We start from the raw sequence: 59126 nt of genomic DNA, 5'->3' as shown, positions 1-59126 counted from the left end.
GTTTAAAAGGCATCTGGATGGGTATATGAATAGGAAGGGTTTAGAGGGATATAGGCCAAATGCTGGCAAATGTTGGATATGGTTGGGCATGGACAAGTTGGACTGAAGGATCTGTTTCCATGCTGTACATCTCTCTGACTCTACAGATCTATTTGTGAAAAGTTTGAAAGATAGAACTAGGTAATCTTTAGGTTGAGAAGGGGCCTCGAGGACTTTGCATTTCTGTCTTCCCCACATCTTCCTATTGCCCTTGTTGTTAAATTTCCACTCACAGAAACAGAAAATCGCATCAGGACTAGGCTATTCAGCTCACCATTCAACACAATCATGGGATGATTCTATATCTCAATGTCAGATTCCTGCTCTCTCCTCATGTACCTCGATGCCTTTAACTTCTAGAAATGTGTCTATTTCTTTCTTAAAAAGATTCAATAACTTCGCTTGCCCACCTTTCCGTGATAGAGACTGTCACAGGATGAACGCCCACTTGGTGAAGAGGTTTCTCCTCCTGTTTGTCTTTTCCACTACAGAATGCAGTTTCTCTCCATCTACCTTATAAAACCCCCAATTTTAAGCATCTCTTGTAAGATTATGTCTCAACCATCTAAACTGAAGGAAGTGCAGCCCAAGTTCACACAGCCTGTTGTCATTTAAGTCTGTGAGCTGTTGTGAATCTGATTTACACTTCTCCCAATTTAGGTCCAAAAATGAATTCTTCCTGCTTGCTGTGTGTGTGTCTCTCTCTCTCTCTCTGTCCCCGCTCTGTCTAGATTCTACACAATTTGAACAGCTCTGTCAATCCTCTCAATCTTCTCTTCAAGCAACACATTTTTGATCCCATAATGTCCTTATGCCAGCAGGTGACACTATGGGACTTGAGTACAAGCATTTTCATTTAGACTATGATGAACATCTGGATGTTGTGCCTATTAAGAGTCATGATGTGGAGATGCCGGTGTTGGACTGGGATGGACAAAGTCAAAACTCACACAACACCAGGTTATAGTCCAACAGGTTTATTTGGAAATACATGCTTTTGGAACGCTGCTCCTTCATTAGGTAGCAACGAAAGCTTGTACTTCCAAACAAACCTATTGCACAATAACCTAGTGTTGTATCATTTTTAACCTATTAAACGTGGAAGACTCAAGGCTAATTTTATAAATCCCCAGTCATTTTCAATCAAATATCACAATGATTAGTCAAGTTTACCATACCTAATCTACAATATTCACTTTTATATTACTTTCTTGCATCTCTCACTGTAAGATCTCTTGGATTTTGACACAGAGATACCGAAGGAATGCTGATATATTTCTAAATCAAGATGGTGAATGGCATGGAGGGAGTTCAGGGGTGGCGGTGTTCCCAGACCTTGAGATCATGGGCATTCCTTTTCCCAGTTTGCTTTCCATACATTCTCTTGCCAATGGGGTGTTCTCAAAGAATTGCTGCCCCTCATACAGGATTTTCCTCAAAGTCGGTTTCTTCTGTACCTATGCATTGACATCTATGTTGCATTTCTTGAGGACAACTTTCGGGGAGCCTTTGAAACACTTCCTTTGGCCTCTGCTCATTTGGGTGCCTTCCTTGAGTTGGGTGGTGATTTGCTTTGGGTGGTCGAAATTCAGGCAGTCTAAGCTCATGGCCAGCCCAGCGGAGTTGGTTTTGAATGATCATAGCCTCGATACTAGTAATTTTGGTTGCTTCAAGGACGCTGGTGTTAGTATGCCTGTCATCCCATCTGATGCAGATATTCCATCTCAAACAGCATTGATGGTACTTCTCAAAGGTCCTGAGGTGTACATAGCCCAGGTTTTGGAGCCAAATGGAAAAATCAGAAGGAAGACAGGATCTTAGTATCAGAACTGACTCTCACATCTGGAAGTGGCATCTACAGATCAGATGTGATGTTGAATCATAGCATCAATATCAGCCTTAATGAGGGCTAGCTTCCCAGGTAAGGCAAATGCTCCATGTTTGGGAGGATTTCTCCATTGACCTTAATGGAGGGTTGGACTGGAACTTGACTTGGTACAGATTGGTGCTGTACCACCTTTCAGTGAAGAATGATTCTAAAAGGAAAGAAATGTAACTTATAATTTGAAGGGTGTTTTGAAGCAAACATTCAAGTTGAGTGCTCCCAGACTGGAATTATATATAAATCACACAACACCAGGTTATAGTCGAACAGGTTTATTTGGAAGCACTAGCTTTTGCAGCGATGCTCCTTCATCATCACAGTGCTTCCAAATAAACCTGTTGGACTACAACCTGATGTGTTATTTTTAGCTTTGTACACCCCAGTCCAACACTGGCTCCTCCACATCACGAATAGCCAATTGTGACAGCTACCACCAATAATGATATATTGCATCAATGGTTGCCACTTAGGGCATTCATTGGCAATATTAGAGTTAATGCTGATGAACTTCTTTGGGAAATTTACATTATACTTGTATTCACAGTGAATCAATACCACTGTATTATATGGCACAGGGGACCATTTGCATCACTGTCTGCTGTTTTTTTTGAGCAATGCAGACCTTTGTTTTTCTCCATAGCTCAGCACATTTTCCCTTGTCAAGCAAGTATCCAGTACCCTTTTTGAAAATTATTATTGCATCCACGTGAATTGGCAATCACAACAGCTTGCTATCTAAGAAATATCTTCTTTCTGGTTATTCGACAAATCAATGAAAATCTGTGTCCTCTGTCGACCAACAATTGAAACAGCTTCTCCTTATTTACTTGTTTTGCCTTTCTATTAAAAAATGGAGTTACCCATCTTGGTAGGAAAGACAGAAATGTGGAGCCTTTCTTACATAGTGAGAGATTAGGAAGTATTCATGTCCAAAGAGACCTGGTTCATGAGTCACTGAAAGCTAGTACGTAGGTCCCACAAGTAGTTAGGAAGACAAACGCTCTCTTGGCCTTAATTATAAGTTATTTGAGTAAAGGAGTAAATATGTCTTATTGTAATTGGATATAATCTTGGCAAGATCACACTTTTAGCATTGTGGGCAGCCAGTGATAGGACCAGGGAGCACAGATAAGCAGTGTGGTTGGATGCTGCAACATTTAATTTCCCTTAGAAGATTACAGAACAGCTGACTGATGTTTATGTCATCCCTTTTTTTTTAAAATGGACTTTATAATTTCAAAAGGGAAGAAGCCATTTTTGTTGACATTGGAACATGGGCGTTGCTTCCCTTTACCTCGAGGTGCACCGTTTCATAATCATAGACTCCTGAAGTTTGTTTTGATGCCTCAGGGCATCAGTTATGAATCTTTCAGCAGTTTCATCTGACATTTGTTGTAGAAGATGGAATTTTACCCATAATTGGCCAAGTGTTAATTTTGGGGTGGAGCTGGAATCACGGAAGGGTTTCACTCTGTGAGCTTGAGTGGGCTATCCGATGTGATTCTCTGCTGCTCACCTCATTGTGAATGTGCCACACCACTCTGGTGATGTGTTCTAGCTATCGTGCAGTCACCAGTCGAGGATGTGTTCCTCACTGCCAGGACCTTACTGGATTCACATCACTGGAGCCATATTTAAATCCCACCTTTGTACCAGTTCAAACACTGCAAGCCAGGAATAGCTTGTTGCAGGTGCAGGGCTGAATCTTAACTTGTACTAATCCAAAGACCCAGGTAATGTTCTGGGTTCAAATCCTGCCATGGCAGATGGTGGAAATTGAATTCAATAAATTTCTGGAATCAGGAGTCTAATGATGACCATGAATCAGGAGAAAACCCATCTGGTTCACTAATGGAAGCTTCTGTCCTCACCTAGTCTGGCCAATATGTGACTCCAGACCTACAGCAATATGGTTGACACTTAAATGCTCTCAGGGCAATTAGGGATGGGTAATAAATGCTGGTGCAGCCAGTGATGACCACATCCCATAAATTAATAAAAATAAAGCTAGAGCTTCATGGACTGAGTCATGGGCTCCACTTCTCATGTTTCTTTTTGCTTTGCCTTCCCCGATAACCCCATTGGGTTTGATTTTCCCTGTTGTCCCAGCGAGCTCCTTTATGTAACTCTCCATATCTCTTCACTTTGCCTAATCACAGGCATGTGGCTGAGTCATAACAAACATCATTGCACACCGTCTCTCACTGAAGCCAAGGTGGTGGTGACCATCAATGACCCACCTTCCACAGTACTCCTTGGCCTCCCATGCTCTACGATCTGCCCCACGCTCTCCCCTTCATACATGGGGTTGTCTCCTTTCAATAACATTGTCCCCTCTGCATGAGAGCATGGTGCTTCCAATCCCCACAACTGACTACTCACCCACCAGGAATGACCATGGCCGAAACCCCTGACCAACATGAAAGGACAGCATCTACTGATGGCTGTCCAGACAGCTGACTGATATCTGCACTGTTCTGAAACTGATGTACCATTACTCCTCAATGGCAGACCATGGCCCACTCCCCAACTATAGTGACCTCCTGACTGTGACTATCTCAAGACCCTGGACTGTGATCAGACGTTGTCCTTGACTGACTGTGCTGGTGCCTCCTGACGGTCCTCCTGGACTCAACTGAGGACTACTCCACTTAGGTGTTCTGACATTGTCATTTGGTTGGAGCACATTTACTGTGTTGACCATGAAAGCTGCTGGCATATACTGCAGATGTGAGACTGGCATAGAACGGTGCAATATGGCAACATGCACACCCCTTGAGTGATCACTGCCGACAAAATGACAAGCTGCCTGGCTTTACTTCTGTGCTGAATGTTAAGGCGAGACAGAAGCACTGTGAGGAACATTCTGAATGAGGTGCTAAGGGCAAAAAGGGAGGCAAAGTAGAAATGCTGTGAGCATCCATGTAGGTGCAAAGTGAGTGTGCGCTAAGAGAGAAAGCCACAAGCCCTGAGATGCACTCTAATCCTATGCATCAGGTGGGTGCCCGTCCCTGTGTGCAAGGTGTCCTGGCAGCGCCATTGTGATCTAAGGTGTCAGTGAGTTCCAGAGTGCAGTAATGAAGTGGTGCACAATATTATAAGAGTCTGAGATGTGCCATGATGAAGTGGTGAAGCTGGCGCGTGTCCGATGCCAAACTCCATGAGCATGCTGTCAGATGTCGTCAAAACCTGGAGAAGGTGAAGACCTGGTGGAGCAAGTGGAGAGCTGGAGCTGCCAGGAACCTGCTCAGACTGCCATGTAAGGAACTATCACTGTCGAGCTTCTCCCCACTGTCTGGAAAAGTAGCAAACTGCACATAAACAAGGTAACGACATTAATGCATGCAAATAGGCCTCTTAGCACTTACTATTGAGATTCTCATCTTGCCATTAAAATGCAGCAAATTGGCCTTCTTTTTCTTGCATTGAGAATTCCATTTTTCTGAAATCGCCATTTTTGCCCACAGTGACTCACCATTGCCCACATTGTTCAGGAATTGGGAAGATCCCATCCAGAACTTGCTTTCTCCTTTCCTTAGTTCCGAAGTATTGGATTACTAATGGTCAGGAAGGAGGAAGCATGAGTTCTGCTGATTAGTGTGAGCAGTGGTGGGTCCAGGAGTCTTCTTGTTCATCTCATATTTGTGTGTGTGTTATACATCTTCGGGATAATTGCTTTGGACAAATGATTAAACCAAGTAACACATGAGAGGTGAAACATAAATCATTGACATCATTAGATCACTGTGGGATGCTGGTTTAATTACAGTACTTCAAATGACATTGATCCCTCTCACTCTCCACTGTGCTCAGTATCTCCTCGCACTCTAATTAAGTCATTAAAAAGCACCATCTCAACAAAACTATCCAAGAAAACTTGAGCTTACATAAAAATTATATTAGAGTTAAACCAAAACCTTTATAACTTTTCTTTTTAATGACTCTCAACAGTGAGACACCTATTTTGAAAGAGGACTCAATAATATGATCTATTCCTTAAACATTGAACATTTGTCATTCAGTGAACAAAGCGGTTTCGATCGTCTGTTCCGTCACATTTCTGAGGAGCTGGAGAACCGCAAACATGACCCAATTCATAGCCTGTAATGGAACAGAAAAGAACGTGACATTCTGACAGAAGAAAGCCAGTCTACTCCTGGTCCAAGCATCTGAGTCTATTATGACAACCTTCCTCTCCCATTTACCTTCCTGCTTAACAAATTGATGGGTCAAAGTGATAAATTTCTTATTCTTTATTTGACTTGCTTGCTTAGGTCACTGATCTAAAGCTGAGAATAGTTAAATCTTGCTCTTTTCAATGAATTTTTCTTTGCAATATAACAGATTAGGATAAAGTAATCCTTTACTTTCTAAGCATTCAGAACTGGCTTGAAAGTAGAAGACAGAGGATGGTGATAAGGGTGCTTTTTCGACTGGAGGCCCGTGACCAGCAGTGTGTCACACGGATTGGTGCTTGGTCCATTGCTTTTCATTATTTATACAAAATGACTTAGATGTGAACATAGGAGGTACGGTTAGTAGACACCAAAATTAGAGGCGTGGACAGCGAAGAAGGTTACCTCAGAGTACAACAGGATCTTGATTAGATGGGCCTATGGACTGAGGAGTGGCAGATGGAGTTTAATTTAGATAAATTTGAGGTGCTGCATTTTGGAAAGGCAAATCAGGGCAGAACTTATACTCTTAATGGTAAGGTCCTGAGGAGTGTTGCTTAATAAAGAGGCCTTGGAGTGCAGGTTCATAGCTCCTTGAAAGTGGAGTCGCAGGATAGTGAAGACGGTATTTGGTATGCTTTCTTTTACTGGTCAGAGCATTGAGTATAGGAGTTGGAAGGCCATGTTGTGGCTGTACAGGACATGAGTTAGGCCGCTTTTGGAATATTGTGTACAATTCTGGTCTCTTTGCTAAAGGAAAAATGTTGTGAAACTTGAAAGGGTTCAGAAAAAATTTACAAGGATGTTGCCAAGTTTGGAGGGTTGAGCTATAGAGAGAGGCTGAATGGGCTGGGGTTACTTTACCTGGAGCGTCAGAGGCTGAGGGGTAACCTCATAGTGGTTTATAAAATCATGAAGGGCACAGACAGGGTAAACAGACAAGGTCTTTTCCCCAGGTTAGGGGAGTCCAAATCTAAAGGGCACAGGTTTAAGATGAGAGGGGAAAGATTTAAAAGGGAACCTAAGGGGAAACATTTTCATGCAGAGGATGGTGCGTGTATGGAATGAGCTGCCAGAAAAAGTGGTGGAGGCTGGTACAATTACAACATTTAAAAGGCATCTGGATGGGTATATGAATAGGAAGAATTCAGAGGGATATGGACTAAATGGTGGCAAATGGGACTAGATTAATTTAGGATATTTGGTAGGCATGGACAAGTTGGACCAAAAGGTGTTTTCTGTATTATACATCTCTATGAATCCATGACTCTATTCCCATTTTTGGTGGGGTATGTTCTTCCAGTTTATAACCTTGTCCATGTTCTGCACTATTCGAAAACAGACTGCAACTTTCCAGGAGGAGGCCATTCGGCAAAGAAGAAGCAGCAGTCTTCCATTGTAAGTAAGGGTGAGAGAGGGTGCTCGCTCTTCAACCTTTTATGTTTACGAGTTCAACCATGCACTTCTCAGCCACTGCTGTGCGTAGCTAAGGGACCCGTAGTTGCAGCAGTGGCCAACTAAACAGAGAAGGCCTCATAGCCTGTCTGGATCGTTTGACCACCAGTGGAGACTGGCTCTCAGCAGCTGCTCAATTCCTACACCCCAGCATTCACTTTCCAACAAACTCAATCAATAAATAGGACTCATAATTAACATCGATACGCTTCAACACAGCCTCAGATTTAGCACTGCTGCAAGCCACCTGTCATGATAGGCCCATCACCCAAATAAACCATACACTGACCTGCTTCCCTCTTCTTTGATGGAAAAAGTGATACACATTCAGGAGATGATGGGAGGGGGACAGGAATGTTACGAAGGAGAGACAATAGTGGACTGTATAAGAAGGAACATCAATGAACTGAAGCTGTTAGCATTGCTGGATACAGACATAAACATTTGGAAGAGGAATAGGCCACTCAGCTCCTTAGGCCTGTTCTGTCATTCAATCAGATCATGGATGAGCTGATTAATCCACATTCCCACCCACCCCGTTAACAGCTCACCCTTTTGGTGACCAAATCTATCCACCTACCTCTGCCTTAAAAATATTCAAGGATTTTGCTTTCATCACCTTTTGACTCTTGACCCTCTGTGAGGAAAAAAATTATCTTTGTCCCTGCCTTAAATGGGCGCTCTCTTATTTTGAAACAGAGAACCCCAGTCTCACATCCTCTTACAAAAGGAATCTGTTGAAGGTGATGATATCCTCAGAGTTATACAAACCCATTCTCTACAACTTCTCCTTTATCTCTAATCCTTCTCAGGTTTACGCGTTGCAGGTAGTATAAGTATGCACTTCCTAATTTTTTTCTGACCCATCACCATGACCAACATTCGCCCCATTTCATTTGAATTACCCAAGAACTGCAACCCGAGTAGGAAGAGCAAGAGAGGAGCAAGGTAAAAACAGACTGTCACTTAATTTCAGAATAGTAGTCACTGATTCAGAGACTAATATTGCAGGTAGTTTAAGAGGCTTGTATAGAGGTGAGATCTACACTAAGTAATATTTTGTATACAAAAATGGAGGAATGAGGCTGGGGATGGGGGAAAGATAGCACAGATACCAGCTCACTGGTGGGTGAGTTTACATATTAGAGGATTCAGGTGATTGTGTCAAAGAACCAGGCTACAGAGATTGATGGGTATATACACTGAAAAGTCTATCAGAAAAACTGGTTTGAAGATAAATGAGCATGGAAAGGTCTAAGCACAAATATGGCTTTTTTTGGGCTGTATACAGATCTTGGAACCCTTCCTTTTCGATGTGAAAATGGCAGCCACCTCCAACAACAGGCCTGTGGAGTCAACCAGGATGTCTCAGCTTCCATTACAGCCCAATGTCTGCGTGCTGCCATGAAATCTAAGATTGCTTTTGTGGAAATTCGAACTTCTGCCATCGTGGTTCAGTGTGCAAAGGGGGGCTTCTTGGGCATAGCAGCATTTCTGCAATTTCCTCTCCATAGATCTGCTTTTGAAGTCCTTCTGTGAATATAGTCTCCAGCTTGACAGCCCTTCCCCATCTCCACTTTACAGCAACTTGTGCTGCCCTGCGCATTTCACCAGCCATGATCAATGCCAGTGGGAAGTTCCAAAGGCCACTGCCCTTGTCTGAAAGTAACTATCTGTAGCCAAGCCAACAACATGACCGTAGGAAGACTTCAGCTGGGCCACTGCTCTTGAGTTTTTTTGAACAAGTCTAGAAAAACATATATAATGTGTAAATTGCAGCAACAGCTAGAATAAATAAATACAGTAACAGGCCTGTAAGTAAGATGATGATTTCTTTAAATAGTGTTGGTAATGGGTTCTTCAAGTGTAAAAGGCATATTCAGGTGTAGGAGGTTAAGAGAGAGAGTAAGCTGGAGCGTTGAGCTCTAAGATAGTAGTGCTGCTGTTAAGTCAGCATTGCACACTAATTTGCATCATGATCTGCCCACTCTGTATATTTCTAGCAGACATTAGGCGTGCATTTATCAATCCATTTTACAAATATGGTGTCTGGCATGTTCTTTGACAGAAGTACACAATGGATGCCATTTTGATGCCTTAAACAATGTTGTAGTGTTCAAAGAATCAATGCAATTGAGCACACTGTTGGTGCAATTAATGTGTGAGAACACAAGTCTTCTGCCCATGAAACTGCTGCCATAATTCTAGATGCCTGATCAATGCTGTTCCTTGAGGACTGGGTTTTTCTGTTGGTGTTTAACACCATGTTCAGAATCTAATCTCTTTTATGTTGGGATGGGTTTGGGTAAAGTTATTGTTCACACTCTTCCAGTATATAATTTCCCCTTGCAAACCAAGAAGTTCTGTTGTGGTTTCAATGGGAAAAGAAAGTATAATCAAAAACCTGAAATTCCTTAGAATTTCCTGAGTTCATACTTTTATGTACACAGTGCAATCAAGTGAGTGAAGGATAGCTACCTGTCTGTTGCTGTTCTTCCACGAGAACTGAATCCTCCTTTTAAAAAGAGACTGCTCCATCAGTGTTTCTTGTCTGAAATGCTTGATCTAGACCAGGTAAGAAACTAAATTCTACCTTTGTCTCCTTCTCATCAGAGAAATTAAAATTGTACTCCTGTGTGATGAAGTAAGAATTCAATAGAAACAAGTGAGAGAAAGGAAAAATTTCAAACAATACTATTTTGTAAATTGTTCACAGAATCTAGGCAGTGCCATCAAATTCAGTATTCATTGCCAGTTACTATCTAATATGAGAAAGGCTTTCTTCTTCTTGTGACCACCTCAGTCTTACTAAGTCACTTTCAAGGACGTGTACAATGCTGGTAAATGATATAGCTGTTTGATCTGTCTCAAACATTAGAAAAATGTATTGTGCAATTCAGTGCCTATTCCACTCTTTAAATAATTGTTCCATCAAATGACAACTTTTTTTATAAACTAAAATACTCCAAGCCATTTTATAGCGGTGTTAGCAAACAAAATTTGCCTCAAAACCACATTAAAGAATTATTAGCACAGCCCACAGAGGCAATGTAAGATACAAAGAAAACAATGACTTTGATTTATGTAGTGCTTTTCATAACCACTTGAGTTCTCAAAGTACTTTATAGCCAGTTAAGTACTTTTGAAATGTAATCACTGCTGTAGTGCAGGAAATGCAGCAGTCAATTTATGTACAGCAAGCTCCCAGGAACAACAATGTGATAATGATCAGGTAATCTACTTTTATCAACGGTGAATGGGAATAAACGTGAACCAAACAGGGAGAAACCACTTGACTAAAAGCAAAACACAGTGCATGAAACAAACACAGAGAATGCTGGAGAAACTCAGCAATATCTGTGGACACAGAAACATGGAATTAACATTTTAAGAGCGGTATGACTCTTCTTCAGTTCTGATCAGATTCTGTTTCCCTCCACATAAATGCTGCCAGACCTGCTGAGTTTCTCCAGTGTTCTTTGTGCGTGAAGGGAGAAATTCCTTGCTTGCTTCTTCAAAGTAGTTATGTGGAATCTTGATGTGGCAAACAGAGCTCAGTTTAATGTCTCATTCAAAAGACATCATCTCCAGCACTCCCTCACTGGAGTGTCAGCTTTGATTTTTGTGTGAAAGTTTGGCAGTGAGATTTAGATTAGATTACTTACAGTGTGGAAACAGGCCCTTCAGCCCAACAAATCCACACCGACCCGCCGAAGCGCACCCACCCAGATCCATTCCCTTACATTTACCCCTGCACCTAACACTACGGGCAATTTAGCATGGCCAATTCACCTAACCTGCACATTTTTTGGACTGTGGGAGGAAACCCACACAGACACAGGGAGAATGTGCAAACTCCACACAGGGAGTTGCCTGAGGCGGGAATTGAACCCTGGTCTCTGGCACTGTGAGGCAGCAGTGCTAACCACTGTGCCACCGTGCTGCCCACCAAGAACTTGTCAATACGTGTAGTACCTCCTTTCACAAACACATCAATTATTTTTCAGAATTTGACCAATTTCATTTAAGAGTCCTTTGTCCTCACAGAGGATTTTCGAGGTTCCTACTCTTGTCTGTAATCAACCTGGAAATCTGTCTCAACCAAAAGCTTTGTGTTTCTTCTTTGTTTAAACTAAAAGCAAGTGGTGGTTTTCATTGACCAGGATTGGCAATCTTTTGAATCAGCAGGCACCTAAACTGGAATGGCACAGTGCTCCACTTGTTCAGTCCTTCATTAGTGCATAATGCCATGGAAGACTGCTTAAGTCTCAAGGCTTCTTGAGTTCACTGTTTCCCAGATATCCCAATTCCCTATGCACCGTCCCCCACCCCGCCACCCCCACCCAGCATATCTGCTGGGCAGCAAGGACTTCCTATGGCCTGGTGAGGGTCGTGTAGACTGGTTGGTCCCAGTTAGTTGGACTGTGGGATGGAGGAATGGACAGAGTATTCAGGAGGGGTGAAGCATAAGAGTGACGAGATGAATGGAAATATGGATACTGGTAGATGCTGGAAGGGTATCCAGAGTAAGGATTGTAGTAATTGGGACCTTGGACATCTGTATAGTCACACTGTGAGCCAGAAAAGGCGACTGCTGTGTCACTGGCAGGTGTGCATCCCTGGTTGCTGGAGGAGTTATAGTCGGTTTGTGGTGAAGAGCCATGCTGTTGGTCATTGTAGTGGCTTGGGCTGAGCTGTGTGGTCTTAATGTGCGGCCTTTGCTGACTTGGTTCACTGGAGACCGATGACGAAGGTGAAGAGGACGAGACACTCTTATGGTTCCAGACGACTTGGGCAGGGCTGCTGCTGGTTATATCGGTTGCACTGCCGGAGCCTGCCGCGTTCGGCTGTGATCAGAAGACAGAGGCACTGCCTCTGAACCTCCAACTTTCTGACTCAAGAGGTAAAATTGCAGCTAACTGGGCTATGGCTGATATGGTATTGACCACACACTGAGGACTCCTTCATCATATTGGCATTGAATAGGAGCACTGTGTTGGCAGGTTCAAATAAACTTCTATTGCTATTGAGGCCTTACCTTCTTCAGTTCTTGAACAATGTCCTTCAGTTTGTCTTTTGTCTCCTCACTGATCTCAATCTGTGACTGAATCACCCACTTTCCACCACAGAATCGAACTGGCACAGAGAAGATGATGCCTGATGGAATGTCAAAATCACCTGGAGCACAGGATCAGAAAATGCTGCATCTTATTAAATATTTCAGTGCCTGCCTTTGTAACAATTGATTGTGATGGAGTCATAGAAGTTTTCAGAAACCTGGGGAAGGGATGGAGGTTAATTTCCTCTCATGGTGTGCTGTTTCACATATCTGTACTGAACTTTTCACATCCTCAGGGCATTTTGAAAGTTTTCAGCAAACAAAACTCTTTTTAAAAGTCTGTTCGCTCTTGCAATGTAAGAACCAGGTGACCCAGTTTGTGTACAGTGAGTCCCATAACCAGCATTGTGAAAAGGATCAGATAAACTGTTTCAGTGATGTTGATGGAGGAATAAATATTGATCAAAAAACCAGGAAGAATAGGAGTTACTGTTTAAAATTAAGGGGATGCTCATTTAAATGGGAAGAGTTATTTCTTCTCAAAGGGTCAGGAGGCTCCTTAAAACATAGTGGAAGCAGATTCCTTGAATTTATAAGCCAGAGGTAGATAGATCATTGATAAGTATGAGGGTGAAATGTTATGGGGAGTAGGTGGGAATGTGGAGTTATTAGATCAGCCAGGATCTTAGTGAATGGCAAAGTGAAGCTGGATTCTGATTGGCTAGCAGCTTTTGATAGGCAGGACTTCCATTCCCGAGGTCTTAGAATCATAGCATCCCTACAGTGTTGATGCAGGCCATTCGGCCCATTGAGGCCACACTGACCCTCTGAACAGTATCCCACCCAGCCCCATCCCCATATCCTATCCCTGTAACTCTGCATTTCCCATGGTTAATCCACCTAGTCTGCACATTCCTGAACACTCTGGGCAATTGAGCATGTCCAATCCGCCTGACCTGCACACCTTTGGACTGTGGGAGGAAACTGGAGCACCCAGAGTAAACCCATGCAGTAACGGGGAGAACGTACAAATTCCACACAAAAAGTTGTCCCAGCATGGAATCAAACCCAGGTCTCTGGTGCTGTGAGGCAGCAGTGCTAAACACTGAGCCACGTGCCTCCCCCTCTTGCTTTGCGGTAAGGTGGGATTCTAGCTACACCCATGGATGGACTCATCACTGGCTGGTATGGCTTATGGTTCAGCAAGTCTTTCTGACCAGAGACATTAATAGTCTCTTACCAGCTCACCTGTTGGCAGGCAAGACCCCCACTTCCCAAACAATGTTCTGCCACCCGCTGTCTATGTGAGATAGATCATTTCACTGGTTGAACTGCCAATTATCACTGACTGATTCAATTAAATGGCTTAAGAATGTTTGATTGTAAAACGTTGTGAACCTGGGGGTGTGGTCTTTGGATCTAATCCCTGATCTGGGCTGTGTTTTCTGATATGTTTAAGGGAACAACATCAATCACATCCCTCCTGAATTAGATAGCAGAGAGATCAACCGAGTGTTCTCCTGTAACTCTTGCTAGGAAGTCTAGAACTTAAAATTGAGGCCAGGACTATGTTGGCGAAAATGTGATGCTTTTGTTGCAGCTGTGTAGAACTTTAGTTAGGCCACAATTTGAATATTGTATACTGTACAGTTCCAGATACCACATGATCAGAAGGACGTGGACGCTTTAGGGAGGGCACAGAGAAGGTCTACCAGGATGTTGGAGCAGATGATTGCAGATGCTGGAATCTGTATTGAAAACAACAAATGATCACAGCAGGTCAGGCAGCATCAATGGACAGACAGCAATCTAACGGTTCAAGTCCAGATGTTTCTGCCTGGTTGCAGGGTATTAGCTATGAGATGAGATTGGACAACTTGGTTTATTTTCACTTGAATTACCACAGGCTGAAGGGACAACCTGATAGAAGTTTACAAAATTATGAGAGGCATGGATAGAATAGATAGTCAGAGTCTTTTTCCCAGGGTAGAAATGTGGAAATGAACTGGGGACATTTGTTTAAGGTAAATGGGGGAAGGTTTGAAGGAAATGTGACAGGCAAGTTTTTATGGAGGTGGTGGTAGAACCAAATATAATAGTAATATTTAAGAGGCATTTTGACAGATGACTGTGGACCATGTAGAGCAAAAGGTTTTTTGTTGAGAGAGGCTTAGTGGGCTGAAGGGCCTGATCCTGTGTTATATTGTTCTTTGTGCTTTCCACACAAAGCAATAAGATCAGTAATTCCTTACAGAACTCTACTGTGCCTTACATGAGTCAGTTGGTGAAGAGAAGTTAACAGAAGAAAGAAAAGATGTTTCTCAACAGGTTGGCCCACCTTGACTAACAACTCCAAGAGATATAAACTCCCCTGGTGGTGAGTCATGATACCACCAATTCAAGACTTTCTGTATCGCAACGGCAGTGGAGAGGCCCAGACCGTGTTTCAATGCTGCTTGAATTTTTGGTCGATGCGCATGCAATTCTTCCACAAATTCCTCTTCGATCCAATTTCTGGAACAAGAGTTTGAGGCAAACACTCTCAATGATAGGTAATAATGAGTGCAAACCCAAGCTGCTTCACGACAATTATTTTCAATGAGTGGTGCTGAATGAGTGACTCAGGTACAGCAACTTACAATTATGCAGCAGAACGTTTCTGATGGGAAAGATACAACAGACAGCATACAGTGGGAATGGGAGGCTAGGACTTCATCAAATTAAAAGACTATATGAAATAAGAGCAGATGTAGCCATTCAGTCCAATGAACCTGTTACACAATTCACTGAGACCATGGCTGATCTGATGATCCTCAACCTTCCTGCCTTTTCCTCATAACCCTCAATTCCCTTGCTCATTTAGAATCTGTCAGTCTCAGGCTCAAACATACTTAATGATCCAACCCTCAGTAGTAAAGAATTCCAGAGATTCACTGCCTCTCTTTCTCCTCATCTCTGTATGAAATGAGTGACTTTTCATTCTAAGATTATGCCCTTTTGGTTTTAGACTCACCCACGATGAGAAACAACCATTGCTGATGTACCCTGTTAAGTCCCCTAAGACGCTTGGCATTTTTAATACGGTTGCCTCCCATTCTTCTATATTCCAATGAGTACAAACCAAACTTAATCAACCCCTCCACAGAAGACAGTCCTGCATACCTGGTATCAGTCTTATGAATCTTCTCTAATGCCAATATATCTTTCCCTAGATCAGGGGCATCCGAAAGGGAATAGCCTGTGCAAAATGCTAGCAAGGGAGGGAAGGATAATGTATGTCTGATAGTGGCATTCCACTGAAGGTGGCAGAAATAGCAGCTTATAATCTAATACATAAACTGTTCAAAGTATTCAAACTGTGGTCTGACTACAATAATGTCTTGTTTGGTTGTAGTGTACTTTTTAATATCCATTTCCTTTGAAATAAAGGCCAGCATTCAATTTGCTCTCCCTATTACTCACTCAGCTTGGATGCTAACTTTATTTATACTGAGGAAAAGCTTTTCACTGTATTTTGCTGTTTTCTTGCTGTAAAATACACATGACAATAAAATAATGCATTCATTCAGACCCTAACTACACGGTGTAAACTAAACTCTCCTCACCTTCCTCTCATCCCAATTTGTTTCCCAATTATTTTAGATCTGTATCCATTGGATATCGACCCACCTGCTAATTTTAACAATTTTGATAAATCGCTTTACAAATTTGAACCTTTATTTTTCTCTGGTCTAAGGAGATCAATATTACTTGCCTTGGACTCTCCAATTAAAGCCCTCATTCTAAACCAGTGGTCAAAAAATTGAAGGGGCTTTTGCCGGTGAAAAGAAAAGATGACTTTGGAGGTGATTCTGATGTTAGGAACATGATTGCTGAAGATCCTCATTGGTAATGAAATGGAGGGTTCTGGGATGACCATGGCAATGTTCTTTCTCATTGAAATGATGGCATTAATTGACACCAGAAGACCAAAAGAATAGCGATATTGGTATCAGAAGCCCCCATCTCTCTAACAATTGGACTGAAACTGCTCATGACATTTCACATAATCAAACATGCCAAACCGACCATCTCACAAATGAAGAGAAAAACTGTTAAAAATCAAGACACTTGGTCTAAAAATCACCTGGCTTTTATATTTAAAAAATATAAACCAATATACTGATTTTGGTTTAGAAGCCCGTGTCAATAGCTCAGTGAATCCCTAATAAGCCAGAGGTCTTTAAAGGAACAGAATTTTCTGGTCCCTTGTCAATGGGTTTGCAGGTGGTGGAGGGGAAGCCTATAAAATTCTCCAGAAGCCTCAAACCACCCACCCATCCACCCCTGAACAGTCTGCAATTTTATGTGCGGAAGAAGAGGAATAGGATGGCCTACCTACCCTCACCTCAACCTAAGCTCTTAAGGCAGCCTTGGCATTAAGACTTTTTTGCCATTGAAGGGTAGAAACCTTATCTCTGGTTACAAGTGGCCAATTGACCTTCCTGCTGTTCATGCTGTAGCTCAATTTTTCGCTGGAGGGACAATGTGGAAGGAATCACAATGCTCCTTACAATCTAGTTCCATATTGCTGCATTACAAAATCTTTTGTACATCATTTCTTTTTATATCCTATCAATTTTTCCCATAGGTTAAACAATAGTCTATCACTCCACTACAGTCACTATTGTCCCAAATAGGCATCTCTTTATGGGATGAAATCCAGCTCATGTGTCTCAGTTTAATGTGCGCAACTCCAAATCTGAGCAATTCAAAATATAATACAAATACATAAATGATAGCTGACAGGCAAAAGGTTCTTCTGATCTATCCAGTCTGTCCCACAGAATTACAATTCCTGTGTGTCACCATATGTACATGCGCCACTCTTAAAATATAAAGCTTTCAATTATCGATGCTACTCATTACGTTCATTACCAATTATCTTGAAATAATTTAATAAACCAAATGGTCATGTAGAATATATTACTGAACATTACAATTGTGCTTTTGTTTTAGTACTAACAGACACCAACTTATAACTCTACACTATCACTCATTCAAAGATCTGCATAGTGCATGCTTTATAGTAAAGTGTACAAAATAATGGATTCTAACCAAAAGTACAACATTTACAATCAGGGAGTAGATTGGCAAGTAAAGACACAACAGGGAAAAAAAGTATTTTTGGAGTTTCTTTTTAAAGGAGTGAGGTTGGTGGGAACTGAGAGGGCAGGTCAGTAATGGTGAAACGAGGGGGGTCATCGGTAGTGAAGGGAAAAACAGCAAAAAGCATGAGAGGAAAGAGGCAGGATTTGAAAATTACACTGAAAATTTAAGTCAACTCCCTGGAGAGTTGAATGTAGAGTAGTCCTTATTTTCATCCTCTCCTTGTCAGCTCTACTGCACAATGTTGCACAAGCATAGCAGACCACTGATATTCAGGACACACAGCAAGGTACACAATCTGCAGACTGCCTTAGCACCTGAGTTGCATTCTCAGCAACCAAATGACTTGCTCAAGGACCACTGCTGTACTCATTTGGCTTCTGTTGCTCATCACATGTCAGCTTTCTCAAAAGTATCCACAGTCACATCCTTAAGAGGATAGCTTTTTGTCTGAAAGGCATAATTTGCTGACACATCTTTTCAGGTGCAAAGCTTTATGGGAGACATGATTGATGCAGAATGAAAGCATTATGGCAGCCTCTGGGATATCTTGCACAGACATCTATAAACATATTAACATAAGTCCCAGTGGTTACATACCAGCTGAACACTGCAGAGCAGGAATCTCTTCCAACTGATGAATACTCCAATCTCAAGATCTCAAGATACCTTTCCTGTCACATGTGGAGGTCGTGACCCCTTGGTCCCATGGGATTCCAGATAGAAAATCAGAGACCCCGCTGATTCCAATAAAAGCAAAGTACTGCAGATGCTGGAGATCTGAAGTAAAAAACAAGTGTGCAAGAAACTTGACAGGTTTGCCAGCATTTGTGGAGCATGAAGCAGAGTTAATAGCTCAAGTCCAATATGACTCTTCATAAGAATTGATTCTGAGTGGCCTCATCAGTAGCAAAGTGGTCCTAAGTGCTGACAAACATGGAATCGGTCACCTGGGAGGGGCACTTCTGCCCAGTGGATTATGAAATTCCACAGATATCTGCACATTGACAGTCACTGGCAATGTAAGCCCACTTGGAATACATCTTGCACCAAGAGTGTACAGAGATCAGCACTGACATGCAGCAAAGTCTGAATCTCCTGTCACTCACTCCCATTCAGAATGATGATCCTCCATCAGCATACACTGTATGGGGATATTGCCTCCTTTGAGACAAAGCTGTTTATTGTGCCCTCTGTCATGCAGAAGACAGGAAGCTGAGGAGAAGGCAGCTGCTGCTCTCACTGGTGCCGTTCCTGGCATTTTTGGTGTTGCTAGTGCTGCTCCTCTTATTCCGCGTGGGAATTCCAGGCTGTAGAAACTGATACCATTCTCCTGAGAAGGATAACTGCAGGAAAGTGCAGATCAACTTCAAAGACAAATGGGCATCTTGTCATCTCTCAACATAAAGGCAAATGTGGTTACAAACGACTCAACTGTTTTTTTCCGCTGTGCTTACCCACTGCCTTTTTCATGCCGCCTTTTTGCGGGTCAGGAATTGTGAAAAATACATGCACCTCAGTCAAGCTCAGTGAGCCCACTTTGAGGATCACAGGAAAACTATAGTTAAAAGTCACGCAACACCAGATTATAGTCCGAAAGGTTTATTTGGATAAACCTGTTGGACTATAAACTGGTGTTATGTGACTTTTAACTTTGTCCACCCCGGTCCAAAATCAGCTCCTCCAAATCAGGAAAACCATACACCTTCCTACACCTGACTTGCATGCACTCATGCAGGATTTCGAAGTCCAAAAAGAATTCATCCACTTGGAAAATTTGTAACACTGATAGAAGCCTGCTGAGGATTTGGGACCATTGTACAACATATGTACAACATCTTCAAGTGTCATTGTTAGATGTTGTATTGTAATGTAGATGTCTTTTTTAATGCAGTGAATCATTGCAGGTCTCCAGTAAGGAAATCCGCAAAGATAAGTTAACCATTAAATTGACCGGCGTTTTGTAAGTGTTGACATTCATTACACTGATCTTTCCAATGGAGAAAGTGCCATGATACTTTCAAAGATAGAACATAGAACATAGAAGAATACAGCGCAGTACAGGCCCTTCGGCCCTCGATGTTGCGCCAATCAAAGCCCACCTAACCTACACTAACCCACTATCCTCCATATACCTATCCAATGCCTGCTTAAATACCCATAAAGAGGGAGAGTCCACCACTGCTACTGGCAGGGCATTCCATGAACTTACGACTCACTGAGTGAAGAACCTACCCCTAACATCTTAGTAAACTCTCCTTGATACATTGGGTGCTATAAATGCAGACAGCTCTAACTTAAATGCAGTGATACAAAAAAATCCTCTGCTTTTGAAAATGATTGACAAGCAGTCTGCTTTGAAATGGAGCAGATGATAACTAAAAAAAACTATATTTAAGATAATTCCCATTGTCACTGTATGGCCCCTGAGCACTGTACATAGTGGATATTGGTGAATGTATAAAATGTATACAGGAGATAGAGAAAAGACATGGGCAATCTGAGGGGACATGTGGTGACGGGGAGTTCTGGGGTGGCATGGTGAATCTGAGGGGAACTGAAAGGCCATGGAGGTGGCCTAGGGATCTGAAGGTGTAGGAAGTGGACATGGCTTGGCATGGTGGGTGGAATGAGAGGGTGAGATTTAGGGGGCCATGAAACACTATTGAAAACTGGGCTAATGTGAATTGAGGTGGGTCCACTAGTCAGACAGCCTCTATATGTATACTCCGCCCACTGTTCATCAAATTCACAAGCTGTACTATGAACCCGAACCCTGCGTATAGAAACAGAGGCCTTGAGGCAAAGTCACATTTGGGTCAGGTGTGCTGTGTGGAAGACGCTACATGAAAATCCGGACCTAAGATTCCAAGGTATCATATGCAGGCAAAGCAAAAATTAAGGAACTACATCTCAGGTTAGTTGCATAGCAGTTTGGCACTGTAAGGCACAATACAGCAAGGGAAACCAAGGGCCACAAAAGCAAATTAAACTGAAGTTGCAGACCTGGGGACATGTAATGCCAGAATTAAAGAGACAAAGGGACAGATCAGAAGCCTAAACACCACTAGTTTAATGGAAAAAGAAATTTAGAAGACTTTATGAAGGCCACACAAAAGGTGGGAGATGCTTCATTGAAACTGCATTAAAGGCTGGATGCATTTAGTTAAACCATAGGGACTAGAAAGCATCCAGCCATGAAAGAAATGGAAATTATTACTGGAACTGCAGACAACGGGAATGACGCAGGAGAACATTATTAAACCAAGCCGGACTCATCTCTAAACACTTCAAATGGTGGGAATATTTTAGTGAAATGAAGATTAAAGTGGACATCATTTACGAAAGCTGCAAGCAGTGGGAAGCGTGCAGTTAAGCCAATAAAGTAACAGGAATCATTTATTAAGGTTGTGAATTGCAGCTTTCATTCAGTGAATTCTCTATTTTGGCCATGAAAGATAGGAATATTCCATTTTGGATGCAAAATGCAGGCAAACGCTGCAGTACAACAACTCAGCTTTTACTGCAAAACAAAAGCTTTCTAAACTAGGAAAATAAACAGTCATATTAGGAAAACATGGCATCAGAAATAATATTGCCGGTAAGATTTTATTACAGTGCTGGCCAAATAAGATGCATCTTAAAGAAAGCACTTCTTAAAGTATAGAATAACTTCCAAATTAAATACTAAAACAGAAGGCAAGCAAGTAAAAATGCTTCTATTGACAATGAAGAGAGCATAACTCACCAAGGTGCAAAAAAAACTAAGCTATTCACAAAGATATCTTGAAATTGTCTTTGACAATTACTTTAAGATCAAAACTAATAAAATTTTGAATGAAGAATATTTAGAGTCCAGCCTCCAGAATTTCATTAGTAATCTCTGCAAAGTCGTGCAGAAATGTGAATAAATAGAGACTGAACTGATGGAATTACTGTTGATTCTTTGTCAGATTTATTCTAAACAAAAGAAAGTTTAACCTAGAGAAAGCCATTCAGAGGGCAAGTGGAGAATAAAACTATCGTGCCACAACTGTGGCCAACAAGGACACTTTGCTAGAGAATGGAGGGCCCCACGAGCAGGGAACAAAGTAAAATACTGCAGCCACTGCACAGAACAGGACACATAGAAGCGGTGTGCTGGGAAAAGCATGAGGCACCCCCAAACACCACCCGGAACACCGCAGAACTGCAGGAATCCCGAGGTCAGCAGAGCTGACAACCAGCTGCCCCCATTCATGAGGGTAAGGGAGAGGGGAGAATTTACGTGCCCGCAGTAATAGGAGTGAGGAAAGGTGAAATTACAGTAGACACAGGAACGGCTGTATCCATCACAAACTTACCCTTACCCCACACAAATAAAATGATTCACTTAACTGGTGTAGGAGGGATAAAACACCAGCTTATCTAAGTGAAACTACCCTCATAGAAATAAACAACATATATGTATATATCCCCATGAAATTCTATGTATGCCAAAATAACGAGGGCACCATAATTGGCAATGATCTCATGAGAGGATATAATATTCTAATCAATTGTGCATAAGGAAAATTGATTTGGCCCAGACAGGATGGTCAAAAGACTGAGATTGGGAAACTTACAAGTCATCCTGAAACTGTTAAAGTGGCTACAGTCACCAGTAGGGACTGGAACCTCGAAAAGGGGGGATTTGGAGCCATCAGTACCTCTGTCCCCAGAACATGGGCAGAAACAAAGTTAGATACAGGTCTAGTTAACATGGACCCGATAAGGGTTCCTGGACCGGAGCAAGTCCCATCGGCAATACCCAATAAAACCTGAAGCAGAAAAGCAGTTGTGGAGATAGTCCTTGCACTATCTCCACGGGGAAACAGGGAATCCGGAAAGCAACCACAAGTACGACTAATTCCCCAAAGTGGCCAGTAATAAAGTCTGATGTGAGATACAGGCTCACCATTGATTATACAGGAGTAAATAAGGTCACCCCAAATTGTACCCCATTGTAGCAGACTCCTCCACCATTTTAAATGTCTTGGCCCCTGAACACAAGATTTTTACTGTTTTGGACATAGCCAATGGTTTCTGGTCTATTCCGTTACACCCTGAGTCCCAGAATAAATTCGCTTTCACAGTAGGGGACAGGCAGTATACATGGACGCGCCTGCCACAAGGGTTCCACAACACCCCACTATTTTTCACAGGGTGATGAGCGATAGTCTGAAGAGAGTAGATTTACCAGAGGGTAGCCCTCCAATATGTGGATGATATCCTAATTGCCTCAGAGTCCAAGTCTGGACACCAGGAAGCTTTATTTCTAGTATTGCAGGAATTGGCAAACGCAGGGTTAAAACTCAGCCCCACAAAGGCACAAATTGGCAAAACACAAGTCTTACACCTGGGACACCTCATATCCCAGGGACTCAAAGAAATGCCCAATGTCCGCAAGAAGGCAATCCAACAGATGTCATGACCTGCCACTGTATACAACTACAATCGGAGCTTTATACCCAAGTTCGCAAAATTGGCTGAACTGATCCAGAGATTAATTAAAGGAGGCAAGCCTGCCTTGGAACCTGTAACCTGGGGGTCAGAGCAGGAGGAGGCATACAGTCAGCTTAAAACCTGACTCATATTGGTCCCTGGGCTAGGGCTGCCAGATCCCAACAAGGATTTTCACATCCACTGTAATAATGAGGGAGGGTTTTACTCCACAGTGGTCAAGACCACAGTAGTAGAACAAGGCCTGCAGGGTACTACTCAACTTCAGAAGGGCCAGTAGTCACCAGGTTGCCCAGGTGCATAGCAACCTTAGACTGTGTTGCTTGGGCCATTAGGGTTCGCGAGCCCATAGTAATCCTCCACACTAAACACACCCTAGTAGAGATGCTAAACACAGGGAAACTGAGCACCTCCTCCAATATGAGAAGGGCAAAGTGGGAGGCAGTTCTTTTACAGCCAAGTCAATCCGTGGTAATAATTAGGGATATGGGAGAAAACCCAGCTGAGGGAACTGCACAACTGTGGGGATATAGATGGGGATGAGGATGGGGGGGCGAGTAAAAGATACCTCCCCTAGACACAGCTGAGGAGAGCCTCTTCATGGATGGGTCATGAAAATATGCAGCAGGGTTGCCCCGAACAGGATGGTCTGTGGTAAATGATAAGTTAGAAACAGTTATGTCCAGGAGGATTGATGAAAGTCAGGTAGCAGAAATGGTAGCACTCACCAAAGCACTGGAACTAGCAAAAAGAAACACCATGAATATATATGCGGACAGTCAATATGCCTTCGGTGTAGTCCAGGACTACATGGTGCCATGGGGTAGAAGAGGGTTCATCACAGTAGGGGGATTCCCCTATCAGACACCAATTAAGAATTCAAGCACTATTGCATGCCAGTGAACAGCCAAAAGAGGTTGCAGTAATAAAAATAAAAGCCCATCAAAAGGAGCCAGCAAAAGAGAGTCCAAGTTGGCTAAAATTCAAAGGAAACCAGGCAGCAGACCGAGAAGCTCAGAAAGCCCAGGAACAAGAAGCCATTGACGAGGCTGCAATAGCCACTACCGAATTAGCGAAAGACACTATCCAAATTCAGCAGCTACAGGGGGCCACCCCGCAGGAAGTGAGAGAGCAATGGGAACTGCAGAGGGCATTCAAAGGGGAGGATGGTGTCTGGAGGAAAGCAGACAAGTTGGTAGCACCAGCGTGTATACAGAACATATTGCTTGAACTACACCATGGGCTCTCCATATACGTACAGAGGCCCATGAGAGCAAACCTAGAGAAAATGTGGTGGTGGAAGGGAATACGATGAGATGTGGCCAAGTACTGCCGCAGATACATGGTTTGTGCAGAACACAACCCAGGGAGACCCATAAAAGTAAAGATTGCACACCAGCCCAGACCTAGGGGACCCTGAGAACACTTTCAGATGAATTTTACAGGGCCATTATCGCCTTCCCGTGGGAAAACGCACTGCCTGGCCATCATAGACCAATTCACCCGATGGGTAGAGGCAGTCCTGACCAAAGGCTGCACTGTGACCTCTGCAGCCAGAATATTAGCAGAGGAGGTAATGCCGAGGTGGGGAGTACCCCTCCTGATCGACTCCAACCAAGGGCCACATTTTACAGGCAAGGTCATGAAGACTGTCTGCCAATTACTCGGCATTAGACAAAAATTCCACATTCCCTATCACCCCCAGAGCTCAGAGATGGTAGAGAGAACGAATAGAACGCTCAAAAATGCTTCAGGTAAGGCTATGCAATCCTCAGGCAGAACGTGGGCTAAAGTGCTGCCAGCCAGACTAATGAGATTAAGAGCCATTATGAATCAGGCAACCAGGCTAACACCACATGAATTAATGACCGGGCGAGCAATGCAATTGCCAGAGACAATAATAACAGGTGGCACGAAAGTGGGTCCACTAAAAGACAGAATTCAGCGATATGTGATAGAATTGAGTGCCCACTTGAAAGGGATGTGGAAATCTGTAATTGATAAACAGGGCAAAAAGGACGAGGCAGGGGAATTCAAAATATTCCCTGAGGTCCCAGCAGCAGGAAGCCGCATCCTGGTGCAAGCACTGCCTGACAAACCAGGCTTTGCCCCAAAATGGAATGGGCCATACGACATGGCAATAAGTGAGGACACCTGTGCCTGCCTAGATATTAAAGGAAAAGGCTCAACTAAAACCATTTAAAGACCCCTATAACCAAACAAATGTCATTGGCCATTCCCCAGGTGCAGACAGAAATGGTGGACAAGACGGTCATCCTGGGGGGAGTAGCGAAAACACAACAGAACAAACCACACAGCAGCACAACTGCACCTCCTGACGAAAACAACAACTTTGACTGATGACTTTATTTAACTGCCAAGTGTATATACCTGTAAGCATTTTACTGTTTTTTTTAGTGTCATGACTGTCAGGAGCATGTCAGGATTTGAAGACAACCTCTCATATAAAACCCACCTAAGTTTGCATGGGAACCAAACTGTCTGCAACCCACTGGCGTGATCAGTAGAATCCCTATTTGTGGACCCCTTGCAACCTGTATACAGCAGACACCTTGGGAGCAGCGTGTAAGGGACAGATAGGCAAATACAAAGGGGGCTCTTGGGTAGATGTGTGCAGCTGAGCAGGACCACCGTCCCATGGGGTCAGGCCTTCCTAGCCTAGGGAAGGGAAAACCCGGTAATTATCCATTGTCTCACAGAACAGGGATGGGGATGCGTTTATGCGCTGGTTCCCAAAAATGACTCATGCGTTCAGACACAGTGCACTTATCAGCACTGTACAGTCACCAGGGGACAGTTTATCTGCACCTGCAGTGAGCAGGCATGCTTGAATATGACCGCGGGCAGACAATTCAAATGTGATCAGTGCAATGGCACCCATGTCAGCTTCGTCACATGGACATGCCTGCTCGATACTTAATGATTTCCTCCCACAGTCCAAAGATGTGCAGGTCAGGTGAATTGGCCATCCTAAATTCCCCATAGTGTTAGGTGCATTAGTCAGAGGGAAATGGGTCTGAGTGAGTTACTCTTCGAGGGTCAGTGTGGACTTGTTGGACTGAAGGGGCTGTTTCCACACTGTAGGGAATCTAATCTAATCATTCTCAGGGAGAGCGATTAATGCCCATTACTACAGCAATGGACTTCCACGCAGACATTGAAACTGACAATGTCTGTGCTGAAACTGACAATGACCGTGCTGAAATTAACAAAGGCTGCAATGGAACTGACAATGACTGCATCGAAACTATGAACGATTCTGCAATGTTTACAACGAACAAACTATGTTATAGAGACAATAACCTCATCACTGACCTATTATATCACAAAATGTATAAAAGTATCTTGACATGTGCTCTGGGTTGAGAGAAGAATTACAGCTGCCCACTGTGCTGTTGGTGTCTTTCTCTCTCTGGAACTCCGGTATTTCCTTGTACAATAAACTCTGTTGTTGAACCCTGACTCTGGCTCCGAGGCTGGTGATTTTCCCCACAACAGTAGAAAAGCTATGTTCTTCAATGAAGAATTTTCACTCGAGGACAGATATATCCACATCCACATCCTTTTTTTGATAAATCGAAGGGGTTAAACAGCAATAGCTAAGAGCTTCTTTAAACAGGTATAGCCAGATTACTTAATGGAAGAAGACAGCTCAATGCTGAATACAGACCACATTGAAGATAAATGCTAACCCCTCATATATTGACACACCCAGGAAGATTTCACATTCTTTAATAAAACAAGCCACTAAACAATTTGAACAGGTGACTAAAATAAAGACTAATTTCCAAATTACAAACTCAACTGAGTGATGTTTACATATACTTGTCTTACCCAAACCTAATGAGTCCATTTAAATTTGTGTTGACCTTACAGAGCTCAACAAGGTGGTCATGAGAGATATCTACCTAAACCCATGGCTATTAATAGTTTAGCTAAATAATCCAGAAACTGAGTTTTCATGAAACTCAAGATGAACAGTAGACTCTGGCAGGTGCCATTGGATGAGAATTCAAAGCAATCTACCATATTCATAACTCCATTTTAAGAGATTTTGCTTCAACAGCCTGACATTTGGGAATGTCATACTCCAGAGATTTTTCAATGCTCTGTAGCTAATACTTCACAAACTCTTCAAGGAGTTGTATGCCATGTGGATGACATACTGATCCATGGGAAATAGTCTAGAAGGGTGATAAGAAAATGCATGCAGTTCCAAAGCACTTGTACATAGAAGGAAGAACCCTTAACGAAAATTGTAAACTCTCCAAAGAATCTATTCACATCTTGGGACACATTGCCAACAATGATGGAATAATGACAGACCCACAGAAGACAAAAGCCATTTAGGAGTTTGGCATTCCAAAGTCAGTTCTTAACCTCAAAAGAACTTTAGGGATGGTAAATCTTTTGCCTCACTTAGCAATTACTACAGAACCTATGAGACAATGCTTAAAGACAACATAAGGATGATGTTGAAACCCCCATCAAAAAAATGTGTCTCAGTGGGTCAAAGACAGATTGATGCCTGTGCATGTCCTAGCCATTACAATTTACTTATTCCAAGCATCATAGCAGCTGATGCTTCAGCTACAGTCTTAGGAGCAGTATCCTTTAAGCAGCAACCAGCTGAGTTCATAAACTAGTTTATTAAGCATTGTGTTTGATGAAAAATGCTGACTTTGGCTATGCTTGTTAAATTACAGAACCACTTCATTCCAGTGTTGTTCAGTAGCATCAGAGTTATGATGAGCAGAAAACTGAAGTCTCAGCTCCCTATTCTACCAAAGAATTTGATGTCAAATATACCTCCATGGAATTATCAAGATGTATTTAAGAAGAGGCAGTCCTATTACGTGCAGCAATTTCAATGAGAGACAGTTGGCACTTTTTGGGCTAGGGTTGTGGATAAAAGCCTTTTTTTATTCATTCACAGGATATGCTATTTTTATTGCCTATTACTTATTATTCATCACAATTACCCCATTTATTGCCCATCCTTAATTGCCCCAGAGGGCAGTCTGGAGTCATATGTATGTCAGACAAGGTAAGGATGGCAGTTTCCTTCCTAAAGGTCATTAGAGAACCAGATGGGTTTTTCTAACAATCAACAATTGATTATTGGTTTTTATTAGACTCGGAAATTCCAGGTTTTTTTTAACTTTGCCATGGTGGAATTCAAACCTGGGTTTCCAGATCATTATCTGGGTCTCTGGATCAACAGTGCAGCAATAATACCACTAAGCCTTCACCTCCCCCAGTTGAGGTCATCCAAGGAGTAACAGACCAGCAGAGATCATATATTGCTTGGAGAGTCATAGAGTCATGCAGCACAGAAGCAGTCCCTTCAGTCCAACTCGTTCACATCAACCAGGTATCTCAAACTAAACTTGTCTTTCTTGCCTGCGTGTCACCCATATCCCTCTATATCTTTCCTATTCATGTACTTATCCAAATATCTTTTTAAATGTGTAACTGCACCTGCATCTACCACTTCCTCTGGCTGTTCATTCCACATTTGAACCACCCTCTGTGTGAAAACGTTGCCCCTCAGGTCCCGTTTAAATTTTTTTCCTCTCAGTTTAAAAATATGCCCCGAGTTTTGAACTCCCCCACCCTAGGGAAAAGACCTTTGCTATTCACTATTTCTACGCCCTTCATGATTTTATAGACCTCTGTAAGGTCACCCCTCAACCTCCTACACTCCAGTAAAAGAATGTCCCAGCCTATCCTTACAACTCAAAGCCTCCAGTGCTGGCAACATCCTGAAATCTCGCATGAAAGAAGCATAGGAACCCTATTCCTTTGTAGACCTATCATCCAATACTGATTGATTTGCACAAATGCAATGAAGTGAATGCAACAGACCTACAGCCTGCTCACTGTCAGTAAAAGAATCAAAGTTAACAGTCTTTAACCCTAAGCTCTACAGAGACTAAAGAGAACAATTCTAGGAGAACAATGAAAATTCCAGATCCCCTGAAGTTATGAAGTCAGACACTTGGTGTGAGATGGGGTAGTGGTGAGTCTAATGGAAGGAAATCTTGGTGGGAGATGTTGGAAAGGATGTAAAGATTGAAAGAGTTAATATTGAGGAAAGATATAGAGGGATATGGGCAACACGCAGGCAAGAAAGACAAGTTTAGTTTGGTTGACGTGGACAAGTTGGACCATCATTTATAATGAGGTCATCTGACAGAGCAGCTTAGGATCTTGAAGGAATAAGAACTAACAGGTCCTCAAATTATCTGTAACAACATCTACCATATCAACAGGTAACTAGTTCCTAACATGAAATAAACTTCATCTTGTTCAACATAAAAGCCCTTTCTAGTTAGATCAGTACATGATCTTCCTCTATCACATTTGACCAGACAGGCCCAATAGATCCCCACACTTAGAGGATGATGGCAGCACACCAACATGGTGCATGCAGACATGGCTTAACTGCAAAAAACAACAGGGTAGAGGACAGGAGTGATTAAATGAATAAAGGGATGATGGTACAAGGTACAAGGAGATGAATTTGGGACTTGTAAAGAACAAAACATGGGTTCGTTCAAGTTGCAAATGAGGAAAAAAAGAGGGAATATGGAAAATTATTTGGAACAGATGGCTTCTTTGAATTGATAATAATTTGGTCAATTCCTAGATTAACCTGCTGGCTCTGTTACAAAGTGCATCCCCACCACAGACAATACCTTCTCCAATTCAATGGCTCTCAGAAATATCCTTCATTATAAGTAATTATCTGCCAAGGAATGGTGATTATCGTTGATATGATTGCATTATTATTTTCAGAAACACTTTGTTTTGAATGACATAATCCTAACAATACAAAACTGAGCATCAAAACTACTGTAACAGCCAGAGCAGCAGAAAAGGCTTAACTGCAGCATGATGCTCAGATTAGCTCTCCGCTAAAAGTCTTCCCCGTACTTATTACGCAGCATCTCCAACACAGGACGTGAGAACTCAGGTGGACCCCAGATGGCACTTTCATATTGATGAACCCGTGCTTTATGCAGATCAATATACGTACTTCTGCCAATATTTCCCCACACAATCACATCTTTCACATCTGCAGAGAGAAAGAAGAAAAGGCACATCACTTACATAAACATGAACAAGCCATTTGCCGATAAGTACACTTGAAAACAATTTTACTAATGCAATGTTGAAATTCAGAATTAACCTAAAGAACAGTCTCACCGTTGTGCAGATTTGAAATGCATAAAAGACAAGTAACTCACTTACATCTTATTTCCACTCAGCCTATATTAACTCAAACATTGCAGAAACTACAGTTCATCAGTATCTCTGTTTTAATGAATCACTATCATGTGTAGCCCTATGGGGCATTACTAATGAGCAACATTTGAGGCTCCTTGTCACCAGGAAGCACTCCCTGATCTCAGCAAATGGGTCAAAATATTGAGCTTGCAATGTTGCTGTGAGAGTTGCAGGGTTTTCTGTGCTTGGTGGGTGTGAATCTCTATCTAAAAGTTCTATAGTGAGCAGGTGGCATCAGTTTTGATTCATTTTCCCCCAGTGCAGGGGCACCTGGAAAAGATGATGCAGCTCTGTCCACAACAGACTGGGAGAATGGGGAAAAGTTAAAGGAACAGACAGGCATACTGCATACTTCAACTGGTTTGCTCCTGTTAGTGAATGGTTGGGGCAAATCAGTCCTTGTAAGATAAATTAATGCTCTTGCCAACTTGCATATATTTGAACTATGGTTGGTCACAACTAGATATTTTCTAATCAGGCTGGTCAGAGATGTTATTTCACCTAAAACATAGACAGGATTTTAACCTGGGTCTCCAATTCTATGATTCCTGGCTCAGAGGTAGGGATACACTGTGCCACAAGAGTTGGGCTAATAACAACTGGAGTAGTTGTTAAACCGTGATTCAGTTGACTGCATATAAGACACCTGAGCACCAATTCCAGTCAGACACTTGCCACAATTGGAGTACTCAAGTCAAAGGATTTTCTTTTGGGAGCAACATTAAATCACAGCCTTGACTACCTTCTCAGATAGACATAAAAGATTCCTAAGCACTCTTGACAGAAGAGTTGGGGATTTCTCCTCACTAGCCTGACTAATATTTATCCCAAATGGGATATATCTCATTGCTGTTGAGAGAGCCTGCAGTGTGTAAGTTGACTACTATGGCTTCTACGTTACAACTGCTTAATAATTTACTATACTTTATTGGTTCTTCATCAAATGATTTGGGATGCCATGAAAGGTGCTATATAACAGCACTTCTTTCATCCAATCTAAGATTTAATCACCACAGAGACAAAAGCACTGGCAGCCATTTCCAAAGATCAGACCTATGAAAATCCAACATGAAAAATCTTAAGTAAGAAGTAAATTAGAAACAGAACTGATGTGTGCTCATGGGCCACAGATGACTCATGGGCTGAAGTGTGAATATTCCTGTTCCGGTAGATCCATTAGTCTGTGCTGATGCATTACAGCCAAAAATGGCACTTTTCCCAACAGCCACTGCTGCAAGCAAAACAAACCCCAAATTTAATAAAACTATCATGTACAATCATAATTCAAATACAAAGATCAGGGATGCGCTTAGACTGTTATCTAATCTGGTGGTTATAAATATCTTGAACTTACTTCTCACGTCATCCAAACTCTTTATTAAATTGATTCCTCCCAACTCACTCTTAGGTTACATCATTTTATGTATAAACCATATGAATCCTCTGATTGGTTTCCTAAATGTGGCTCACTGTCAAATCTCATTGTTCTATACATTATCAGAACATTAATTAGATTTCAGCCTGTTACTAATTCCAAGATGTCAGTTATTAGATACATAAGTTATTTAAATTGCTTGATTGATTCCAGTCTGTAACTCCCTCTCAGATATCTATTACTCTGTACATAAACCATCAAAATTCTGAATCAGATTCCAATTTGTAACATTTTCCTAGACAGGCAACTGGCACTTATTCAATCATAAACAGTGAACTGGTTAAAATATTACTTATAATTTGTATTGTTTTGAGTTACATAAGTACTGGTTCCTATTGTTCCAGCTGTAATTTGTTTGCATACACTCTTGTTCAGAAGTAAACAATGCAATGGTCTGAATCTTAATTACCCTCTGCATCCTGTTTGAACATCATTGCAAAATATAATGGCACATTCTTTCTGCCCTAACCCCAATCCATCTTCTGTCAAAAATTAACTTTAAAAATGCGGCAGTCAGATCAAAGCATGCTTGAGCATTCAATTAGTGTCATTTGCACCATTAAAATCAGGAAGTCAGAAGTAAGAGTGATGTTGGATACAGGTTGCTCACACAGGGAACTATGGAACTATGCACAATAACAGTTAAATATATCATACAGGGGATAATACAAGGCATGAAGTATGTGACAGTATGCACTTTGGAGAATTTGTACTGTTCTGAACAAGGGTTACTAGACCCGAAACGTTAACTCTCCTCTCTCTCCACACATGCTGCCAGATTTGATAAGTCTTTCCTGCATTTTCTGATTGTGTTTCTGATTTTCAGCATTTGCAATCCCATTTTGTTTTTGGTTACAGAACTTGGTGGGTGATACTTTGAGGATAGTGAAGAACTTTGATTGTATTTTATACAGGGTAATAAAAGACGAAGCAAAGACGACTTAGAGAATTTGATAGCCACATCCCCCACACCTCCACGACAACAGGATGTTTCATACAGTCATTCCCCACCACCAATATAGCCCTCTGGATTGTTGAGCAACATCTCCTCTGACTCTGCTCATTTCCTTCATTAAAAGATGCTGTTACGAAAATCCTATTGGCCTTAGCCATGCATGTCTTTTTCTGGCATACCTGCAGCTTCTTTTCCCCCCCTTAACAAATTTTTCAGTGCATTGCATGTAATTGTGATGCAGCAGTGAATGTTGTTATGGCAGAAGGGTTATGATGCTCTAGAAAGAGTAAAAACAGCTCTGGAGTTTTTTTTTAAGGCAACATAGAAAGTTGTCAGTCTGCCATAAGGGATGCATAAATTATGGGGTTAAAAATCACACAACACCAGGTTATAGTCCAACGTGTTTAGTTAGAAGCACTGGCTTTCAGAGCGCTGCTCCTTCATCAGGTGATTGTGGAGGACACAATTGTAAGACACAGAATTTATAACAAAAGTTTACAGTGTGATGTATCTGAAATTATACATTGAAAAATACCTTGATTGTTTGTTAAGTCTCTCATCTGTTAGAATGACCATGTTAGTTTCACTCCTTTCATATGTAAATCACAAAACATTTTTTAAAAATTACATTCTCGGGTTAATTTTAACAATTGGTGTCAGCCCAGATAATGTGTTGAAGGTGTTCACCCCCTGTGTGCTGTTGTCTCTGTCATAATGTTTAGACTGATTCTAATCTAAAAAATGAGTTAACAGAGTGTTATATGGATTCATGCAGTTTTTGAGCAAAGTACATTGTAACTCTGCGAGTACAGATTCACCCCACAAATATATATGTGTATGTGTGCATGTGGGTTTGGTTGGTGTGTGTGTGTGTGTATGAGTGCGCATGCGGGCTGGGGTGTTGTGGGTGTCTGAGAGAGATGGTGTATATGTGTGCCTGTGAGTGCAAAGGGGTCTAAATCTGTGAGAGGGTGCATTTGCGAGTGTGGGAGTGTGTGTGAGTGTCTGTGTGCACGTCTGTGTACAGGAATGTGTGTGCGTATGTGTGTAGGAGTGTCTGTGTGTGTGTGTATAATACAATGGGGTCACCTGTAATGTGACGTGAACCCAAGGTCCCGGTTGAGGCCCTCCCTATGTGTATGGAACTTAGCTATCAACCTCTGCTCGGCCACTTTTCGCTGCTGCCTGTCCCAAAGTCTGCCTTGGAGGTTGGTCACCTGAAGGTCCGAGGTTGAAAGTCCTGGACCACTGAAGTGTTCTCCAACTGGGAGGGAACCCTCCTGTCTGTTGATTGTTGTACGGTGCCCGTTCATCCGTTGCCATAGCCTCTGCCTGGTTTCCCCAATGTACCATGCCTCAGGGCATCCTTGCCTGCAGCATATAAGATAGACAACATTGGCTGAATCGCATGAGTACCTGCCATGTACAAGGTGGGAGATGTCCCCATGTGTAATGGTGGTATCAATGTCCACACTGTGACATGTCTGGCAGTGCCTACTATGACAGGGGTATATGGAGTTGTCCTGAGAGCCGGGCAGTTTGCTACAAACAATGATCTGTTTGAGGTTTGGCGGTTGTTTAAAGGCGAGCAGTGGAGGTGTGGGGAAGGTCTTGGTGAGGTGCTCATCCTCATTGATAATGTGTTGCAGGCTGCGAAGAACATGGCGTAGTTTTTCAGCTCCTGGGAAGTACTGGACAACAAAGGGTTGCAGCACGTGTCTGCCTCCTGAGGAGATCATTACGGTTCCTTGCTGTGGCACATTGGAACTGGCGAACAACTTCAACACATTATCTTAGCTGACACCAATTGTTACAGTTAACCTGAGAATGTAACTTTTAAAAACGTTTTGTGATTTATATATGAAAGAAGTGAAACTAACATGGTCATTCTAACAGATGAGAGACTTAACAATCAATCAAGGTGTTTTTCAATGTATAATTTCAATTACATCACACTGTAAGCTTTTGTTATAAATTCTGTGTCTTACAATTGTATCCTCCATAACCACCTGATGAAGGAGCAGTGCTCTGAAAGCTTGTGCTTTCAATTAAACATGTCCTGTTGGACAATGGCCTGGTGTTATGTGGTTTTTAACTTTGTACACACCAGTCCAACACCGGTATCTCCAAATCATAAAGTAATACACGTTTTATATACAGGTTAATAGGGTTGGGAAAATTATATAAAAGGTAACAGAGCTTCAGGTATGCCTCATCTTCACCATGGATATCCAATCCCTCTACACCTCCATCCGCCATGACCAGGGCCTCCAAGCCCTCCGTTTCTTCCTCTACCGACGTCCCCAACAGTACCCTTCCACTGACACTCTCATTCATTTGGCTGAACTAGTCCTCACCCTCAACAATTTCTCCTTCAAATCCTCCCACTTCCTCCAGACCAAAGGGGTAACCATGGGCACCCGAATGGGCCCCAGCTATGCCTGTCTCTTTGTTGGCTACGTAGTTACACCGGCACCACTCCCCCCCTCTTCCTCCGCTGCATCGATGACTGCAGCGGCACCACCTCGTGCTCCAGCAAGGAGGTTCAGCAATTCATCGACTTCACCAACACATTCCACCCCAACCTTAAATTCACCTGGACCATCTTTGACACCTCTCTCTCCCCTTCCTGGATGTCTCCATCTCCATTAATGACGACTGACTTGACAATGACATTTTGTACAAACCCACCTACTCCCACAGCTACCTGGTTTATACCTCTTCCCACCCGATCTCCTGCAAAAATGCCATCCCATACTCCTAATTCCTCCGCCTCTGCTGTATCTGCTCCCAGGAGGACCAGTTCCACCACAGAACACAGCAGATGACCTCCTTCTTCAGAGACCACAATTTCCCTTCCCACGTGGTTAAAGATGCCCTCTGACACATCTCGTCTACATCCCGCACCTCCGCCCTCAGACCCCACCCCTCCAACTGTAATAAGGACAGAACCCCCCCCCAGTGCTCACCTTCCACCCTACCAACCTTCGCATAAACCGCACCATCGGCTGACATTTCCGCCACCTCCAAACGGACCCCACCACCAGGGATATGTTTCCCTCCCCACCCCTTTCCGCTTTCCGCAAAGACCATTCCTGGCACCTTACCCTGCCACAGCAGGAATTGCAAAACCTGCACCCACACCTCCTCCCTCACCTCCATCTGAGGCCTCAAAGGAGCCTTCCACATCCATCAAGGTTTCACCTGCACATCCACCAATATCATTTATCGTATCCGTTGCTCCCGATGCAGTCTCCTCTACATTGGGGAGACTGGACACCTCCTCGCAGAGTGCTTAGGGAACATCTCTGGGACACCCACATCAATCAACCCCACCGCCCTGTAGCCCAACATTTCAACTCCCCCTCCCACTCTGCCGAGGACATGCAGGTCCTGGGCCTTCTCCACCGCCGCTCCCTCACCACCTGATGCCTGGAGGAAGCACTCCTCATCTTCCGCCTCTGAACACTTCAACCCCAGGGCATCAATGTGGATTTTACCAGTTTCCTCATTTCCCCTCCCCCCCACCTCACCCCAGCTCCAACCTGCCAGCTAGGACCGTCCCCATGACCTGTCCTACCTGCCTATCTTCCTTTCCACCTATCCACTCCACCCTCCTCCCTGACCTATCACCTCCATCCCCACACCCATTCACCTATTATACTCTATGCTACTTTCTCCCCACCCCCATCCCTCTCTCATTTATCTCTCAACCCTGCAGGCTTCCTGCCTCTATTCCTGAAGAAGGGCTCATGCCTGAAACGTCGATCCTCCTGCTCCTTGGATGCTGCCTGACCTGCTGCGCTTTTCCAGCAACACATTTTCAGCTTTGATCTCCAGCATCTGCAGTCCTCACTTTCTCCACTCTAATCTAGACTCTGGTTTCCAGGATCTGCAGTCCTCATTTTTACACATCTGTGGGGAAAGGGTTTGGAAGCAAATGATGGGGCAGATTGCTTTCAGTGAACCATGTCTGATGCTGGCAGGCAATGAGAACATGTAAATGAAATGCAACCACCTATTGCATTAATTGAAAAACTTCAACTGGCAGCAAGGCAACGAGGGTATCCTTGGGTCTCATAGTCTTGATTTACTGCGGTAGAATCAGAACCCCAACCGATGCACTCCTGCCTCTAGATTCGTTTTGGGAGGACATTAAATTCCACCCATAATGGGGATTTACTAGCACTTTGATGGACAGTCTGTTATATTGTAAACAATAATATATACAACAGTAATGCTCCAAAATCTGTTACACAGAGGTAGAATATTTGACAATTGTGACTGATGCCCTAGGAGTAGGCTAATTTAATCGCTCACATGTGCAGAAGTCATGGATGAGTTATTTCAATTCCATAAATTAATACAGTGGGACTCTTCAACTCTTTATTTGACTAATTGAGGAATATGTTGCCAGTCATGGTTAAAATTCTATGGAGCTATGCATCTGTAAGAGGAGGCAGAGAGATTTAAAAGAGATGACAAAGTCTAAAATATACTCACCAACTGGACTCACATTCAACTTCCTGGCTAGCAGTGCTTTAACTTCTCCTTCCAACTGAGTTGACACTGCTACAAAGTTACAGTGATCAATAGCGTACGCACTATCCATAAGGAGGTATGTTTTCAAATTCAAGATATAATTACCAGCCACAATCACACGGACATTGGGTTTTGCAAAGGTGTCAATCTTAATTGCAATTTCTTGGTAGACACCACCCATTTCTCTATAACAGTCTTCAATTGATTGACCCTTCTCTGGCATAAGATCGTCAAGAAGAATGATGACCTCGGCATCCATGAAAGCCTTTCTCAGGCTATTTTGCACCGTTACTTTTTGAAGTAGAGGCCAGGCCATGTCTTCAATCTCCATTTGTAAGCCTTGTAAAACGCTCAGAGGCCCATCAATGTGCAGCAGATTTATGCTGACCTCTTTGCTGTGACCAAACACCTCTCCATTTACCAAGGCAGGGATCAGAATAGCACACGCAGGACACAATGCTCTAAAGTATAAAGCAAATCATGTAAATGAACTAAGTAAATGATCTTTCATTGTCCATTGATTATTTCCATCAGTGATTTTATAGATCTTAAAATAGAAGAGCTGCATGATTACATTTACAAGTAAGTACTATGGATGGAAGGAGCTCTTGGAGAGCAGAGAATAGCATTCTTGTCTCTAAGATGGTTCAGGTTCAAGTCCCACTTCAGGATTTGATGGTCAAGGAAGGTATTATCACAACTTTGCCCAACGTGTACAATACCAGCAAATCCTTTCAATACACCAAACACTTACGTCGGCAGTAACTGTACAAGGCTTGATACACGTTAGTGGTCCAGTGGGCACAGGAGAGACTAAGGACTATGAAAGGACTCAACTGTGTAAAATCTATGCAATGAGTAGTCTATGCCCAACAGTTTCCATAGCCATGTGTCACATATTATTTAAACAAAGTATTGAGAACTATTGCTACTTTTGCTGGAAAAGTACTTGTTCTGCATGTAATAAACTGACTGAAGCTTCTGGGAACCAGGTCTTGTGGTCAGCTTCTTTAGCAATGGCTAAGTCTCCCTTATTTGTGTGGTATTGAGCTGCCTATATTATGTAGAGTAGAGTTTTGACCCCTAGATTAACTAATCTCCGTAGGAAGCAACCGAAGGAACAATGCAAATGCTTTCAATGTTCCCAGACTGGGAAGGAGAGCTTGGTGAAAGGTTTAGGGGTTAGGTGAGGAGAGTTCAGCCAGGGTCATTGCTCTTGATCACTTGACAATAACTTCTTCAAACATAGGAAGCCATTCATCTTTGACAGCCTGTTCCACAATTTAATTACACAATGACTGAAACCTCAATCCCATTTAGCTGTCTCGGTTGCTTAACCCTTACCTATCAAAATCTATCATTCTCAGCTTTGAAATTTTCAACTGACATCCAGCTTTTTTTGGGGGGGGGAAAGAGTTTCAAATTTCACTATATGAAGAAACTTGGCACAATCCCTGCATGGGCGAGCTCTAATTTTAAGGTTTGTTTACATGCAAATCAGGAACAGGAATAAGCCATTCAGCCCCTCAAGCTTGCTCTGCCATTCAATAAGACCATGGCTGATCTAATTATAACCACAAATCTACATTTCACCCAATCCCTGATAACCTTTTTAAACCCCTGAAGAAGGGCTGATGCCCGAAACGTTGATTCTCCTGTTCCTTGGATGCTGCCTGACCAGCTGCGCTTTTCCAGCAACACATTTTCAGCTCTGATCTCCAGCAACTGCAGTCCTCACTTTCTCCTTTTTAAACCCCTTACCTATCAAGAATTTATCGACCTCTGTCTTTAAAACTCTTCTTCCACATCATTTTCAGGGTGAGAGTTCCAAAACTCACCATGTTCTAAGAGAAAATAATTTTACCTAATCCCTGTTACAAATGGGTGACTGCTAATTTTTAAACAGTGACCCATAGATTCTCCCACAAGGGGAAAGATCTTTTCCACATCTACCTTGCCAAGACCCTTCAGGAGTTTATAAGTTTCAATCAAGTCATCTCTCACTGTTCTAACTTCAAGTGGGTATAAGCCTAACCTGTCTAAAGTTTCCTCATAAAACAACCTGCCCATTCCAGGTATTAGTCTACTAAACCTTCCCTGAACTGCCCTCAGCATATTTACATTCTTCTTGAAATAGGTTGACCAATGCTGAACTCAGATGCGGTCTCACCAATGCTTGGTACAACTGAATAATCCCCCTACTCGATTCCCTCTCGTGATAAATAATAACATTGTACTTGCTGGTCCAATTTGCCAAAACATTTTATGGACTCTTGTTCTGGATTATCCTGCCCGATGAAATAACTTTGTCTGCTTGTCCTAGCAAGTCCTTGACTTTAATCAGCCATTTTCTTCTATACCTGAGCAAACATAAGGTTAGGCGCACCCACACTAACTATGTGGTCAGACACATGACAATGGGCTCTTGGGCAACACATTGGATAGGCGAACAAGCAGTCATCCATAAATCATCTGCTATGTAAGAAGTTAGAAGAGATAGCAGCTATGGTAGTATTTTGATGGATTTTAAAATCTAATCTTGAAAACAAGATACAGGCCCAAACATAGCATCACAATATCAACATCATTCCAATCCTCTCAGCAAATAGGATTTGTGGGCGGCACAGAGGCACAGTGGCACGCACTGCTGCCTCAGAGCGCCAGAGACCTGGGTTCAATTCCCGTCTCAGGCGACTCTCTGTGTGGAGTTTGCACATTCTCCCCGTGTCTGCGTGGGTTTCCTCCGGGTGCTCCGGTTTCCTCCCACAGTCCAAACATGCTAAATTGCCTGTAGTGTTAGGTAAAAAGGGGTATGGGTGGGTGGCGGGTCGGTATGGACTTGTTGGGCCGAAGGGCCTGTTTCCACACTGTAAGTAATCTAATCTAATCAAATGGTCATTCTAAAATGGACCCCCTTTTGTAATATAGGTTTCACAGTTCCAGACAGTGAAGTTTCTCATAAACAACAATGACCTACAAACTCCAGAATATCATTAATGCTGCTTTAAATCTAGTGGCCAGAAGATTACTGAAGGATTACATTAGGAATTGGAGAAAGTAATACAGGAGCAAAGTTTGAAAGCTCAGATTAAAATAAAACATTATCAGTGTCTTTCCCAACTGACCACTTTCTGCTTACATTCAGTGCCTATATTATTCTTTAGCATTTGCAAAATATCACAACTGTGAGGAAAATACTGCTGCAATGAGACTATCATGCATTTGCTAATTTTCTTCTGACAAATTAAGAATTGTTTAATAAACAGTGCTTGAAATTGGCTGAGGCATGTCAGTTCTTGAATAAATAATATTGATACAAATTATGGTGACTAGAAGTTTGGGCTCACTCAAAAACTAAAGTGCACATAGAGAAGCCAACACTCGTAAATATAAAAAATGTTTAATGATCAATTGGGAGAGAGATGTGTTGAAGAAGATTACAGAAATAGCTTACTAGTGATGACCAAGAGAGAAAATAAATACATACCCGCTAATCCAGATTGCCATTGCTTTTTTCTGAATCCTGTGAATTGCTTCTTCTTCCTGGTCTTTTTCGTTAGTCTTCAAGTTCTCCTTTGCAATCTTGAGCATGAGTGCAGTCATCATATCAGAAGTAAAGCCATAATAACCCTAAAGTTAAAACAAGCACACAAGTAAAACAACTGCCTTACACAAGTTTCTCTGTAGGAATAATATGTTTGCCTATTTTTCACCCTGCTTGTCAAATCACCAAAATGTATTTCTTACTGATAGTTTTGCCCTGCAAACGGAATTCCTGGGGTCTAATGCCATTACCGCTTCAGAATAAAATGCATCCAGCTTGTCTCAGTGGGGTATAGTTCAAATTTCACTCAAAATCTTTCATGACAAATTCTCAGCTGACACACGCATTGCAGTAGTGAGGGGAAAGTGCATTGACAAGAGATGCCACACTTTGGATAAAATTTTAAACCGAGCCCCCATTTTCCTCTCAAATCAACTCAAAGGACCTTGAGACACGCATGAGAATGACCTCAGCACTTTGACCAATCTTTGTCCCTCAATCAACATTACTAAAAGGTTTACCTGCGCTTCACTGAATCTAGTCTACTGCATTTGCTGCTCACAATGCGGTGTCCTGTACACTGGGCAGATGACACTCAGACTGAGTGACCACTTTGCGGAAAATCTAAGTTTCATCCGTAAAAAATGACCCCAAGGTTCCAACTGCCTGCCACTTCAAAAACCACCATGGTCCCATGCCAATATTTCTGGCTCAGGCCTGCTGCAATGTTCAAGCAAGCCTCAGAGAAAGCTGGAAGAGCATCACCTCATCTTCCTCTTGGGAAGCAGCCTTCAATATCGAGTTCAATAATTTTAGAATCTGAACATCTCCTTCCATATCTTTTTCCCATCCCATACTCCAGGCTCTGTCATGGCAGAGGTTGCTTTCAGTACAGCCAACCCATTTGCGTAGTTCCCATTATCATCTGTCTAGCGTTTCTTCCTTCCTGGCTTACTATCAACCATCTCTTTGACTGTCCATTTTTTCTCTCTCTCTGGACTCTGTCTCCAACTATTCTCTAATCCCTTTGGATCGTCCCAACTCCCCTCCCCCCCCCCAACATAAACATGTCTATCCTAAATGCTATCAGTTCTGAAGAAGGCTCACTGGACTCAAAACGCTAACTATGTTTTCTCTCCTCTGATGCTGTCACCTGCTGAACTTCTCCAGAAAGTTTTGTTTTTGTCACTAAAAGTTTATCTGGTCATTATCACATCACCACAGGGTGTCATGGTGGCTTAGAGGTTAGCATTGCTATCTCACAGCACCAGGGACTGAGTTCAATCCTGGCCTTGGGCAACTGTCTGAGTGGAGTTTGCATATTCTGCCTGTTTCCTTCCCTAGTGCAAAGATGTGTAGGTCAGCTAGACTGGCCATGCTAAATTACCCTTTGGTGTACAGGATAGGTGGGTTAGGCATGGTAAATGCAGGGCATGGGTTGGCTGCTCTTTAGACGGTTGGTGTGGAGCCATTCTATCACTGTTTGTGGGTCTGTGCCTATTAACTTTTATATTTATCATATTAAAGAAGTCATTGCTGTTCAAAAGTAACATTGTAAAGTTACTTGGATGCTCTCATGATGTGAGAGACACTATATAAGCGAAAGTCTTTCTATAAATCTTTTCTGGCCTACCAAGGAATGTCATGAGAAAACATTAATCAATCCATTACTGGAGATTGTACACTAGGGCGTTAAGAACTCCTTGGTTAGAAACGCAGGAACAGGAGTAGGTATCATTCAGCCTCTCAATCTTGTTCTGCCATTCAGTGAGATCATGGTTGGTCAAAATTGATTGGCTGATGTGTCTTTAATCCTACACAGCAAGTCAGATATGTTTATAAAGATGTACTAGTAACCAAAAATGAAAAAAGAATAATCAAGATGTAATTTTAAAATTATTAACTATGCCAGTTTCTTTGAAGAAGTAGCAGGAAGAGTGAACAAGGGTAATATAGTGGATATATGTGGACTTTCTCTTGACACTATATGGTAGACTCATGATTAAAGTTAAAGCTTGTGGAATCAGAGCTAAGTAGCAGAATGATTAACAATCAGACTAAAAGAACAATAAGCAGAGAAAGTGGCTATTCAGACTGGCAGAAGGTAGGAAACAGTGTTCCATAAGATCATTGCTGGGACGACTGATGTTCATTCTTTACTTCAATAATTTAAATTTGCGAAGGTGAAGTACCCCCACTATCAAAATTTGTAGATTATTCCAAAGTTGTGGATAAAGTTGACTGCAACCAGGTTGACTGCAACAAAATACAACAGAAATGTTAACAAATTTGTATAACGGGTGTGGAAATGGCCAACAAGTTCCAAATAGAATTGAGTTACAAATCACCAAAAGTAGTAACACAGGATAGCAAGTTGATTTTTTTAAAATGCACAGACATTTTAGAATATAACTTGAAAGCAGAGGAAGTTATGTAGATTTTATAGAGAACCTTCGCATACCACATTTAGAATAGAATAATAGTTCAATACACTGCACCGGAGAAAGTGCAAAAAGGACTTACAGAGATGTAGCTGGAACTGACAGGCCATAACAACTAGGAAATACTGAATTTGGTATGTTCCCAGATGACCATTCAAGGTACATTGGGATATCTGCCTGCTCCACCTGCATGTGTTACTGGGTTAGGGTTGGTTCAGTGAATTTGCTGCCACCAATCCTCATTTACCTTTCCCATGTCTTGGACTTATCTAGTGATTAGAGGATACACCACTATTGAGTATCTACTGTGGAGGCATTGTTCTCATATAGGAAGGCGTTGTTCTCATTTACTGTATGATAGCAATAAGTACAAACACATTTGGCCAGCATATTTTCTAAGACCTTGATGAGCAGGCACAGATAATCCTGCTTTATTCAAAAGCTGGAGTAGATTGCTTTGTCTCCACTTACAGACTGTGTGACATTAATGTGAACATTAATCTCCTCAGAATTTATCTAAAATTATATCAACCTTATACAACACTGAACAGCTGGTGGCTCTTTTCTCCAAAAAAGCAAGAAACTGAGAGGTGACTTGGGAATAGAGATCTTTAAATAGTGCAGGAGTTTGAAAGGAGAGCATTAACGAGTGGGCATTTCCAATTGTTGGGGTATCCAGAATGACAGGCACTAATTGTAAGGCAATCACTACTGTACCAAATAAAGAATCCAGCAGAAACATCTTTCCTCAACGCGGTGAAAATGTGAAATTTGTTGCTACATGGACCGGTTGAAGAGTACAGCGTAGATGTACTTAAGTGAAAGCTAGTTAAGTAAATGGGAGAGAAAGGAATAGAAGGATATGTTGATCAAGTTACATGAACTAAGATGGGAGGAAGCTTATGTGGAGAATAAACACTAGCATGTGAGCGACTTTAATGGGCACATTTTCTCTGATTTCATAATACAACTTATACGATGATATTAATGTATTCTTATGTTCCATGTTCAACTTCCAAATGGAACTTCTGGAATCAGAGTACGGGGTGTTTTATAAATCCTACCTGTGCATACTCCATAAAGTCATTGAATCCGCCCAACAGTAATCCCTTTCCTCCACGGTCCACAAGCTCTCGCCATATTATTGGGGATTTTTGATGCACCCAGCCATTTTTTTTACATAATGCTTGAAGCCATGACTAGAGAGAGTCAGAGAGAGAGAAGCATGAAGACATGGAATTTATCTGCTTTCTTGATTCACAAAGTCAAACACAAACATTTGTAGTTAAGATAATGCAAACTATTAAAAAGATTCTTCTCTGAGTTCTTGCCTGAAAACAGGTCCAGCCTACAGTGCCCTGACCTCAACTAAGGGTAGGGGCCTTCAACTCATGGCCTCTGCTAGACACTGACCCTTCACATAATTGCAACCTTCCTATATTATTGTGAAAGTTATTTCAATTAGTAATATAGGAATTTAGCAATGGTAGGTATTTCAACTGAGACAATATCATCTTTACAGACCCTAACTATAGCTTTTATTTTGGAATTATATGGAAAATCTGATTCACTTAAAATTGCTTGACCTAAAACTGCAGTTTTCAAGGAATCCAACATAATTTTCATTGAGGACCTACTGCATAAAGTAATATCAAAAAGCATCAATACTTGTTAGCTTGTTAGCTTTCTGAATTAATTTCTGTGACAACTTATGGACAGATCTGTTGACTGAATTCAATTAAGAAGCAATTTATAATCAATTAACACTAAGCAACTGCTACCTATGGGCTATATGGTGAAAGAACTCTTGGGTTGACACATAATTTGATGGTGGGCAAAGCCAATCTGGTGTGTGTGATAGCACTTCTGGGTACAGAGAAAAAGGAAAAAAAAGTGAAAAAAAAGAACTTGTGGATTTGAGAGACGGTGCTGAGGAAGCTTCAGTGAACTGCTTTCTACATTCCTATTGATACCTCCTCCAAGTGGCACAGTACAGCTACAACAGCTATGATTCTATTGAGTCATAGTGCAATGCAAACCAAGACTTATCATTGAGGGGTTAATACAACCTGGCAAGGTGAGGATTCCACCACTAAAATGAAAAATGGGAAGCTGGTTGTCCTTGGCTGCCTAGACAAGTCACTGAACACTTTGTTGTCTTCTTTCAATTTTCCAATATGCTCAAAAGCCACATTGAATATATGGTCAAGTTAGTTCTTATCCTGTGTTTGAAAAATCGCCTTGTGATTAGAATAACTTAATAGCTAAAATATTAATGAATATCGTGATATCAACAACAAAGTTCAGAATAACTGAAAGTACTTTGGATCCTTGTGAATTATTAACATTGACAATATTCCCTGATAATCGCCACCTTCATATACTTCTACTCGGTGAGACATAAGTGGGATATTTAAGTGTCCAAGATTCTTTCTCAAGGACATTGCCATATATGCTATTTCTGCTCATAGATAGTTGTACTTCTCTAGTGGCTAGTTCTTCTGTACCCCAAGTCATTGGCATGTGCTGGTTGGTGAGATAGTGTTGATACTATGTATGCTTTCAAAAAGGAGGTGTGCTGGTTTGTCACTGGAACAGAGATCACAGCTTATCTTGGTACACACATATTCTTATAGACACACATTGCTGCCATGGAGGAGTGAGTGACTATTTTAGATGATGGCTGGGCAGCCAGTCAAGTGGGTTGTTTTGTCGTGGATGACTTAAGGTGAGATTATTTAACTGGTATGTTAATGATGTAATGATATAAAGCTTGCAGCAAGCACTTACAAATAAAGTGGATACACCTGCCCAAATAAATGAGTGACACTGCAACTATAACAGATAAGTTTGTTACTATAACAGATCAGAAAAAATATATAGTATCAGAATTTATGGAATGGTATTAAATCTGATCAACCTCAGCCTCTTGAATATCAATTTCTACATGCTGGTAGTTTGTTACAAAGTTCAGACAAGTACCCTCTGAAATGATCAATGATGACATTTCCTACCTTAGCTTTCTCAAGAAATTTTATGAAAACTTACGAACAGTTCTTACAGTTCGTCGCAATTTAGACCAAAGGTACACAAAGGAGACTTTACAATTTGCAAAGAGAGAAGAGTTTCATCTTATCATTCCATGCTAACTTGGAATGAAAGAGAAAAGATAGAATGCTGAATTATGGCTCCTTCCAAATAAAATTGCCTTTATATGTTGTTAAATAATTTTAAAGACAGGGCCGCTAAAGCATTACAAATGGCATTCAACACAAATTTTGCTTATTTGGTCCAGTGCGGACATTATTTTTATTTCAAAAGTATACTTTATTCATGTATATGTGCTGCACATAGCACATGAAGAAAACAAATAAACATTGGAGTTTGATTCTATCCAACAAACAAAATCAAAGGTATTTCTTATTTGTGCAGGATTATATTTACATATATTGGAGGTACCAGGACCCCCGGTTTACTTCAGCAGAAAGACCTCAGACAGTGGTCTTTCCCCACTGTGCCTTGGTGGTAGTTGCCCCAAGCTTTAGTACATCCCATGGGCCTGAATTACTCAGAATTTCAGAATCTTGGATCCATTACAGCCTCATTCTCACCTACTCCTTTTGAGTATATCCATTGTGTTCAGTACCAAAACTGGCAGCAAAAATAAAATTACACCAATTGAATGTCATAAACCATGAGATTCAAAGAAACACAAATTTCTTATGTGAAATACAGCTGATTTATTCTTTTTCAGTAATAATGAAACAGCTTCTCTGCATTCCAATCTACAATACTGACCTGCCAATTGTCAGGTGACTGGACAATTTTAAAGACGTGGAAATCTGGCAAGTTTTTCTGAAGATAATCTGCCAATAGTTCTGCCTTGGCATAATAATTGCAGTTTGCTTTACCTGCAAAAACCAAAACATAACAAAGTGTATCTAATATTTAAATTGTCGCAAGAACATCACTATAGGATAGACAGAGTCAATTGGTCCAACGCAGCTGTTTATTTTCACAGATCAACCTCCCTACCATCTTCTCTCCACTAACCCTCAAACCCTTCGCTCTCCATGATTCCATCAAGTTGTTCCTTGAATCCACTTACATCATCTACTTCAAAGGTTTTTTCTATTCCGATTGTATAGCTTTGGAAGGAAAATTATCTGCCACGTTTCCCACAGTGACCACACTTTGAAAGTGGGGCTATTAAGCATTTCATGATATCTTGAGCTTGTGAAAGATGCTAAAAAATATTCAAGTCTTTCTTTCTTTCTTTTTAGCCAGCTTGTAAAAGTGATAATCCTCTCTACTTTTCTTTCCTAAACCTGAAGACACAGGGTCACAGTTACTGGAATACAGTTTCATGAGCACTGGAAGGCTGTCACCTCAGGATCATTGCTGAACTATCTGCTATTTTTGAATAATATGACTATTCCCTTATAATCAGACAGTTAGAGATGCAGGCATAGATTCTGATGGACATGCCAAAGCAGTACGGAGACAGTGCTGCACTGATGGAGGTGCTGGCTGGAGGTGTCAGAAGAGACATTAAACCAGTGCCTGCCCTCTCTAGTGGCTAAACAAAGAAACATGGGTGGCTCAGTGGCTAGCACGACTGCTTCACAGAGCGAGAAACCTGAGTTTGATTCCAGACTTGGGTGACTGTCAGTGTGAGGTTTGCATGTTCTTCCTGTGTCAGTGTGGGTGCTCTGGTTTTCTCCCACAGTCCAAAAATGTACAGTTTAGGTAGATTAGCCATGCTAAATTACCTTGTAATGTCCAGGGATGCGTAGGCTAGGTGGATTAGCCACGGGAAATGCAGAGTTAAGGAGATAGGCTGGGGGGGTTGGTCTGGGTGGGATGCTTTTTGGATGGTTGGTGCTGACTCAATGAGCCAAATGGCCTCTATTTGTACTGTAGGGATTCTATGATTTTCCTGTTGTACTGGGCTGGCACATATCCTAAACAACTAAAGAAAAAGCACACTTACTTGGGTTATTTATCCTTTTACTATATACTCTTTGGGACCAAATAAACCCCAATTATAACACTATCTACAACTCAACAGTAGATTCTGAAGCACAGAAATAAGTAATTCAACTCAAGTGTTCCATGATAGTGTTTTTGCTTGACACAAGTTTCCTCTCATCATTCACATGTTCCTTTACTCCTTGATCCCCCCCACAAACATCATGGACTAAACTAACTTTTTCAAAAATGAAAAGACTGTCTCAGGATCCTGAGAGACTGTGAATGGTTCTAGTATGCTATTCCACTGCCATTGTTTCATATAAATTGTAAAGTGTCGACTCTCTTGCTCATTCTCTTCATTCCCAGTCAAGATCACTTAGCTGAGCATTCGGGACAGAAATCCTTGCCACCCATTAACCTCCCCTGCTACCACCCCCTAGATGTGAGTTCCCTGATTGGGGATGTTAATCTGGACCAAACAGGCAGCCCTGGGTGACAGATAAAAACAAGAGTGTCTGACATCCTTTTCGCTCTGAAGGCTGGCTCTGAGGGAGCTGGATCAGTGTCAATGACTTCTCATGTGTAAATAAAGGGTGACTTGGTGACGGGATACCAGCCTCTCTGGAATTATTCCATGCCCAGGTCAGGGGTATTGACTGAGGCCAGATGTCAATTATAATCCAGGCCGCAGTGGAGAAAGACCTCAGCTGAAGGTCCTGTCTGGCCAAAGCATATGGAGGGCCTGAGAGGTTTCAAGATCCCCTCACTGCTTTCAATGGGAATGCACATAGTTTCCTTTTCACGTTTAGAAAAATGCCCTTTTGTTTTTCTTTTCTGTTGCTGTTGTTGCAACTGGATTGAAGGCGCAATGAGGAAGGGTCAAAATCCCACAGTATTTCCTGCAAACCCTGCTTTGGACTTGCTGTACTCATTTATAGATTTAAAAAAAAATACACTTCATTCATAAACCTAAGGAAAAAAGATCAATGTTTTAACTGGCTACCTTGCCCCTTAACCCCCCACACTCTCGGATTGAAGCTGTTATTTTTGGAGATTGCTGAATCTATAAACCGAGCTGCAGCGGATTTTGTTTTTTGTTACATATTTTGATTAATTTCACACACGGAGCTGCCTCCGACCCACCTGCCACCACGAACTTGGCCATTTTGTGTTGTCGCTGTTGTTGTTGTTGTTGTTGTTTGGGGCGTTGCCAGGCAACGGGAGCGTCCGGACCCTGAACAGCGGCTGCACCCGGGCGCACCCCACCCCCTTTATGTCCCCGGGCTGCAGCCAGAGCCGCGGGCAGAAGGTTCCACACTCCTGTCCTGGTGGCACTTAAATAGAGAGATAGATGGGGAGGGGGAGAGCATTGAAAACAAGACCAGATCCACCAGCCAAGCTTCAGGAGAGGTAATAATGACAATATCAAGACTTTGAAGCACTGGTACAGTACCTAGGTACAATCCTTAGTTCCAGAATAGAGAAATTAAGAAAAAATAGTTTGCATAACACCTATACACACTATAACCAGAGGTCAGAAAAACAAGAAGCAAAATTAAAAAGACAAACATCGCAGTCTCTCTCCAAGGGTTCTCCACAGCAGATCAGTGTGGGGGCTTCCATGTGGTCTGACTAGTGGCTGTCGCCACACTCCACACTGGGCCACTGCCACCATGCTCCACACCAGGCTGATGCCCCTGCTTTGCACCTGACTGCTGCTTGCTAGTGTCTCCACTTTGGGCCTGCCAACCGCCGACCCTACTTCGGAGGCTGGTGTTGGATGTCCGAGCCTGAGAGTACGAGAAGAGAGAGGAGGAGAAAGAAACCGCAGAAGGGAGGAAAAGCGGGAGAAAAAAAGAAAAAGAAGTATCCAAAGGGGGAATTTTGTGAATGGGAATGCAATGTCCTGAAAACTACTTTAAATAAATTGTTCTAAGTGTAGAAATAGAGAACACTGTCAATGGATAAGTTTTAAAAAAGATAAACATTTAAACTAGCAAAACCTAGATTAGAACTGAGATTAGGAAGAGCTTCCTACAAAGGGCAATGCATACAAGGAATATCCAGCTGCAGTAGTGGAGATGAAGTCACAAACAGAATCAAAATACCATAAATCCTGGCAATCTGACATAAAGAACGATGTTTGTCAAGTGCATTGTTTTTATTGGAAGTGAAACCTTTCCAGTCGGCTGTGTAGTGTATTGCCCATCTCTGTATGACCCTGATAATTACATGGGAATTTCTATTCATAGCTCCCAATCTTAGTTCTCTATCCTCAGGCCAGTTTTATTCTTCTCCATGATTCTTCCTTCAAAGCTCCTAGTTTTGTTTAAGTCACTATTTTAAATCCTGACGTTCTTTTTCTTTTTTTTAATAGATAGGGAGTACAGAACCTTGTTATTGCATCACTGTTTTAATGCCATTCCACACATAAATAATTTGGAATTTCAAAATGACTTTGGATTACCACTCAAGTGAATTTCAAATAAAGAATAGGGATGGAGCAGGTTCATGGGACTGATTGGATTGTTCGCCAAAGAACCAGCATAGATTTGATAGGCTGACTGGCCTCGTAATCTACTACTTTAATTGGCTGATGCTTTCGGTTGTAGCAGAGTTACTCAGCTCCTGACCGTATTCAGTCCTGGTCCAAACAGGGGCAAAAGAGCTGAAGTCCAGAAGTGAGGTGAGAGTAACTACCCTTGACATCAAGATTTAAGTGTCAACCTTGTGAAACTAGAGTGGCAAAGAGTCCAGACCAGGTGAGGATGGCAGATTTTCTTCCCTAAAGGGTATTAGTGGATTTGATGAATTTTTACAATCACCAACAATGGTTACATAGTCATTATTAGCTCAGTTTTTACTCCAGATTCTTACTGAATTTAGATTTCACCTTTTGCCATGGAGGGAATTGAATGCATGCCCTCAAAACATTAGCCTGACATTAATGGATTGCTGGTTCAGTCAGACAACCATTACACCACGGCCTCAATTTGACCTAACACTTGTACCCTCGACCCCATTCTCATTAAATTGCTAATCACCCAACTTATCCTCCTAGCTGTCATGTTAGCCCATATTGTTAACTATTCTCTCTCCTCACCTCATTCCCATCTTCAAATCTGCTACCCTTAACCCTCTCCTCAAAAATCAAACCTCCACTCCACCATCTTTTCCAATTACTGCCCTATTTCCATGCTCCCTTGCCTCACCACAAGTCTTAAACAAATCCATTCCCATCTTTCCCAGAACTCCCTGCCTGAATCTCTCTTATCAGTACTGTTTCTGTCACAGTTCAGTAACAGCACTTACCGAAGTCACAAATGGCATCTTATTTACTGTTCCTTTCTTGTCATTCTCAAATTGTCTGCAACCTTTGACGTAGTTGACCACTCCTCCTCCTCCAATGCCTCTCCATCATTGTTCAGCTGGATGGGCCAGAGTAGCCTGGTTCCAATAAGATCATTCTATTTATGGTCAGAGCACTTGCTTCCTTTCCCACTCCCCACCTCTTTCTCCCCCAATGATCTATCCATGGTCCCTCCGACTTCCCATCTACACCCTGATCCAAAAACTGAGTACCTGCATTGGGTTCCACATGTTTGCTGACAACACCCGGCTTTACCTCACATCAGCTCTCTCAATCCTTGCTTCCATCCCTTTCTCCAGCAACTGTCTGAAGCTAAACCAGACTGTTCACAACCCAGTGTTCATGTTTGATCTCCAATATGATCTTCTAGCCACTTAGACCTGCTATTTCCATCTTTGTAACCTCAACTGATTCCACCTGTGGTTCAGCTTGTCTTCTGTTGTATCCCTTTATTACCTTTCATCTTGACTTTACTAAACAATCCTGGCCAAACTCCAACATTCTACCCTCCATACACCCAAGACCATGCAATACTCTGCAGCCCAAGTCCTGACTGGTACTAAACCCCACTCACCTCGTTGCAACTTCTGTCATCCACTGACCTGACTGTACTGGGTCCTGGCTAAGCAATGTCACAATTTAAAAATGATTGTTATTTTGAAATCACTCTGCAGCCTCACCCCTCTGTAACTCTGACATCTCCTCCAGCCTCCCAATCCTCTTCAGTCTTCTCATTCTGGTCTCACTGGAGCACTCCTCCCCACCCCACCCCAACTATTTTAATTCCTTGAACATTAATGGTCATGCCTGTAACCTCCAGGTGACCTTTGCTGTGGAATACCCTCCCTGAAGCTCTCTGCCCCTCTACCTCACTTTCCCTCTTTAAGAGATTCTTTAGAGCCTATGGTATCTTTGTGGTCATTTGCCTTAATATCACCTCATGTGTTTCAATATTTTGTTTCAGAATTCCTCTGTGAAGCACCTTGGATGCTTTATGATGTTCATAGTATTTATAAATAGAGGTGGCCCTTGTGATAGATTTAATCATCTCCTGAGAGGTATCCTGACATAATTGCCTTGTTAAACTGACAGATTTCTATGTTTCCCCTCCATACTTTCTTTGACGTTTTCGCACCCAGCAGTGAGGCAGGTGTGAGACCATCCCGATAGGAACTTCGATGTGTGAATGTAGCACATAGTGTGTGACAGTCACAAATTAACTTTACAATAAGTAAGCAAACTTCAAAAGCAAACTTTCCCCAGGAAACCACTTCGGAAATATATTCAGAATGACATTTTTAAAAAAAATTTGTATACCGTAGCTGGGGTCACACTTTCTGGTCAATGACTTATGAAAGATGAAGTACTCAGGATGCAGATATTACATCCCCCTTGTCTCAAATGTTGCATTTGGGCCTCCCTACTGACTCATGAAAGAAATGATAAATGCCATCACTTGTGATATACAAGAGTTTATTTTCATTCATTTGTTACAGCTGGAAGATTCCCGAATCTTCTCCTGTCAGTAACTGTTTCAGTGCATGAAAAAGGAGGGGATTAAGAACATGAGTGTGATTGCCACTCCTGGAAAAATTTGGTCTATTATAGCAGGTTTTGAAACATATTGTACTATACGGCCTTTATGATTATGTGGTGTGTTCATTCTTCACCTTATGAGGTGTATTCTATCCTGCTCCAGAATTGCACAACACTTAATAAGGCAAGCAGAAGTGGGTACTGCAGATGCTGGAGATTAGAGTCAAGACTAGAGTGGTGCTGAAAAAGCACAGCAGGTCAGGCAGCATCCAAGGAGCAGGAAAATCGACATTTCGGGCAAAAGCCCTTCATCAGGAATTAATAAGGCAACTGAGTCCACTGTGATGCTGTCAGTTCTTTAAAAGAGTTATTCAGTTAATCCATTCCCCTACTCTTATAGCTTATTTGCACTTTACAAATTCATTCGATTTCCTTTGAACTCAGTCGTCAAAGCCTCAATTTTAAAATTCACATCATTGTTTTCAAATGTATTGATTGGTCCCAACCCTGCCCGGTCAGCCATCCGGAAATTCCCACTGAAAAACAACAAATGCTGGAGATCTCGGTGGGTCAGGCAGCATCCATGGAGAGAGAGCAAGCTAATGTTTTGAGTATGGATGACTATTCATTTGAGTATTTTAGACTCAAAACGTTAGCTTGCTGTCTCTCCATGGATGCTGCCTGACCCACCGAGATCTCCAGCATTTGTTGTCTTCAGTACAGATTCCAGCATCTGCCGTAATTTGCTCCTAAACTGGGAATTCCCATGTCTTTCTTAAGGAGGAACTACAATTAAGAGTGAAGTGCTGGAGATCAGGGTGAGTGATCATTAAACATTTTTGCTGATTTTGCACGGAGGTGGCAAGGATGGCATTGTGCAGTGGAGAAAGGAAGCAATTCAGAGTGTGCTCAGTCATTCAGTGGGATTCATAACCAATGCAATCACTTCAGCAATTGTTCTTGAAATGCAGTGGGGAATACTCACTGCCTGTACAGCTGGTTGACGCAGAAATCCTCACTGCATTTAAGAAGTTTTTAGATGTACATTTGCAATGCCAAGGATATGGATCAAGTGCTGGAAATAGGATTAGGACAGTTACTAGTTGTTTCTGACCAGCGCAAACTCAATGTGCTGTAGACCTCTATGACTTCCTAACTCTAACACTGTGATCTTCTGCTATAGATTCTGTGTCTTAATATCCTGCCCCACTAATTACCTGATGACGGTGCAGTACTCTGAAAGCTAGTGCTTCCAAATAAACCTGTTGGACTATAACTGTTGTGTGATTTTTAACTTTCTCTATAACTTTAATAAGCTATGATGGGAAGAGTGACTCACTCATGTTCAGTTCACTAAAACAGCAAGTAATGTGATGCGATGAAGGAAGCATTCTATATCTGAAGCTTATTTCCAATTAAATTGAGAAGAGAGTGATAAACATAATTAAATTATATCCATGTCAGTTTTACTTTGCCTGGAAGAGGAAAGGATACGATGATAATGATCGTGGACATCTCTGTGATCAGACGTAGATCTGCAACAGAATCAAATATCTGCTTTAACAAATCCTGACTATGTAGCACCTCAACAGCTGCATTTATGTAGCACCTCAGGACAGCCCAAAGCAATTTACAACTTTCTTGATGTGTGGTATTGTCATGTAGGAAACACAGTAGGCAAGTTGTGCATAGTAAGATCCCAGCAAGGTCAGTGATATATTGGCCAGATTGTTTATATTCAAAATGCTGGCTGAGGTATGGAGACCAGGATTTGAGATGGCTGATAGGGATCTCATTGGCCACAAAGCGCCTCAGGAAGTCCAGCGGTTATGAATGATGCTGCAGAGGTGCCAGCTATTTATTTCTTTGCCTATTACCAAATACCAAAGTTCAGCAGGTTTCACTGCAGACCAGTGGGAAGGCTCTGCCTATCACAGTCTCAGCCAGGCTCCACCATGTGGTTAATGTACCTCCATCCAGCATGCAGTCAATATCCTGGTGCACCCACTCCTGGTCTGTGGCGGGCACTGCCCGCCTTGCCCAGCCACCAACTTTAGTCAATGGTTGGAAATGCTGATCTGAAAGTTCCTGACGCTGTGCAATAGGAAGCAGTTGGAACTGAGGCGTAGGGTTGTGCTGATAATGGTTTTAGCTGTGTGTGCTGTGAGCTCTCTCTCTCTCTTTTGTGAGGGATGGGCATTTCCCTGAGGATGGGTGGCAGCCATGTTAAAGGTTTATTTTGTGAAAGCTGCATTTTGGGGTGAACGATGGCACAGTGGTTAGCAGCACTGTCTTACAGCACTAGGGGCCTGGGTTTGATCACAGTTTTGGGCGACTGTCTATGCAGAATTTGCATATTCTCCCATCATGATGTGGGTTTTCTCCTGGTGCTCTGGTTTCCTCACACAGTCTAAAGATCTGTAGGTTATGTGGATTGGCCATGCTAAATTGCCCATAGTGCCGTCCAGGGATGTGCAGTCCAGGTGGATTAGCCTTAGTAAAAATCTGGGGTTGCAGGGGGTTGGATGTTCTTTGGAGGGTCAGTGCAGATTTGATTAGCTGATTCCACACTATAGGGTTTCTATGATTTGATGCTGCAATGTGTGTGTTTACGGGAGCCTAGATGAGTCTATTCTGGGTTAATCTTCAGGCAGTGAACCTCCTCTTGCAAAGAATCAGCAGTGGTTATACACGGGCCTTTCCTCTCAACTGGCATGCCATTGTTGCTGACTTCCTTCCTCTAATGTCAGATCCATGAGGCTGAGTCTTCATCATTGTCCTCCAATCGGCCCTGCTTCTGCACCCTCCTTTTGTTGTAGGTGCCCTCTGCTCTACCACGTTGTGTGGCCTGCAGCGCACCTCCTTTCAAGGTACCCCATATGCCAACCACATACTTGAGTCAACGCTTGGAAAAGCTGAGGCTGTTGTTAATCCCTTGGGGTGAGTGAGTCGTGGTGCCAGTTTACATGGTAACACACAGTAGATCTGCAAGCACGACCCCATTGGGGTGATCACACACCAATTGGCAAATATAGTGAAATTTCTCAGAATTGCCTCTCTCCTGTCCTGCTCAGCTCACTTGACTCATACATGTTCCTCTGCCTGTGTATAGGCCATTGCCTCTCCTCAGTGACTTCTTCCTCTTGGGGAATTACTATGAAAGATAAGTGTGATGCACCCAGAGTCTAGTGTCGATGGAAAAGCGAGTTGGTGCTTGCTTTGGAGGTTTTTTTCTTTAATGTTTCTCTCGAGGTTGGCTCAGATCAACTTTGAAACGTGAGCCTTTTGTTTTGCTGAAAGAGAAAATCCTTGATCTCAACAATTAGCGAAAAGCACAGCAGCACATAATAAGTGACACACTCTGAGCAAAAGGCTTTGCAGAAGAGAGATTGTTTGCTGCTCCCTGCCCAACCCAACTCAACAATGTGATGTGAACATGGAAAGGCAGAGGAGGGGAATGTACTTCAGGCGAAGGAAATGGGGAATCTGATGGAAATGCCGAGGGAATGAATGGTGGGAAAGCCAGGGCAGTGGTGAGATGGGAAAGAAAGAACCTGATAGTGTCTACATTTGAAAATAAATGACCTTGCATGAACTTTTGTAGACAATCAGAAGCTTCAGTCACTTGTAGCACAGAGATGTCCCTGCTCTCAAAGGAATGCTTATTTAATAAAGGTGAAATTTGGAGATAATCTCTCAGTCATAGAATGGTTTTGACCACATTACACCAATAACCTCCTGTTTAGTTTGCTGGTCCAAGCAATAGGATGGAGTTCTGCAGATTTACCTGGAAGCCAGGATTGTATGAAACAAAGGTTTGCAATGGGTGAACTGAAATTGTAGAAGGACTGCACTAAAACGCCTGAAACTGAGCCACTAGCTTGAGCTCTCACTTTCCCAGTGGACAGCAGTGAGAGAGACTCAGTGCCCTTTACACTACACAACGTGCATTGGAATATCTTATGCCATTGTCAGTTCTCAGTGTTACTCACACAGAACCATCAATCGCCAAATATCTGGGCGGCACGGTGGCTCGGTGGTTAGCACTGCAGCCTCACAGCACCAGGGTCCCACGTTCGATCCCAGCCTTGGGCAACTGTCTGTGTGGAGTTTGTACATTCTCCCCGTGTCTGCATGGGTTTCCTCCAGGTGCTCTGGTATTCCCCCCACAGTTCAAAGATGTGCAGTTTAGGTGAATTGGCCACGCTAAATTGCCCAAAATGTTAGGTTGCATTAGTCAGAGGGAAATGGGTCTGGGTGGGTTACTCTTCGGAGGGTCGGTGTGGACTGGTTGGGCCGAAGGGCCTGTTTCCACACTGTAGGGAATCTAGTCTTTAAAAAATTTCTCCATGGACCAAAGTGACCACGGGAATTTAATCCAAAGTGCTGCATTTGTTTCAAGTGTCATCCTGCATGGAGGGTTAACACCCACACACCCAGAGAGATTTTAAACTTGTGTGATATATCTTTTCCTAGCCCTGCATCTTGGTGCAGCCTTGGCAGCTACAGGTGCACTTCAGTAGTCCAGCCTGAAAGCTCCACTGTCTGTTCCTCAAAGGTGTTGAGGAATACTTATGTCAGGCAACATCTCCCCCATTCAAGTTGATTGTGCCCATTGCTTCCCCTGAAAAAGGACCGAAGCATGGTCACTTTGCCTGCATTGACAGGTACAGAGGTGGGAGTTTCCAGAGCTGTGATTGATACCTGTGAAAAGAGTACACACTGGGGAACTTGTGAGTTAAATTACGCTGATCGAAGGATCGTTCAGTGTTGTCAAAAAGCTGCTACTGATGGATTCCATGGAAGAATTTCACAATACATGCCTGATATTCCTGTGAGGTGATTATCCCAAAGTCATCTACTGTAATGTGTCCTTGTCCTCTGCCAACATTTGGTGAGAAGCTATCAGACATGTAGGTTCTCCCACTTGTGATTAAGGGTCAGTGAGCTAATGGTACTGAGTGTTGTAGTTCCCTTTATGTTTGATGTATGAACCCTGGCAGGTGTGTGAGAGGCAGTGCCACTGTGGTGCTAGTCTAACTACATTGGGTAGCTGCAATGGACTGACAGGCATTGATTGCACGTGAGACCAGGAGATGGAAATACCTAACAGTCAATCTTCTGCATAGCAGTCCGGTGCAGTGGATGACTTACAACGTTAACTCATAATCATAGGAGGACGAAGCATTGAGCACACAGTCAATCACACCCTGTGCCAGTAGATCGTTCATCCTTTTCGCCAACTGGAGCCAGGTTCTACTGAGCCACCCACAGGTGCTGACCGTCACAGTCACCTCTGTCCAGGCCGTCTTTGTTCAGTACGGAGAACTTCCTGTTACCATCCTCGGGAAAGGATGTTCCATCCACTCTTTGAAAACCTTCAGGACAACACCGAGGGAAGCACCATGAGAGCATTGCTGTCCTTTTTGCCTGGTCTCTAATGCATCAGGGAGTGATGAGCAGAGTGATGCTCCTGGGTTACAGTGAGTGTGGAGTGCTGTCCCCCTGCCTTTCAAATAGGAGGTTGAAGTCTGGGAGGGGCTTTTACACATCCCCTCTTCGTCTCTTATTCTCAATACAGCTCTCAGTCCATGATTATAGTTATAGAGGCATAGAATCATAGAGCGTGGAAACAGACCCGTCGGTCTAGCCAGTCTATGCAAACCATGTCCCCAAACTAAACCAGTCCCACTTGTCTGTATTTGGCCCATATCCCTCCAAACCTTTCCTCTTCCTGTATTTATCTAAACGTCTTTTAAATGTTGTAACTGTA

The 59126-nt window shown here is 42.4% G+C and overlaps 1 protein-coding gene across 3 annotated transcripts; it reads right to left on the bottom strand.

The window, feature by feature from the left end:
• Positions 1 to 5674: 5674 nt before the first annotated feature.
• On the bottom strand, positions 5675 to 49740 carry mdh1b (malate dehydrogenase 1B, NAD (soluble)). Of its 3 annotated transcripts, none has more exons than XM_072578556.1 (10): positions 49591 to 49740; positions 47272 to 47384; positions 44538 to 44672; positions 40976 to 41118; positions 37450 to 37949; positions 30203 to 30344; positions 14952 to 15127; positions 12593 to 12732; positions 10033 to 10186; positions 5675 to 6025 (listed from the first exon to the last, which is right to left on the bottom strand). In XM_072578556.1, the coding sequence occupies exons 1-9, from the start codon at positions 49610 to 49612 to the stop codon at positions 10073 to 10075; spliced, it is 1485 nt and encodes a 494-aa protein (XP_072434657.1). In that variant the 5' UTR covers positions 49613 to 49740; the 3' UTR covers positions 5675 to 6025; positions 10033 to 10072. The 3 variants fall into 3 exon arrangements, with proteins under 3 accessions (XP_072434657.1, XP_072434658.1, XP_072434659.1); XM_072578557.1 differs by having other exon boundaries at positions 37594 to 37949; XM_072578558.1 differs by lacking the exon at positions 14952 to 15127 and having other exon boundaries at positions 30306 to 30344.
• Between the last annotated feature and the right edge of the window lie 9386 nt (positions 49741 to 59126).

This window comes from Chiloscyllium punctatum, chromosome 10 (assembly GCF_047496795.1).
Source record: "Chiloscyllium punctatum isolate Juve2018m chromosome 10, sChiPun1.3, whole genome shotgun sequence".
NCBI classification, from domain to species: domain Eukaryota; kingdom Metazoa; phylum Chordata; class Chondrichthyes; order Orectolobiformes; family Hemiscylliidae; genus Chiloscyllium; species Chiloscyllium punctatum.
Note: the sequence above shows the minus strand (reverse complement) of the source record. Positions and strands in the feature narration are given on the sequence as shown.

Excerpts from the sequence above, each read along its gene's own strand:
- mdh1b (XM_072578556.1), bottom strand. The coding sequence starts at position 49,612 with ATGGCCAAGTTCGTGGTGGCAG. Across the intron at positions 44,673-47,271 it reads AGTCACCTGACAATTGGCAG|TCATGGCTTCAAGCATTATG; the intron begins GTCAGTATTGTA and ends GACTCTCTCTAG. Across the intron at positions 37,950-40,975 it reads ATGGCAATCTGGATTAGCGG|AGCATTGTGTCCTGCGTGTG; the intron begins GTATGTATTTAT and ends TTTATACTTTAG.